The following is a 72089-nucleotide window of genomic DNA, read 5'->3' as shown; positions in this document are numbered from 1 at the left end:
ATAAACGGTTGTTTAGTAAAGAGCCTAGGCTGTTGATTTTACGGCTGATTAAAACAGTTGACTGCGACATGTCTATTACCATTAATTTCATAATAGATTTGGCATTTCGATCATGTCTTACTTTACTAAACAGACTCCATTGTCACGACATTACTGAGGTAATTAAAGTTAATTTGATTGAAGTCAAAATAGTTGGGTGTGTGTATTTGTAGGATCTATTGGTGTTCATGAATATCAACGAGAATTGTACTGCAAGGACACTGTTTAGTCAACGAAGAGTTTCGGAGAGTCAAGAAGGTAAATGGGGACGTGAGAATGTAAAACAAAAGACGACGATGACGTGTTCTGTTTCATTGCTATAAGTCAACTTCACTAGTCCAAGATGACATCCAATGTTATTCTGTTTGCCCAAGCATGTGGTTTGGTTGTGGTTTGTGTTGTCTGATGAAACATCATCAACATTACACGCGAAAATAATAGAATATTTTATTATAATTGGGTCTTAATTTTTCCGTAATGCGTTTTTGAGGCTTTTATCCTAAAGCCGACGGTTTTGTATGAAAGTAACGAGCCTTATTAAACTCTTAATGGGGTCATTCAATTTCTTTACCCGGAAATTTCGTTATTACCGTGTAATAACACTTTATATGTAACAATTTTTTTATGTAGCGCGAAGTTGGTTTATGTTAGATCTGACGTTTTCATAATTAGACTAATGCTTTTGAGTTGTTAATATTTTTTAAATACGGTAAGTTCTGTTGTTGATATTATTCATCAATTAATTAATTTTAATAAGTAAGTAAATTACTTAACAATTAATTGTAATTGCCGATAATGTTGTATAATATTACAAAGACAGTTTTGTTACTTTCCAAAGTTTAACTATAAATGTGACAACAATTCCTCGATATAAGTTAATCAATATGAATTTATGAGCGAGTAACTTTGTCTAACAATTTGGGAAATTTACTTCTATAAAGACAAATGTACGGCTTTGATCTTCACGAAATCTTTTAAGACCATTATAAAGACGGTATACATATAACATAATGTGTGTACAACGGCAATAAATAATCTTAACCTTTTTTTTTAAATAAGTAGGAACAATTCATATAACTTTTCAACTTGAGGTTAGTGGAAAAATTCGGGATTGCCGTACTTGAGTTATAAAATGTTTTTGTAACTTTGTGAATCCTCCTCAATTTAAGTGTCCTGTAATTCAAATTTGTGGTTATTATGGCCACATAAATAAAAAAACGGGTTGGTAAGGTACCAAAAATCTTTGATTATTTAAGTTAATTTAAAGATTGAGTATAGTTTATTTCAGTTATTGTATTTTGGTGTGTTTTGGCTCCTTATATTAATATATTGTACTCATTTTGTTTCATTTCATAATACTAACCCATAATAATGTGAATACAGGTAGTTTAACAAACATTAACCTGAATAATGTGTGTCAAAATCGAGCGGATACCGTAAAGATAGAACATTAATGTGATATTAGTTCGTGAGCTCCTCAAATGAGGCAGTTAAGTCTGCCTGGATCAATAATGCGCGGTGATAATGCTACACAGTCTCACAATGTAGTTAATTAGTCGTTAGCATTGAATACCTAACGTGTAATGAGGATGCGGATTGAAATTTTATTTATTTAATCATAAGGCATACCAAAAATATACATACAGACAGTCATAGAGAATAACACCAAAACACAGAACATGCATGTACTTAAACATATTCACGACATATATCGCAAAATAAAATAAAAATCCAATTTTTACGAATTATTAATTTAACAAACATATATTTATTTAATGGTCGTGATGTGTATTTTTTATCGGGTGGTGTGAAGTTAGCTTATCGAATTTTACAATAAGGTTAGCGAGCTTAACACGCCTTTTAGTTTGTATATACATCTATAAATAATACTTAATTGTTTTATGACTACAAGATGCTGTTACGATATGTATATGGATATAATAATTGCTACATTTTACAAAATAACACATGCAGCTGAGTTGCTTGCATCATCAGACGTCGAAGCAGAAAACGAAATTCTACCCGTATCACCTCGACGTTCGTTATTCCACAACTAATTCTTTTTAAAGCACTTCGCTACCACTAATGTGGAACCAGCTGCCCAATAAAGTATTTCCGAACCAATTCGACTTAGGGTCCTTCATGAAAAGAACGGTAATTTTTAAAAGGCTGGCAACACACTCAGGAACACTCTGACATTGGGAGTGTCCATGGACGGTGGTATCACTTAAAATCAGGTGATCCTCCTGACCGTTAGCTGATCTTTAAAAAAACCCCCAATAATATATATAATAATGTAGTCCTCTTTGACGTTTTGTTTTTTTTTTGCGTCCTATATTTTTCATCTCTAAGCCATAGAATAAAATTTGATGAATTGGCATTTCCTTGAAGAAAATAGCGTTCCAAATAGGCTGGCAACGCACTTGCGTGCCTCTGTCATTCAGTGTCACTTAACATTAGTGCCCATAATACAACCTGTATTATGTTAGTAAGATAACTATAAACATGTTGTATTATAATATTACAATTCCATGAAGTATCTCAGTGTCTCAGAGACTATGAATCTTGATAAGTCTTATTTATGAATAATTAAGAATATTCTGTCAGGTAAGTCATTCCTCGATTTTATTTTAAATAATTCAAAGAATTATATATTATTACCTGAGCGATGTGCTTCCAAACAATACAATTGTAAACCCAAAACACTATACGTCTCTTAGCTATTTACTGATCACGTATAAGTTTCAAACTCATTGAAGTTAAATCAAAGGTGGAATCCGTACAAACTTATCCGAAAATTACTGCAGTCGGAACTAGACGGCTATGCGCTCTATGGCTCTCAAACTTTCAAAATTATATATCGTTATATGATTGATATACCTCAAACGACCTAATTATCCAGGAGTAACCAATATTATATTATACCCACGTGTAAGCTATAAATGCGTTACTATTTATAACTTTCATAGTCCAATTTCCATTGAATTCATTCCATGTCAAGTTAAGGTTACCGAATAGGTACTGGCGATTAAAAATATCAGAAACGTTTAGGAACTGTGAATAAATTATTCAATTGTTGAAAGAAAACACCTTTTAACCGGATTGAAGCTATGTATTATTAGAAACTTTTAATTATTTTACATAATTTTAATTCATCAGTCACCGTGACTACGCACGGTGTAAAGCTCGCGAAACTATTATAAGTTTATAATAATACATAGCTTCAATTCGGTTAAAAAGTGTTTTCATTCAATGTGTAAAAGCTATGTTAACAAAAGACAATACTATATTCAATTGTTTTTAAAATGTCTCATTATAATTATCTGGCTCATGAACATACCCTACGCAGAGGAGCTTCTTCTGAGGCCTAGTATGTAGTTACAGACTTTATTCATTCACTCAGTGACTCACACACTAAGTTATGCACTCAAGCGTGTTGATAACAGTTAAAAATCTATAACAAAAAAAGATGTAATTAAATTAAGTTTGTTATGAAAGAGCTGGAAACCCTGACACAGGTATTTTTTACTTAAAAGGGTTCCCAAATCTTACACATTGTAATGCTTATGTACTTAAAATGAATAAACACATATTTTATTTTATCAGGCGCATGATAGTTGTATTTGTTTCTCCATATAATTATATCTTGCTAATCGGCTGCTGCAGAATAGGTTGTATTAACTAAATGGATTCAACGTTGGCGCCTTTCTTTTAGTATATATTTTTACACTTTGGAAACCACCACAGCGACGTGCAAAGCCTGCCAAAGCAGCCTCTCCGAGTAATTCCCTAAAAACTTGTAGCAGATGTCAGGAGTAATATTTTGTGCGACAAAGAACACAGAATGTGTGAATTACACTCAACGGGGACGCAAATGTTTGTATCACTGTTGCGAAACTTCCATTTCACATCTGAGGAAGTACTTTGTTGGAAATAGAGTAGACCCGAAGAATATTTAGTGTATTTTTTTATATTTAATTTATTTGCATGCCAAGTTTTAGTTTTCGTTATTTCTTTAAGACATGATAGTATACGTTTCTTGGTTCGTTCTTAGACAAGGGGGTGTTTGTGAAGATATTCATCCAGGGGAACATTTTATTAATGAGCGAATAAATAAGCCTCCCGGCAGGCCCATAGTGAAGCAATGAAAGGCATATATAGTCCCTAAAAGTCCCTAAAAGTAATACAACTTTTAAGGAAACAAAGAAAAGAAAACATGATTTCATTAAAAATAACGAGAGAATAAATGTACGGCAAAAGTGAAAAACATGAAGAAAATTTGTGAAGTCGAAATAAGGATAAACAGAGCACGTAAAAAAGTCATCAGAGGAATTTTCATCATAATAAATGGATTCCTCTTAAAAATGAGGCTAAAGGTGAGGTGAAAGGGTGCGCCCATGAATTATTTATTACCGAATCAAAGTCTTTATCTTTTCATTATCATTGGCCTCATCTTTTTATCCATTTTGTAACAGAAGGCTCGCAAGTGGGTTGCCGGACTTCTAATAATTGGTACGCTATTATCTTGAAGGACCCTAAGTTGCATTGGTTCGAAAATACTTTAGCGGGCAGCCGGTTCCACAAAGTATCACCGCGCTTCAAAGTTCCTCCAACTGCTCTTTTATTTTATTGTGAGTAGCAACTCTAGGTTAAGTACAAGTGCATAAGTAATCAATATTTAAGAGTTCGCCTGATATACAATACCGGTTACCTCAGAGCTGCTGCATCTACATCGCCAAATAGTATCAGTATCAGTACAGGAAATGCTGCATCCAGCGCTCCCTGTCTATAGCTGCGCTGCCTCCCCCCAATTGACTTTATTTAGTTAAATTCAATTACAGCTTAGATTAATGTTCACTTAAATGTGTATCTTTCAGGTAATAATTACACGAATTATATCATTAATGTTAACTGGATATCACAAATCCTCATCGGATATCTTAAACATCTAAATTAAGGCAGCACTAGTTACGGTAATTTTATACTTTTATTACATAATTTGTATCTATATCTGGTGTATATGAAATCCCTAATAAATATTTTTACACCCACGGAAAATTTTATAGGAATATATATGTTAGAATTGAATTTAAATTTTGTCCGATTAAAATCTATATATCGTACGCAGAGATCCAGAAAGTTTAAAACTCGTCGTGATTAGCAGAGTGGAGGGCACCAGAGCTTGAGGGCAACCAGATCACTGATCGCTGGATCAAGTAAATGCCCTTACAGGTCTTACCAATACATAGACGCAGAGGCTTGTCGAAGACAGGAAAGAGTAGAAGAAATTGTGCGGCACCACTAACATGACCTCAGAAGAATCTCAACGATAACGCATTCTAATCAAAGAATTTTGAATCGCAGTTTATTTTGAGCTACAAACATACAAATCTAAACAGTCTCAGACATTTATATATTTAATTCTTATTAGTAAACAACAATTTGCTTTTGAGTTTCATATGATAAACGTTTTCATTGAATGATTTCCGATGAAATATATGAATATTTGATGTTTAAATATTTATAAGCGGTCGGTATTATCAGAAACTTGAATTGTGTTTCATGACAGACGAGTGCTCGCGTCCAATTCACACCTTTATTTCAATTATGCCATCGCTTTATTGCTTTATGTTTTTATTTAACTATATTTCGCTAACCATAATTTATTGTAGGGTATTGACCTCACATTGCTGCCCTTTCTCGATTTTATACCTAGTCCAGCTAAGTCATGTTATACGTGAAAATGCATTTTTTTAATAATGTAATGTAATATTATTAAAATTTATACCTACATATTTATTCAAATGCAAATCATAAAAATATTCTGTTCAAAATGGCCACCTTTAATCTGTTTGGAAAATTTTACCACTGCTTGCTCCAAATTCTTTAAGAGAGTCAATGTTGCCGTGTCATTTAGAGCAGGCCCTAATACAGACCATAGTTTGAAGTCTAAAGGCTAGAGATCTGGGCTAGATGAGGGACAGCCTTCAGCTCTTATAAAGTTCGGAACGTTGATTTTGTCGAAGCCAGGGGTATTCGTTCCTTGTGACCAGGTGCAGAATCCTGATATATTTTAAAAAGTGTATTGCTGAGCGGTTTCATGACATCATCCACTTTGCTGCTACAAATTCTGAGTTCTAGGACGTTGGACTTCAAGGTAATAAGGGTATTCTGACGATGAAACTCAGCTGCAGGTAATAATTCATACAACTCCTGTGAACAGTCTCCATGATAAATACGGTAGAACACTCACAGAATTTCGCGGTTATCGACCACGACTCGTCCGAAAACTTAATCTTCTTCAGTAGATAATATTAATTTAAAATTCAAATTTAAAACTATATTTTATGAAGGAGGCAATTTATTTGCCGGCTAAGAGCAGTTGCGTTTGTCAACTACTCTCATCAACAACTTTTATTGCATTCCTTTAAAAATAAAAGATTTTCCGTTCAAAGAAAAAACGGCAAAAGTTTCACAATTCAGCTCGGATTTAATTCTGATGAGGTCTTCCGATATTAACATAACAATAAGTGGATTTATGGGGTCGCTCTGAAAATCGTATTATGAGGTTTTTGTGGTTTAAGATAAGACGTTTTATAATTATTACGGTTTTACGAAATACTTTCATTCCTTTACGAGGGCCTCATTACTTCATACAAGTGTGTTGTTCTTTGAAAGAAATCGTTAACGAACGCAAATCGGTGGTTAAATAGTTGCCGATATCGGCACCTATATATTTGGACAGATTTGGAAAGAGCTGGAGAAGAATGTCAGTTGTTTTTATTTTTTAAGTAGTAATGAAAATTGTTAGTAGTCTGAGGTATATAAGTTATTGTATATATTATATTTAAAAGCAGTGTTGGCCTATTGGCTTCAGCGTACGACGCTCATGGATTTTCTTTCTATATGCGCATTTAACATTAGCTCGAACGGTGAAGGAAAACATCGTGAGGAAACCGACTTGCCTTAGACCCAAAAAGTCGACGGCGTGCGTCAGGCACAGATGGCTGATTACCTACTTGCCTATTCAATTTACAAATGATCATAAAACAGATACACAAATCTGAGGCCCAGACCTAAAAAGCTTGTAGCGCCATAGATATTTTTTTATATATTGTATTATTGCTTGGCATATATGCTGTAAATAAATATACTTTTCTTTAAAAGCAAGTGCTAACAGCACTCTCCGTTTCGATTCAAAGTCGAAATATAGTCATCTCACTGACAAAGTCGTCAAAGGCTGACAACCTAAAATGAAACAATCAAGCTGTTAACTTCTCTAAAAATCAAGTATTTAGCTCTTTAATGACCTAACATATCCTTATATAAGTTTCTGAAAGATATTTATAAGCGATCATGTTATGATTGTAAAATATAATATACATTATTAATTTAAATCGTATTAATGATTTAAAAAAATACATAATGTATATATAAACATACATTTCCAAATAAAAACCTCAACTATAAATAGAAATTTTTCCATTTGTATGCACGACTCTTTCACTTGAATTTTGGCAAACATAGACACATAAAACCTACTTCGAAGAACCTTTTTCGCAATTCGAAAAAAGAAGTACAACTCCCCAGCGGCACTATTTGATTACCTGTGGTCCGATCTGTCCGCAACTAAGTTATTCTTGGGGTACATTAAAATCACATTACTGCTATGCTAACGAGCTGTTCGAGTATATTAAAACGTTTAAAACGATCTCACGTAGTTCCTAACAGACTGCTTTTATGTTTGAATTCTAATTCTATTTAATAACGTGAAAAATGCTTGTTTTTCACTGTCGCGTATATTCTATACTATATATACTTTGACTTATTAGTATAGTATTTAGATATTATGTAAATGTTCAGAAGGGGTTGGGTTGAAGGGTTTGAAAATCGTAGATGTTACTACGTACATAATTGTTTTTTTTCTATGTGCGCCATATTCTGTGTAATAAACATCGTGAGTAATGTCTTAGACTGCTACTTCTTTGACCCAAGCGACGACATTGCTTAGGGTCAATAACATATGACATACAGTTTCAAACGAAATAAAACAAAGATAGAAACGTATGCATCTCGAAGAACTGAGGCCAAGGAGGTTTGTTCGTTGATTCGTTATTCAAGAGTCAAGGCACAGAAATCACGTAACTGGGTTGAGACAAATTTTTGACACAAATATTTAAATAATCTGTCATCCTTCAGCTTCGTGAATGAAATAATAATTTTGCCTCAGGTTTTTCTCAAGAGACAAAATAATATCCGGTAATTTGGATTATTTAAGTTATGAAACAATGAAGTCTTCGTATGATTGTATGAAAGTATTGTTTGTTAATAGAGCATATTTGTATGTGTCTGATTATAATAAAAACATTATAAGGGATAAAAACATTACACGCATATGTCAAACGAGTTAGTAAAGTGTATCTACATAGCATATTGGATCCTAGACGAACGACGACAATTAGCTCTAAATCAAATGTTAAATTTATCATGTGCAAGACACCGGTCACCTATTTGGGGGTCACCATCGACCGGCAGCTCTCCATGCGGCACCATGATAGTAGTTCCAACCAGGGTAGTAGCAACTTTTCACAAGTTTGCGCTACATAAGCCCTATGTTCCCTACGTGTCACCGGCGTGGTACTCCTACACCACATGTGGTACAAAACACACCCTTACGGCGCTTAGTGGGAGGCCCCCACGTCGAGCCCTCTATATCCTCGCGCACTGCAGCCCTTATTAAGAGCTATATGTCCGTATCCGTATCGCCCTGCATTAGCATACGCCCCTAACGGGTCTAAACACCCCCCTCGTGATGTAACATTATCATCGGTCCGCCGAAATGTATCAACTCCATCCCGATTCAGTGCATGGACTAAATTTACTTTGTATAATTTTGCAAATTACTCACATAATCACAGAATGTTGATATTATCCACCACTAGGAACCCTGTATAACTGGATATCCTAATATTTGAGATGCCTAATATAAATGATTGATTGATTTATATATTGATTGATTGATGAATTAATTCATTTTTATAACAAACAGAAAAAAAAGCTCGCTATGTAACGTTCAACATCACGACACGTTTCCATTATTTTTTCATTTTCCGTATTTTATTGAAAGCTTATTTTTACAACCAATGAAACACGAAAATTGACAGTTGTGACGTATGACATTTATTAATGGCGTCGTATTGTCAACATGGCGAAAATAACCTCAAATTCGCAGGCACATCATTAGCGCAATTTATGGCTTTCCCGCCAAAATAAAATAACATAAATACATTTTTAATCGAATATATTTTTTTATAAATAGCAGTATATTCTCCCTTCATAACTCATGCACAATAATGGGGCGGCCACGTAAAATAAATCATGGCAAGGTGTGAACCATTGAATGTTGTGCTAATGACATTTATAAAATGGCGGACGTAAACCGAATTATGTAATGGTGCATTGTCTGCAAGATTTTCGCGAAACAGCAAACAATTTTTGCTATATCTGAACGAAATTATACGATAACTTGGTCAAAAAGTTATCCGACATTGTAATTTATTGCATGCTATATAAAAACACTAATAAATGTCAAGACATCTTGCCAAAATACACAAAATGTACGCGTTGAAACCTATGGAAGCTAGTTAGTATCTTGAAAGTATTCCTTAGGTTATTACGAGTGTAACATTATGTTTACTGAGCATATAAGGGCTGTAGGGATATAGGTCTTAACAATGAAATGGTAAATGTAACAGGGATCTTGGTCTCAGATTTCTTTTCCGTGATATTTTTCATTGACAAATCAGATGGTTTCCTTCACCGTTTCGCTCTGCCGGGGTTTCAAACTTTCAACCTCAGGAAGGAGCGTATCACGCTCGAGCCACAAGCCCCGCACTGCTATCTCTGTCAACATATATTCAATTAATAAATTAGTTAGTTCAATACGAGAATAATGTTGTGAGATTATTTGGATCGGGACTGCGCTGTCATTTGACACCAGTCATCAGTCCGTACAAAATTGCAGGTCAATTTGTATCTCTATTTCACCTAGCTATGTTAAATATTAAAAGTCAAGATAAAATTTCTAAATTAATCTCATAATAAGCGTCTAGGCTAGCTATGGGTGGTCTTCAGAAGGCGAATTTATAGTTCAATTTCCATTTTGCTCCGTTTACATAACTCGGGTAAATTGTTAATTATAATAAGGGAGAGTCCCTGAGCAAAGGTAACTGAGACCCAAGTCAAGTATTTGATACTAACCTAAAAATTTACGGTTCAGACATTGGCCAATTATTTCAATAGAAAATCATAAATAAAAGCTATTGATTATCATAATATATTCTCAAACATTTAAAATAGAAATAAGATCATTATTAAAAACTGGCATTATAATCCTTTAAAAAGCGTATTTATAATGTCAATATTTTATTCAAAGCTTTTCGTGTTATCTTCGTAATTTAATAAATAATGATATTACGGTTCTGATCTCCGATTATTTCACGGTAACTGTGATAAATACATTATGTTTTTATACTTTTAAATCTCTCTCTTTTTAACTCTTTTTATTGAGTTTATCTCGTCCACATTTCAGTGTATTGAAGACTTGCATTTTTTTAATTATTTATTTGATGCGATATAAATCTTTATTTATTTATAAACAATATATTATTCGTAATCAATCAAGGCTGTCCATAAGATATTAAAGAAGAAGGCAACACAAAGCCTAGTTAAAGCTGTAAAGGGTACATATTGGCATACAATGGCCAGACTTCAACATGCGAAACACGCACCAATGAGAAAGGAATTCATTTGTAGCGAAAAAGTTCCGGAACGTTCAGCGAACAGTCTACGAAAGTCAGATAAGGTATTCGAGGATCGGAACCTCGTTTGTTGACAATCGAGCACCGCATTTGGCGTACAAGATTATTCGAACTACGACGAGTTAGGGACCTGTAGGATAACTATACAAATAATACTTTTTATGGTTACTTATCTAAGGAATAAAAACAATTTTGTCGCTACTTGTTACCTACGCGCCGATGAACCCCTTTTCCATACAAAATATAGTATTATTTAGAAAATGAAGTCTTTTCAGTACAATTTTTCTAATAACAATAGCGACAGAACATCCATTTTGCTCGAAGATCTACGCCAGATCCTCATAAAAATCGTCACATGTACATTTATAGGAAGTTAAGGAATTGTAAAGGTTACCGAGCGTTTCGTGACGACTTTATTGCTATTTATTTATTACCTTTTGCCTTCAAAGGGTTATTTCGTTGGGCACGTTTAGTTAACAAAAGGATTTCGAAAGAAACTATTCCAACTACACAAATTATTCATATGCTTTTAGTAAAAACTACGGCCTGGAGATTTATTTCTTAAAATTTATTGGAACTATATTCAGGGATCTACTGGTGAAAGAATGTTTAATCAATATAGTAGTGTTTGATAATTGAACGTACTAATATTTTCTAATTATAATATTGTTATAGACGGAAACATTTCATCCACGCCATCCAGTGTCGCCATAATGTTTATGACTGAATTGACGTTCAAAACCCGTGTTTGATTCCAATTGTATGTATACTGATATTGTTAAGAATTAAGAGTTGTATTGGAAGTTCTCGAGCAGTGTTAGCCTAGTTGCTTCAGCATGCGACTCACATCCCTGAACCTACGAAGGTTCGATCCCCGGCTGTACACCAATGGATTTTCTTTCTATGTCCGCATTTAGCATTAGCTCGAACGGCGAAGGAAAACATCGTGAGGAAAAAGGTTGTAGTGTCATTGATTATTACTATTTTTGGAAAATCTCACATTTGGTAACAACAGTTATTCAGCAGCAGCAGCGTTAATTGTCATCGTGTCAGTTTGTAACACGTAAAACTATTTATCAAGTACAGAACCTCTGGTCAAAGAAAACTAAATCAATTCTTTTAAGCTAAAACATGATAATAAATTTCCAAAATAATAGAAATCAAACCAAAAGAGCTTGTAGGACGATAAATAATGGTTTTCATGATGGCTTCAAATGAGGTCAATCAGTCAACTCGTGATTACGTCAATCCAGAGGCACTCTATTTTGTATAACCATTTGTAAAAATACGTATTTGAATCAAAGCAAACGTTAAACGGTGTGCAAAAAAGGGACAGTCATAGCAGCCCAATCGCATCTATTTAGGTGGTTGCGTTGCCGGCCTTTGAGGGAGGAGTATCATTCGACAACAATTGTTATTTTATTATTTAAAGTATTGTATTTGCGTAACTTTCGAAACAAAATAAATCAGTATCAGTTTCCTTAACACTAAACTAAAAAACAAACTATCCTTTTATTGACAAACGTAATATATAAGGCGAATACACAAACGTGACAAAATTCCTCACATAATTGAGACCGTTATGAAGTGAGCTGATAAACGAGCTACGAAAAACTCAATTTACTAACGAATTTAAAGCATAGAATATAACGTATAGAACGCAATACCACTACGGCGGGTTACAAAGGGCAAATAACTTTGAATTTTTTATAACGCGCCTTTAACTTTTCGTGAAAGGCAAGCCCTGTGATGATTACGCAAACAGGGCCGTATCCTACGAACAATTAATACGGGAATAATATGAATTCTGGTCCCTGTTTACAATGTATGAAGTCTCGAACTAGGCATGTGACAAACATTTCTCAGTTGCTACTTGCGAAGACTTTTTTGTGTTCAGTCTAACAATTCCGGTTTCTTAATAGTGTTTCCGTTACAAAATAATTAACTTTTGCAAAATATTATTCACACTCTCAATTAAGATTATCATGAAACATCACGTCATCTGTCGTCGTGTTGACAATTCTGTGCTCCAATCCGTGCCTGTAGCGAAAGCGAGAGTACAGGTCTTTATTTTCCCCGCTCATCTTTGCCTAACTCAGAAATTGATGGATAAATATTTTTATGGACTCCAGAGATGAATTTTCTCGTACGTTTTGAATCTTTTTTACTGTTACGTTGGGACGTTTAAGCTTTAACGAGATTAGCTTGTTTATTATGTGCCTCCAGGAATCGTTTACAGACCCGAAAAATATTATTCTTTATGATTTTACCTTTTCGCATTACAACTTGGAGGCAATAATAATGTCGAATTAAATTATTTTATTCCTCGAAAACATTATTTTGTATTTGTCATGTTGAGTACAATTTCCAGTTATGATATTTTTATATAATTGAATATCTAATGAAGTATTATAACTAAACAGTATTGATTTGAACATACATACTCGCCATTATTGATCCGTAATGTAGTAAGTGTATTTTCCATTAAAGGAATTCAATGGTAGCCCAATGCGGACGGCCTCATATGAGTGCCTGAAGTTGTCTTTATTATAAAAGTATAGGAAATAGAATATTGAAATGGAAAATAACCGAAGGAAGAATAATCTGCATGGCCAGTTAAGCCAATAGAGAATTCCCATAAGAACATGATTATTTGATTAGGTCGATTCCAAAGTACAAAACATAGGGCAGTAAGTTATACAATATATTATGTAAATACAAAAAAATCAAGCTACAAATAATGTTATGAAATTATCTCGGATCACTGATTTTTCCTCTTAGCAATGTTTGAATGGCAAAAAGATTTTAAATGTTTGATGGTGCTCACGTTGAGTGGTCAAAGTTCGACATCAAATATTATTTACCCACTTCAATAGGTTCGATTCCTGACAAAAGAGGGCAGGAGCCCATTTGAAAGCGTGTTTACATGTTTCGCGTTTGATTCTTGTAAGGTTTACAGAATTGAAAAGGAATTGGGTCATGTTCTAGGCTTCTTACCTTATAAAAGGTTGTTTGGAGTTTTATCATTAAATTAATTTTATTCCCGGTAGTGTATTGATCTAGGCATAACAGTGCGTATGTGTGCGGTGACTTGTGAGCATTGTAATTAGGTCATTAGGGGCAAGGGCGAGGACAAATGAACGACGCAATCCTACCAATTCACACGTCGTGTCATTCAAGGAAGTTAATTTAAACTATTTTTAATTTCAATGACCCCTATAAAAGTTAAACCCGAACCGATAAATCCAAATTATCGCTGAGAGGAATTTAATTAATAACTTTATTCATATAGGTACACTTATGAACGTCAGAAAAGAAGTTTTAATTGTAAATTTACATTTACCACCAGTTCGCAAGTCAAAGGCGTACAAGAAGAACTAGCAACAAACTTTACGCTACTCTTATTAATCGCTAAGATTTGAGTCATACAAATTGTTTGAACTGTATCAAATCAATACCAAGGATTAGGATCATTTAAGTATTCGTCATATTTATAAAAAGCTTTATTTAATTTAAATTCGAAATACTAGACAAGTTGCGTATATTCATGATCAGCTGTGTTTTGCATCATTATTATTACTTTATAAATGTAATGGTCATCAGAGGCAGTTATTTAGAGAAAAATAAAATGTTTATATATATTAAGACCCACCATATGACTTTGTTAAGACACTTTTTACGTTAATTAGCGTGCTATAGATTTTGACAGCGATTCAGTTTAGCATTAGAAAGGTTGAATATGCTTTAATCCCCAAATGCAATCGAAGGACGACCTTTTCAAAACTCCAGATGGATTGTGTAAGGGAAAAATTGCATTAATTGGAGGATACCTATTCCTGCGATGGACTTCCTATTAGAATTAGAACTAATAACTTAGAGGATTAAGCCATAATATGTACTAAATTTCTACATAAGTTTTTTAATATAAATTGCAAAAGTCAATCATTATTTTCAGTTATTTTAGTAGGAAATTAAAAGCCTCCATTTTAATTTCATTTATTTAATGGGCTTAGTGTTTGCGAAGTTGACTACAACTTTCTAATATGAATAAAATAAATTAATTTACTATTTGATTTTAATTTGTATTAACTATATTATTGTTATCATTTGAGATTTAATACAATTAATAAATAACTGTAATTTTTAACAAAATCGCAATTTTAAAATAATGCAAAAACAAAAAAAATCACATAAAAGTAAAAAAAACATATTTGTACTGGCTTAATCAATATCTTAATCATAAATTAACCAATTATATCAAATCCTTATTTTCTTTTTTTTCTCACTTCCGTCACATGTAGTATTCAAATCATTCAGCCTGTACAGACTTTTACCGGATGTAAATATGAAGTTATTATCCAAATCAAAGGTCAGCGACCCAACGTCATCAATATACACTGCCTTGACGATCCTAGATTCAGATAAGTTCTTCTCTATGATAACCTTATAGATTCCGTCCAACCACCAAGTGTATATAACGTCGTGTCGGTCAATGGCTAGTCCACGAAAGTATGGGTTGTAACTCAACCAAACAATTTCATCTTTCTTACTAGCAAAGAGGCCATAAGTACTCAAACATACAGTAACATAGTCTTTACTGACGACAAACGTTTTCAGTGGCATAGTATGTTCAACGATAACTTCGAAATTGTCCCCTTTTTTCTTAACAACTCGAGAGTCTCCATATGTAACGAAATAGACATTTCCCTTGTAAAAAAGACTAAGTACTGAATCACCGCGGGAGCTGTAGGGCGCAACTTTGTCGACCTTAGTATCTAGGACATATATGCCATCACCGCCGCCCAAGTAAACCAACCCATTATCCTGGTCGAGATCAAATGTACCGAAATTCATGGTTTTGCCGACGGAAACGACCGAGCTGTTTGTCGGATCATCAATATTTATAGAGCCCACTTTGTAATACTCCGGGTCGGTGATTCTCGGCTCGAAACTGTAAAATAGGGTGTTGCTAGATCTTAACAGCGCTAATTTGTGGATAACTACGCGATTTCGGAATGGTGCGTCTATATCGAAAACGTGTGAAACGTTGTAACAGGTTTCGTTGCCTCGTACACACGTCGGGCAGGGCTCCTGCGACGCCACTAATATCGGGAAGAGGATCGCAAACAGCATGTTTATGTCTGAAAGGTAATGATTCATTGTTTAACAATTTCAATAGACTTTTAAAATTAGTTGCTTATATCAGTTAAAAATTATATTTAAAATTTAATGCGTAATTAGCCTCAAAAATGTCAGTTAAACCAGTTTATGCTTACTTTAGTACATCAGGTAAATGGTTGTATAACTAAGGATAGCTACGAACGTCCAAACAGCTAATAAAAATCCCTTTAGGAGACGTTTATAAGTGAATGAAGTATAAACCACAACTTATGTGAAAGCTTCTTATGTGCCGTATAGTCTTTGGTTAAGTGTTTTTATTCTTAAAACAAAACAATCCTAATTGTACATATCCATTCAAACCTCGGCTCATGCATTAATAAATTTTGTTGGGAATTAATGCATTTTCATAGGAATCAAGAATATTAATAAGCTATCTCGAAGTTCAACTTTCGTTCGAGAACATCAAAGAAGTAGGTCCCATCAGCGATGTACACGAATAAAAATCACCACTAACCACAGTACATGTCGTAACCACATAGTGACCACTCGATCTGCCGTCACAACAACAACTGCATGGTGCCAGACTAATACTGACCATGAATGAAGCACATTAACCTTCGGTGTTAAGGTGATTACACACGAACAATTACCCACCAGTGATCAAGCAGTCTATTTCGTTTCGTGGTGTATCACAAATACCTATTAGTTGAAAAATTCTATACAATGCGTGATGAAAAATTCTATACACGTTGTGTGGTATGTAGTTTGAGTTTATTTATTTATTTATAAAAGCTTTCCAACGCTCGGCACACTGATACACTGGTACGAGAAAAATAAAATTCAATATTTAATTGGACTAGCAAACATAACAGACATGAAGTGATCTCCAGACCTGGCTCGTTTATTAGAATGCCCAATGTAGATATCGGTGAGTGTTGGACAAAACGCGTTCTTCTTTTAAGAATGCTTGGATTTGGGAAGTTTCGAGACGAGAAAGTTTATATCTCCTCCTATTTAGAGGTTAAATGTTTTTTTTTTCTAAATAGATTTATACGCGGGAACTAGTATCAATCAACGTACCGGAGTTGATTAAATAGTCGACGGCCCACACTACGCTACGATCATGCATCGTCTAGTTGTCTTTGTGACATCATCACATACCGACGAAATTATCTAAATCTCTAACCCTTACATAGATATTTGTACATTGCATTACTCGGTAGGACATAGGTCACCCATCAATCAGCGTTTCATTATTTAAATCAAATATTTGCAATACAAATACGTATTTTAAAAACAATTGCTCCCATAAAATTAAAATCACAATATAAAGATGACTACAGAAAGCTATTTGCATTTTTCAAAATTATACCTATACACGAGAAAGTGCAACTAGGATTATTAAATGAAAACTACTTTACAGAAAATTACCTCAAAACAATTAAAACACACTATCACTATTCAACACGTAGAAAATTAAAAAACGTATTTCTATTACCCAAATACAATAATTTATATGGGAAAAAAACATTAGATTACATTATTCCAAATTTAATAAACTTGCTACCAGCTATAATAGTAAGAAGTTAATTTTAAAAAATACTATAAAAATCAAACAATTATAAATTATGCATAACTAAAATTATACCAATCAGACATTATCGTCATTTAATACATATTCGAGTATTCGAATGAGAATTCTCGACAAGACTAGGTTAACTATTTATGGCGCGTCAATTGAAACTGGTTTATGACGTTTTACGTGAAATTTTAATGGTTTGATTGTTATAATGTTATAGTTTATATGTCACTGGCCTTAGTATATATATATACTAAGGCTATATATATATATATATATATATATATATAAAATAATTATTAAAAAATGTTCGACGTTTTTTTTATGTAATAGCAGGCAAACGGGCAAGAGGCTAACCTGATGTGAAGAGATACCGCCGCCCATGGACACTCACATTGCCAGAAGGCTCGCAAGTGCGTTGCCGGCCTTTCAAGAATTGGTACGCTCTTTTCTTGAAGGACCCTAAGTCGAATTGGTTCGGAAATACTTCAGTGGGCAGCTGGTTCCACATAGTGGTGGTGCGCGGCAAAAACTGCCTTAGAAAACGCTCAGTTGTGGAACGACGGACGTCGAGGTGATACGGATGGTATTTGTCCTGGTGGACACACCCCACACCAACTTCCTTTATATTGAGATCATTTATACAGTAAATAAAAATAAATAATAATTATTATATATATTACGAGGCAAAGAAATGAAGTCAAACCTAGAATTCTTCAGATAGTTGTTGATGTATATTATACTCGTATATCTTAACAAGACCGCATTCATAAATTTGTGTGTTAATAGTATAGTCTAAAGAGTGTATAATAAACTGTTTAGACACTTATATTAATTAATTTTAAGGTTTTAAACAGAATCAAATTGGAACTGGAAGATGATAGTTCAAAAATCTGATTCTGAAGGGATTGCGACTGGAGTAAAATACAATTGATGAAAGGGAACACTATACTTTTTTTTTAAATTCGTTTATCATTGCGTAATTAAAGAAACACCACGTCCACAGTTTTGATATTTAATAACAAGATTTATTTAAAAATTATAAATATATATATAATGTAAAGCAAGTCTGCAAAGTGGAAATTTTGTAAAATCGTTAGCTTAAAACATGTTGAATTGGCTGCCCTCTTTGCGCTTTCTTTGAAGATTAGACGAAATTAATTGTTAGAGCTCAAGTTTATCTTTATTTTACCCGAGACTCGTGCACCAAAGGTAAATTTAAATTATGTAAATAGAAAATTTCGCCTTATACAATTTTTCTCAAGTTATTCACGTCTAATCCTTAAATAGTCTTTTAAAGCAATCACTTCATGCTTACAGAAATTAAAAATGCATAACGCAGTAGAGGTTAAAAAACTTAAAACCTATACAGATTTTGATAAAGCGGTAATAACATTATCTCATAAAAATCTGAATAATCTCTTACTTTGCGAGGATCCAAATGAAGTCGTTGATAAATTAATAAATAAGATTAAAAAATACTTAGAAGAAAATACAATAATCATGAAGGTATCTAAAAACCTTCAGATATTAAAGCCGTGGATAACTGCCGGTATCTTGCGGTGCAAAAGCGTTTAAAAAATAATGAATATGACGAAGTCCTATCAATTACTTATAAAAGGTATAGAATTTTTGTAATAACTTAATAAAAAAACTAAAACGAAAATATGAAAGAACACAATTAAATAATTCAGTTAATGACCCAAAACAGTTGTGGAAAAATATTAAAAAGATTACATATATGAGTCAAACAAAAGATAATAATGACGAACTATTAAATCTTAAGGCTACGCCTACAGAGTCTGTAAATGAAGTTAGTAATTATTTCACAAATCTTGGCCCTCTACTGGCTCAGGAAATTCAACAAAGCTCGTCACACTCCTCCACATCAGCACTAGCCCCTATATCCAGCTTGCATTCGTTTCTTCTATTTAGTACCGACCATCTAGAGGTTGATCACATAATCAAAAACCTAAAATCAGATAGCGCACCGGGGTGGGATAATATTCCCACACGATTTCTAAAACTCGCTAGAGGTCTTTTAGTGCCTTGTTTATGTCATCTGGTCAACCTATGTTTTCAAAAAGGGATATTTCCGACTAAACTTAAGCAAGCTATTATTGTACCGGTGCTTAAATCAGGCGATAAAGACAAAGTAAATAACTACAGGCCAATTTCCATTCTTCCAGCCATCTCTAAGGTCTTAGAAAAACTACTAAATATTAGATTACTAAACTACCTTAATAAATTTAATATTCTATCAAGCGCACAATATGGATTCAGGCAAGGAAAATCAACTGAAGATGCCATATCTCAACTAACGTCTCTAATAGTATCAAACCTAGATAAGGGAAAGAAATGCCTTGGTGCATTTCTAGATTTAAGAAAGGCCTTCGATACAGTCTGTATCTCCTCACTTTTACATAAAATGGAGCATATAGGCATTAGAGATACACCCTTAAAGCTATTTTGTGATTACCTTTCAAGGCGAACACAAAGAGTGAAAGTAGGAGATTACGTAAGTGATGAATTGGAAATCACCTATGGGGTTCCGCAAGGAAGCATATTAGGTCCAACATTATTTTTAATATATATTAATGCATTAAGCAATCTAAAACTTGATCACGGGCAAATATTTTCCTATGCGGATGATACGGCGAAAATTTTGCGACACATTACATCGGATATAATACTTAAAAGAATTTACATAGCACTTGTTCAGTCCGTACTGACATATTTCATAAACATATGGGGAACGGAAAATAAAACAATTTTTTTGGGATTGGAACGGGGACATAGGGCTCTATTAAAGGCTCTCTGTTCCGGCCATACAGATTCCCATCGGAAGAGCTTTATCATCTCAGCCAATTACTTTCCGTTATGAAGCTGTATGTCCTGAGTCTAATTTTAAAATCACACAGAGCGCTACCATTTGATAGTAGGCTGGTTTTAAAAAGAAATAGGGATGTTGTCGTCGGTCAGACCGTTTGGACTGACTTTGCGAGACGCAATATGCAAGCAGACTACATCTATAATATATTAAATAGGCTGCTTAACATCTACCCGCTCACCGTCTACAATCTAAAAATACGACTAAAGGACTGGCTCATGAACATACCCTACGCAGAGTTGGAGTTTCTTCTGAGGCCTAGTATGTAGTACAGACTTTATTCATTCACTCACTGACTCACTCACTCACTCACTCACTCACTCACTCACTCACACATTTGCACTCACACACTCACTTATGCACTCCAGTGTGTTGATAACAGTTAAAGATCAATAACAAAAAAAGAAAAAAAAAGTTAATAGAAGATGTAACTAAATTATATATAAATTAAAAATTTTAAGGAATGTATAACTAAGTTTGTTATGAAAGAGCTGGAAACCCTGACACAGGTATATTTTTTACTTAAAAGGGTTCCCAAATCTTACACATTGTAATGAAATTGAACTTAAAATGAATAAACATATTTTATTATTATTATTATTCCGTTAGTGTTATATATAAATAGTCTGGCCATAAATACTGTCACATAAAAACATTTCTTTGTTTGAATTATTTTGAATTTGGAACACGTATACTATTTTAAAAACTTCTTTCGATTTTGCGCCATTTCACATATGTTTTTCGTGTTCATTATCAAATTACAATATGAAATGGGGTCTTAAAGAAAATAGTATTGCAATGATCGCCTTAAACAAAGTGGGTATGGAGCCGTCGTGATATTCAAGACACTTCAAAAGATTGGTACAAGCCGTATGTACCTACCTACTATCAACAACTTGGTCTATCGAAAACCAGAAAAGATCGACCGCGTGTTGTTATTACTACTAAGGCTGAGATAATAAGATAGGATAAGAATGAGAATGTTAAATCCAGAATTTGTCAAAACCCCTTTAGGAAGAAAAAACTGTTCTCACGAGATATGAAGATTCCCGCTAGGACTCTGTCGCGTATTATAAAACAAGACTCCGTGCTTATCATCAATATACAGGACATGCCCTAAATCAATCTTTACAATTAAAGAGACTCGATCGATCAAAGTGGAGCGTCTCAAGTCACCTTTTTTTGCGAAAAAGGACTGAAAACTTCAGCCAAAGTGTAACAAGATACAGTCTTAGATCATGTTGTGAAACCTCTCAGCGATACACTTTTTAAAAATTAACTCTGCACCTTGTCACAAGGGTGTCTGTGAATTTAGCAGAGCACTTACCAGCAGAGCACAAAAAAATAGAGTTCTGGCAGCAAACACAATAGTTCTAGAGTTCCTGATAGTTTTTAGAAAGAGTTCTGCACATTTAAGTCCAGAAGATATATTTTTTTTAAACGTGAAATGCTCTGCCAGCTTCCCGGGCACAGCAGAGCATTTCTTATCGATTTCGATTAAAAAGGTCTAATTAAAACAACCAATTTAATTGTAATAGTTCCTAATCATTTAAATATAAAAATAAAAAGGTTTGATTATAAAAAAAATAAAGAAGAATGAAAGAAAACGAAATAGTGAGCATTTTTCAAACTTTTCACTAAATTAAAAAAAAGCATATTGTCTAGACAGCAGAGAGAAAACGAAGAGTTCCGGCCGAGGCTTTAATTGTTTTGCCTAGAAATCTATTGGATCTAATAGAAACCGCAGAGTTCCCGTGTCTAGACCCAGAAGTGATGCGAAGAAGAGAGAGAAGAAATTCGAAATGGCCTTTAATATATGTAATATTAAAGGCCATTTCGAATAGAATATTTTATATTTTTTGCTGGGACTTTAATAAATATGTAAGTACACATTATATATGGTTATTTTAAGACAGGAAGCCAAACCGCGGTTAATAACCATGACAGAGAATGCAATGAATTCGCATTTAACCTAAATATCTAGACATCCAGCTATGCAGGTCTAAACTGAGAGCTATATTAACCGTCTGCTCGCAAAATTACTGTCTGAGTACACACGAATGTATTCACTAAATTCTTTAAAGTAAACGGACTTTGGAAAGGTTAATGCACCACGCCACGTTAACTTAATTTAACTTTAACTGTGGGTAAAAATTTAAATTAAACTTGACTGAAAGAACTTTGATGTTTCATGACGCGATGTAACACGGAGCTTATTTATTTATTAAACAAACCGCCAATTAATGTATTTACAAAACAATAAGTCTGCATCTAAAACGGTGAGTTTCCTAAACGTCTAGATGCCTCGATACCGAGCTTTGTCATGAAGCGTACGGCCCATGAAGTTAGTTTCAGCCCTGACTGCTCACCGACTGATATTTTGCTCTCTATAAAATCTATATGTATGTCTCCGATCAAGGGTTGCAACGCCTCTAGATTATTTAAGGATGCCATTATTCTTATTCTTAAGAAGTCAGGAAATAGTTTAGGCAACCAAATATAAACCTGAGATTCGATGATGACGATTAACGATATATATATATATATATATATATATATAATCTGTCTAATAAACAAGATACTGCCATTGTAGATGTCTGAAATAATCTGTGGTGATTCTTAGGTGATTCGAGTAAGCCTTTTTTTGCAAACAAGGGATTAACGGGCATTCCGTAGTCAATATTGAAACAATTATTAAAAGCACAATTGCTATCAGTTTGAAAAGATTTTCTAAAATAAAAAATCATGAAAGAGAAAAATTAAATTACAAATAGAATTAATTTATTTTTTATGTAATAGCAGGCAAACGGGCAAGAGGCTCACCTGATGTGAAGCGATACCGCCGCCCATGGACACTCTCAATGCCAGAAGGCTCGCAAGTGCGTTTCCGATCTTTTAAGAATTGGTACGCTCTTTTCAGCAGCCTTTTGGCAGCTGTTTCCATATTGTGGTGGTGCGCGGCAAATTGTCTTAATAAACGCTCAGTTCTGGAACGGCGTTTTTGCAAACGTCTTGTTTTGTCAAAGTCCGAAACAGGCAGAGAAAATTATTGTAATTTTATAAAACATACAAGTTCATCCGTTCGCCCTAATCCCACGAAGACAATGGAGGCATTATTCAGCGGCGATGAAGCATCTTTTATTCAGGGACACGCAACAGGCCAAAATCCGCGAAACCTTGTTAATATTAAATGCAATCAACTAAATGAATTGCACACAACATTTGTGGGTTACAAGTGAAAAAAAGTATTTTAATTATAATAATTTTGTGCTGTTATTAATAAACAATCATGGCAGCATGCTTAAGTTCCACAGTAAAGTTCAAAGTTCATGAACTATAATTTCCGTATCAAATGCCTTGACTCAGAATTATCTTCAGCGAGCTGCGCCGGCAATGATTTTTATCTTTCTTCGCAATTATTTATTAGGTCTTCGGTCTTGATATGGATAGGGCGTTAAGCAAGATTTCTGACCACTTTCATGTTTATAAAGACACGAAACATGGTTGATTTTCTTTGGGGAAATGAGAAAAGAATAGTTGGAATAAGAACCTAGGACCCCCATTATACGCCATACCACGCCATTAACCACCACGGCAAAGTGATCAAAAACTATTTACTTAAGACTAATATGGCAAAATTTACATTTACGATAAATATTTTATTTTTTTCTGTCTTAGAACAACTAGTAAGATGGGAAAACATTAAAAAAGATACAAAGCACGAAACACAATTTGCCTCAGTACCTGACAATATTATAAAATGTCATTTCTCCCGGGACATTTAAATTGTCTTTTGATGTCGAAAGTCGACCTAATTTCACCATTTCATGCATTTTTCTCCATTTCCAAAGTTATTAGATCAGCCCTTGATCGTTTTTTCTTACATTTTGTTTCCTCTGTCAATATTAACAAACAAAGTGCGTCTTCATGTACAACACTAAAGTTTATGTTTTGGTTGATCGGATAGACCATTGTCGAGACATATAATAATTATAATGCGTTTATCAAAATTAAAAAAAGCCACATGCAGACCATTGCAATGTCTCATGGACAATGCAGCCTTTCCACTATAACCGCCAGCATGCCTTTAGGGCTGGAGTCCACACCTGCACAACCACACATTGTAGACGTACTGCAAAAGCGAGGGAGCCTCAACTATATAGATTCACTTATTGATAATGTAATGTAATACATTGGCCACACAATTTTGTTAGTTGTGCGTAAGGTTATTAAGTGCGTAAGGTTAAGGTTAAGGTATACGAATAAAAATAGCAGTTTGTTTAATTTAGCAATTTAAATAAAGTACTGTGAAATTTATTCTCATCTCATTCATGGACCATTAATGTTTCTTCATCTCCGTTCCCGCCACAAATGCTCAATTGAAATGCGGCCTATCTGAGAGCCTGTCCTTCCAGAAGTTGCCTATTTAAGTTTACTCTTTAGAAAAGATTGAAAGAGTCAAAGACTTCCACTTCTACGCTGTTTCACAATGCGACCATCGCAATCGTGATTGCGGCACTTGGGGATGTACACAAGGCTGTACAAGGGCTGATTCTAGTAGTCGTAGTTTCAAAGTGAATTTATAAAACACGGAAATAAGGATTTCCGAATAACGTTACATTGCATATTGGTGAGAACGGCGCCGTAGGCCTGATGCGGGTTTTGTTCGTCGGTTATACGCCCACGCCTCAATTTCCCTGGTCCAAATTGCAAGTTATCAACATTTCTTAATTTTTAACTACAAACGAACTACTACTTAAACACTTTTCAATATTAGGCGTATCCGTCGGAGGTCTTAAGCCCAGTAAGTGTACTGCGGCGTGTTCCGTTGATTTCATAGTCAAATTATATGTAGCTTTCCTTTACCGTATGAGCACGTATTTAATTGGACAAATAAAAAAAGCCGGGGTCTATTAATAAATTCTATTGTACAATGAAAAATCACAATCAGTCGATGACAAAAACGCGGATCTCGTGCTTTGCGCCTGCCTGCATCCGATCGCCGATAGTATTCTGATTCATTGAGCAAACGTTTCCAATCACGCGCTCCTAAATTGCGTGTCTTAGCGATCGTTGCTTGTCACTATTTGATGTGAGCAGAAATGAGCTTTTGTATTTGGGGTGGGAACTCAGTGGTAACATCTCGCCGCGACTTTATAAAATACAATTAAGTTTTGTTTGTTTACTCAAGATCTCCTTGGTAGGTAATATATTCTGTATTATGTAATACTATGTAGTTATTACACTCCTCTCCTTTCTCCTCCGAATCGAGATGTAGGACATCTTAATTCGTTGGCAAATCCATTTAAATATGCAAGAAAATGACAGCTTTTAACAATAATTTAACTCTCTGTTTATCAGTTTCCTTAATACCAAACTGTTAAAAAATCAGTAATTTAAAACCTATTACATAATTAATTGTAGTAATCAGTCGTCTCATAAACTAAAACTAATAACACAGTGAAATAAATGCTAATCATAACAAAATTAATGCTTTTTTATAATAACAGCGCCATCTAGTGAAAAAGTATAAATAATAAATGTTATGATGTGATTAAAACGAAGCAACATGATTTAAGAGATTCTGTTAATTATACTCGCCTTTATTATTTGCCAATAGTACGCATTTGAAATGAAATGACATTGACACTGGCAGAAAACGTCGATGTTTTCAGAATTCAAATTGATACATTGCTCGAAAGTCGAATCATGACGGTGAGTTAAAGGCACAGAACACTATTACTTCTATCGAAGAACAACAACTTCACATGTTTGTGTTTAGTCCATATTGTAAATTTTTATGTAAATATATAAAAAGCAATAAAACTAAAGTGTAGTAGATAAATTATTCATAAATAGGAAATAGTATTTAATAATAATGTTACTCATTATCTGTGCTGTCTTAAAACTAACAATCGAATTTTAACAATTTTTTTAGGTGCATATTCAAAATTAACTCCATTATTATTTTTACCGATCAATCTCCTTCCTGTCTTCTCCATCCACACGACACTGGCGAAGTACCCATTTGGCATATATAAAAAAACAACTTCATAGTAAAAAAATGCTTACACCAACGCTTCAGTTGATGCCACCGGTACTCGGCATGGCGCGAGTATTTAAAATCGTATGCAAGTAAAGAATTTTTATGAATAATTTCATGTAGGGAAATAAAACAAGTGTACATGGGTAACATTTATTAAACCACAATAATTAATAAAAAAAAGTCTCATTGTATAGGCTTATTAACAAGTACTTATTATATAAAGCACGGGGCGAGGCGGCAGAATAATTTTGAAAGATATTTTATAAGTCAACTTTAGGGTTAATGAGAAAATCTACGTTATTTGTAAAAGGTTTACCACAGACTTCGACCGCTGCATATAAAATATTTATTGTGGTAAAATTATTATCCTTATTGAATGACAAGTTAATGCAAAGAATAATAGTTAATCGTCGACGACCAATCACTTTCCGTGCGGCTCGATCCCTTGGCGTTGCGTAGAGATGTTGGGTCCCTCTGCATCTTCTACCGCATTTACCATGGGGAGTGTTCAGAAGAGTTGTTCGGTCTAATAAAATTCCATCCGTATCACCTCGATGTCCGCCGTTCCACAACTGAGCGTTTCCTGAGGCAGTTTTTGCCGCGCACCACCACTATGTGGAACCAGCTGCCCACTGAAGTATTTCCGAACCAATTCGACTTAGGGTCCTTCAAGACCAAGGCCGGCAACGCACTTGCGAGCCTTCTGGCAATGTGAGTGTCCATGGGCGGCGGTATCGCTTCACATCAGGTGAGCCTCTTGCACGTTTGCCTGCTATAACATAAAAAATAAATTAATTCTATTTGTAATTTAATTTTTCTCTTTCATGATTTTTTATTTTAGAAAATCTTTTCAAACTGATAGCAATTGTGCTTTTAATAATTGTTTCAATATTGACTACGGAATGTTCTTTACATTCCTTTAGCCAATCTTTGTCCCAATCATCAGTTAATTTCAGTTCGGTGTGACTGCGATCTTTTATAATATAACAATTCGGTGCCATCTTTTTCACAATAAACCCGCAAACATAAACACATGCTTGGATTTCACTGGAACGCTGAGGAGGCACATCTCCAGCTCTGCTTTCCTTTCAGATAAAATATGAATAAGGTTTGGTGATGAAATTTCCGAATTAACATCAGACTTTTTGATAGTAGCGCGATTCAGCGCGGCTGGTGTATCGGCCGGTACGGTTTGCGAGCCGGCAAAGCGCTGAAAATTATGCTGCACCAAGCCGAACGGCCGAAATCGGATTGAAGCTATGTATTTGTACGAGCCAAAGCTGTGCATTTTGCTCACTCAGGCTATCTTAGAATTATAAGCGTGATGATCCCTATGTACGATTTCCCAAATCGTCGGAGTTACACCCCGAGAGCAGAGCCAGACGCAGGCACTCTCTTCTACATTCGATCATAGCGAACTAAATCATGGGAGTTACACCCCGAGAGCAGAGCCAGACGCAGGCACTCTCTTCTACATTCGATCATAGCGAACTAAATCATGGGAGTTACACCCCGAGAGCAGAGCCAGACGTAGGCACTCTCTTCTACATACAGTTATTCGTTTCATAACGATTAACTAAATCATGGGAGTTACACTCCGAGAGCATAGCCAAACGTAGGCACTCTCTTCTACATACAGTTATTCGTTTCATAACGATTAACTAAATCATGGGAGTTACACTCCGAGAGCATAGCCAGACGTAGGCACTCTCTTCTACATACAGTTATTCGTTTCATAACGATTAACTAAATCATGGGAGTTACACTCCGAGAGCATAGCCAGACGCAGGCACTCTCTTCTACATACAGTTATTCGTTTCATAACGATTAACTAAATCATGGGAGTTACACTCCGAGAGCATAGCCAGACGCAGGCACTCTCTTCTACATACAGTTATTCGTTTCATAACGATTAACTAAATCATGGGAGTTACACTCCGAGAGCATAGCCAGACGCAGGCACTCTCTTCTACATACAGTTATTAGTTTCATAACGATTAACTAAATCATGGGAGTTACACTCCGAGAGCATAGCCAGACGCAGGCACTCTCTTCTACATACAGTTATTCGTTTCATAACGATTAACTAAATCATGGGAGTTACACTCCGAGAGCATACATAGCCAGACGTAGGCACTCTCTTCTACATACAGTTATTCGTTTCATAACGATTAACTAAATCATGGGAGTTACACTCCGAGAGCATAGCCAGACGCAGGCACTCTCTTCTACATACAGTTATTCGTTTCATAACGATTAACTAAATCATGGGAGTTACACTCCGAGAGCATAGCCAGACGCAGGCACTCTCTTCTACATACAGTTATTCGTTTCATAACGATTAACTAAATCATGGGAGTTACACTCCGAGAGCATAGCCAGACGCAGGCACTCTCTTCTACATACAGTTATTCGTTTCATAACGATTAACTAAATCATGGGAGTTACACTCCGAGAGCATAGCCAGACGCAGGCACTCTCTTCTACATACAGTTATTCGTTTCATAACGATTAACTAAATCATGGGAGTTACACTCCGAGAGCATAGCCAGACGCAGGCACTCTCTTCTACATACAGTTATTCGTTTCATAACGATTAACTAAATCATGGGAGTTACACTCCGAGAGCATAGCCAGACGCAGGCACTCTCTTCTACATACAGTTATTCGTTTCATAACGATTAACTAAATCATGGGAGTTACACTCCGAGAGCATAGCCAGACGCAGGCACTCTCTTCTACATACAGTTATTCGTTTCATAACGATTAACTAAATCATGGGAGTTACACTCCGAGAGCATAGCCAGACGCAGGCACTCTCTTCTACATACAGTTATTCGTTTCATAACGATTAACTAAATCATGGGAGTTACACTCCGAGAGCATAGCCAGACGCAGGCACTCTCTTCTACATACAGTTATTCGTTTCATAACGATTAACTAAATCATGGGAGTTACACTCCGAGAGCATACATAGCCAGACGTAGGCACTCTCTTCTACATACAGTTATTCGTTTCATAACGATTAACTAAATCATGGGAGTTACACCCCGAGAGCATAGCCAGACGCAGGCACTCTCTTCTTCATACAGTTATTCGTTTCATAACGATTAACTAAATCATGGGAGTTACACCCCGAGAGCATAGCCAGACGCAGGCACTCTCTTCTTCATACAGTTATTCGTTTCATAACGATTAACTAAATCATGGGAGTTACACTCCGAGAGCATAGCCAGACGCAGGCACTCTCTTCAACATACAGTTATTCGTTTCATAACGATTAACTAAATCATGGGAGTTACACTCCGAGAGCATAGCCAGACGCAGGCACTCTCTTCAACATACAGTTATTCGTTTCATAACGATTAACTAAATCATGGGAGTTACACCCCGAGAGCATAGCCAGACGCAGGCACTCTCTTCTTCATACAGTTATTCGTTTCATAACGATTAACTAAATCATGGGAGTTACACTCCGAGAGCATAGCCAGACGCAGGCACTCTCTTCAACATACAGTTATTCGTTTCATAACGATTAACTAAATCATGGGAGTTACACTCCGAGAGCATAGCCAGACGCAGGCACTCTCTTCAACATACAGTTATTCGTTTCATAACGATTAACTAAATCATGGGAGTTACACTCCGAGAGCATAGCCAGACGCAGGCACTCTCTTCTACATACAGTTATTCGTTTTATAACGATTAACTAAATCATGGGAGTTACACTCCGAGAGCATAGCCAGACGCAGGCACTCTCTTCTACATACAGTTATTCGTTTCATAACGATTAACTAAATCATGGGAGTTACACTCCGAGAGCATAGCCAGACGCAGGCACTCTCTTCTACATACAGTTATTCGTTTCATAACGATTAACTAAATCATGGGAGTTACACTCCGAGAGCATAGCCAGACGCAGGCACTCTCTTCTACATACAGTTATTCGTTTCATAACGATTAACTAAATCATGGGAGTTACACTCCGAGAGCATAGCCAGACGCAGGCACTCTCTTCAACATACAGTTATTCGTTTCAAAACGATTAACTAAATCATGGGAGTTACACTCCGAGAGCATAGCCAGACGCAGGCACTCTCTTCAACATACAGTTATTCGTTTCAAAACGATTAACTAAATCATGGGAGTTACACTCCGAGAGCATAGCCAGACGCAGGCACTCTCTTCTACATACAGTTATTCGTTTCAAAACGATTAACTAAATCATGGGAGTTACACTCCGAGAGCATAGCCAGACGCAGGCACTCTCTTCAACATACAGTTATTCGTTTCAAAACGATTAACTAAATCATGGGAGTTACACTCCGAGAGCATAGCCAGACGCAGGCACTCTCTTCTACATACAGTTATTCGTTTCATAACGATTAACTAAATCATGGGAGTTACACTCCGAGAGCATAGCCAGACGCAGGCACTCTCTTCAACATACAGTTATTCGTTTCATAACGATTAACTAAATCATGGGAGTTACACTCCGAGAGCATAGCCAGACGCAGGCACTCTCTTCAACATACAGTTATTCGTTTCAAAACGATTAACTAAATCATGGGAGTTACACTCCGAGAGCATAGCCAGACGCAGGCACTCTCTTCTACATACAGTTATTCGTTTCATAACGATTAACTAAATCATGGGAGTTACACTCCGAGAGCATAGCCAGACGCAGGCACTCTCTTCAACATACAGTTATTCGTTTCATAACGATTAACTAAATCATGGGAGTTACACTCCGAGAGCATAGCCAGACGCAGGCACTCTCTTCTACATACAGTTATTCGTTTCATAACGATTAACTAAATCATGGGAGTTACACTCCGAGAGCATAGCCAGACGCAGGCACTCTCTTCTACATACAGTTATTCGTTTCATAACGATTAACTAAATCATGGGAGTTACACTCCGAGAGCATAGCCAGACGCAGGCACTCTCTTCTACATACAGTTATTCGTTTCATAACGATTAACTAAATCATGGGAGTTACACTCCGAGAGCATAGCCAGACGCAGGCACTCTCTTCTACATACAGTTATTCGTTTCATAACGATTAACTAAATCATGGGAGTTACACTCCGAGAGCATAGCCAGACGCAGGCACTCTCTTCAACATACAGTTATTCGTTTCAAAACGATTAACTAAATCATGGGAGTTACACTCCGAGAGCATAGCCAGACGCAGGCACTCTCTTCAACATACAGTTATTCGTTTCAAAACGATTAACTAAATCATGGGAGTTACACTCCGAGAGCATAGCCAGACGCAGGCACTCTCTTCAACATACAGTTATTCGTTTCAAAACGAATAACTAAATCATGGGAGTTACACTCCGAGAGCATAGCCAGACGCAGGCACTCTCTTCAACATACAGTTATTCGTTTCAAAACGATTAACTAAATCATGGGAGTTACACTCCGAGAGCATAGCCAGACGCAGGCACTCTCTTCTACATACAGTTATTCGTTTTATAACGATTAACTAAATCATGGGAGTTACACTCCGAGAGCATAGCCAGACGCAGGCACTCTCTTCAACATACAGTTATTCGTTTCATAAGGATTAACTAAATCATGGGAGTTACACTCCGAGAGCATAGCCAGACGCAGGCACTCTCTTCTACATACAGTTATTCGTTTCATAACGATTAACTAAATCATGGGAGTTACACTCCGAGAGCATAGCCAGACGCAGGCACTCTCTTCAACATACAGTTATTCGTTTCATAACGATTAACTAAATCATGGGAGTTACACTCCGAGAGCATAGCCAGACGCAGGCACTCTCTTCTACATACAGTTATTCGTTTCATAACGATTAACTAAATCATGGGAGTTACACTCCGAGAGCATAGCCAGACGCAGGCACTCTCTTCAACATACAGTTATTCGTTTCATAACGATTAACTAAATCATGGGAGTTACACTCCGAGAGCATAGCCAGACGCAGGCACTCTCTTCTACATACAGTTATTCGTTTCATAACGATTAACTAAATCATGGGAGTTACACTCCGAGAGCATAGCCAGACGCAGGCACTCTCTTCAACATACAGTTATTCGTTTCATAACGATTAACTAAATCATGGGAGTTACACTCCGAGAGCATAGCCAGACGCAGGCACTCTCTTCTACATACAGTCATTCGTTTCAAAACGATTAACTAAATCATGGGAGTTACACTCCGAGAGCATAGCCAGACGCAGGCACTCTCTTCAACATACAGTTATTCGTTTCAAAACGATTAACTAAATCATGGGAGTTACACCCCGAGAGCATAGCCAGACGCAGGCACTCTCTTCTACATACAGTCATTCGTTTCAAAACGATTAACTAAATCATGGGAGTTACACTCCGAGAGCATAGCCAGACGCAGGCACTCTCTTCTACATACAGTCATTCGTTTCAAAACGATTAACTAAATCATGGGAGTTACACTCCGAGAGCATAGCCAGACGCAGGCACTCTCTTCTACATACAGTCATTCGTTTCAAAACGATTAACTAAATCATGGGAGTTACACTCCGAGAGCATAGCCAGACGCAGGCACTCTCTTCAACATACAGTTATTCGTTTCATAACGATTAACTAAATCATGGGAGTTACACTCCGAGAGCATAGCCAGACGCAGGCACTCTCTTCTACATACAGTTATTCGTTTCATAACGATTAACTAAATCATGGGAGTTACACTCCGAGAGCATAGCCAGACGCAGGCACTCTCTTCAACATACAGTTATTCGTTTCATAACGATTAACTAAATCATGGGAGTTACACTCCGAGAGCATAGCCAGACGCAGGCACTCTCTTCTACATACAGTCATTCGTTTCAAAACGATTAACTAAATCATGGGAGTTACACTCCGAGAGCATAGCCAGACGCAGGCACTCTCTTCAACATACAGTTATTCGTTTCAAAACGATTAACTAAATCATGGGAGTTACACCCCGAGAGCATAGCCAGACGCAGGCACTCTCTTCTACATACAGTCATTCGTTTCAAAACGATTAACTAAATCATGGGAGTTACACTCCGAGAGCATAGCCAGACGCAGGCACTCTCTTCAACATACAGTTATTCGTTTCAAAACGATTAACTAAATCATGGGAGTTACACTCCGAGAGCATAGCCAGACGCAGGCACTCTCTTCTACATACAGTCATTCGTTTCAAAACGATTAACTAAATCATGGGAGTTACACTCCGAGAGCATAGCCAGACGCAGGCACTCTCTTCAACATACAGTTATTCGTTTCAAAACGATTAACTAAATCATGGGAGTTACACCCCGAGAGCATAGCCAGACGCAGGCACTCTCTTCTACATACAGTCATTCGTTTCAAAACGATTAACTAAATCATGGGAGTTACACTCCGAGAGCATAGCCAGACGCAGGCACTCTCTTCAACATACAGTTATTCGTTTCAAAACGATTAACTAAATCATGGGAGTTACACTCCGAGAGCATAGCCAGACGCAGGCACTCTCTTCTACATACAGTCATTCGTTTCAAAACGATTAACTAAATCATGGGAGTTACACTCCGAGAGCATAGCCAGACGCAGGCACTCTCTTCAACATACAGTTATTCGTTTCAAAACGATTAACTAAATCATGGGAGTTACACCCCGAGAGCATAGCCAGACGCAGGCACTCTCTTCTACATACAGTCATTCGTTTCAAAACGATTAACTAAATCATGGGAGTTACACTCCGAGAGCATAGCCAGACGCAGGCACTCTCTTCAACATACAGTTATTCGTTTCAAAACGATTAACTAAATCATGGGAGTTACACTCCGAGAGCATAGCCAGACGCAGGCACTCTCTTCTACATACAGTCATTCGTTTCAAAACGATTAACTAAATCATGGGAGTTACACCCCGAGAGCATAGCCAGACGCAGGCACTCTCTTCTACATACAGTTATTCGTTTCATAACGATTAACTAAATCATGGGAGTTACACTCCGAGAGCATAGCCAGACGCAGGCACTCTCTTCTACATACAGTCATTCGTTTCAAAACGATTAACTAAATCATGGGAGTTACACTCCGAGAGCATAGCCAGACGCAGGCACTCTCTTCAACATACAGTTATTCGTTTCAAAACGATTAACTAAATCATGGGAGTTACACCCCGAGAGCATAGCCAGACGTAGGCGTAGCTGAGTCGGCGATGCCACTTAATTTCCCTGGGAGGTTGGAGGTTCCACCTGGCTGTTACAGGGATATTCAGTTGCGCAGCTAGGTTTAGTGTCTTCGAAGAATAATAATTTCAGCGTATTAAAAACGCTGCTACTAATTGCCTAAGCTAGTTTTTAATTGGACCGACGTGGGGTTTGGATCACATCCACAATTACAGATGTCAAGTATTATTATAATAAGTGTTTATACCTCTTTCCTGTCGGTCGAATCTCCGTTCAGTCGAAAAGCTTGTCCAGCGACAGTTGTTCCAGGGGCGTCTTGTCATCATTCATCTGAAGGTAAAATAAATTATATAATTACTAGCTGCCATAGAATGTGGTTTTAGATTTGAATTTGATTTACACTTCGGTCTAAGTAACACGTGGTTGGCTAACACCAAAAATTAAAAAAGTTCATACTTTAGCCTCAATAACACGTGGTAATCATGATATTGAATTGTAGCTTATATGACACGTTTGTCGGTTTACCATAGCAGTGCCATCTATTGATCACTTACTCAATTCAGTCGAATAATTGTGACTGTCAATTAATTATAGACAAATAATTTGCAATAAAATAAAATTGCGACTATAATCTAAGCTACCCTATCTCTTAAGTTGGACCAGACCGCTCACGGTGTGCCAATTTAATTTAAAATCGGTTAAGTAGTTTAGGAGGCCATCGCGGACGGAAGTACTTTTCAATAAAATTTTGAAACTTACTTTGGCAAATATTCCAACTGCAACCGAATGGCTTAAAATTTGATCTGCTAGGCGCTCTTTGATTTTCTGTTTGCCATTCTGTACTGGTTGTAAGTTGTGCTGGGTTAAAGCTGGAGCAAACACGGTTGGGATTCTCGCGATCTTTATTATAAAACTCCTCTATGTGGCTCCACTTTACTGTACCTGCAATGGAAGGTTATGATCTTATTCTCAAAACAATTTTAACCAATCACAGGTCAAGCGGCAATAAGAAAATAAATATGGTACAGCAGAGGTACATCAATTATTAGTTATTTTAATTAAGCAATAAGGCAATACTAACAACTACTTGATGCAGGGAAATAATTGCCAAAGGCCACTAGCGGATAAATAAGTCAATGGATGGTCATGGTTCAATGGATAAATAAGTCATAAAAAAGTTTTAATATCTTTCCGCTGTTCAATTAATTAAATTATTATACCAACCTATGTTTAGTTTTCTGTTTATTTGTATATCTAGTGTAAATTGGAAATACCGTTTAAAAAAAATTAAATCTTTAAACATGCACTCAAGCAAACAAGCCAATGTAAATTTGTAAAAATTTATATTCAACCACATTTTGTATAATATTCTAAAGAAGTGGTTACCTCCTCGACAAGAGCTGCTGACTTGTCTGCTGTGTCACAATCTCCTGAGAAGTAAAATGCTATTGGCTGTTTCCAGCATTTTCGAACACCGATAACCATGAAAGTTCGACTATGGTTTGCTATCACAGTAGTACGGCCTTAGCATTGAGTTTTACGTTATATGTCAGATTTTTTCTTATTGACATTTCATCAAAAGCCATTTTACATAAATTATCATTGACATCTTGGTCTTTTGTGATTTCTTTTACTGTCTGTATTACTGGGCTGTTGATTCCACATACCATTGGAATTTTGTTCAATAATGCCTTGAGAGAGCTGACAAAATAACCTAGTATTGTCTTTGGTTAACATAGCTTTTACACATTGAAAGAAACCAATTTTTTATACCGGATTAAAACTATTTGTATTATTATAAACTTATAATTATGTATAATAATCCAGTTAAAAAAATATTTTCTTTCAAAATAACCTAATCAATATTATAAAACAAAAGTTTGATTTCTTATAGATGCTCAAGACGTTCACTTTATCATCCAGTGTCCATCTCATTCCAGTTAATTTTCTTATAAAGTTTTTCAGTTGGCTTTGTAATAGTAAAGAAAATGAATTATTTAATGTGCTTTTTAATATTTCATTGCTAGGTTTGTTTGATGTTAGTACACTTAATATAGATCTTTTGGAGTTTTTATCACCTTGAAACTTTTTTCAGAGCCTCACTATTTCAGATAGATTTTTTCTGCATCTCTTAGACAGCATTTGCTTTTGAGGTGTAAGTTCACTGAACTTTTTCACGTCCAAGTCCTACAAAATACCTTTGCTAGTTGATGGTTCCTGGAAAATATACAAAAATAATTGAATAAAAAATTCGAAAAAGATAACAAATCCAATAAGTGGATGGAGAAAATAGAAAACTTTTAATCATCCATATATCACCTAGATGTGTGTCAGAAATGTACTGCCTACCTACCTCTATGTAAAAAAGCATGACTATAAAAATTTGTCTATTTGACTTAGGTAGAATATGAATGTAAATACTCACTTGGATGTCATAACTTGCTCTATATGGACTACAATGTTTGTTTTTTAATTGGTCTATATCCTCCTCTATTCACTCTTAATCTAACTTGTTAAGTCTTTTCCTATCGCTGCTGGTAAATGAAGATTCATTCAAATGATTTTCACATAGTATCCTATGCTGGGCATTCACTGTTTTTAATGATTCAATGGATGTCCCATCACCATTAGGAAAACAAAATTTAGCCCAAACTTTAACACTAAAAATAAAGTTTTCATTAGACATAGTTAATAGTGAAGCTGTTTTGGATAATCTTTCCAATATGGACCGTCGATTTAAATGCCCATTTTTTTGTAGATAGTACTCACTAAAAGAAAGAGTTTTGCAAAGATTTAGGTTGCGCAAACTTACGGTTCATGAGATATATTTATTAAAACTTTTCACACAAATTGGTAAGTAACAACACGCAATTACAAAATATATTTGACAAATAATTGATGTCAAACGTCAATCACTTAGTGTAGGGTTCCGAAAATTTTCAAAGTATCGATACTACTCTGGTATCGACATTAAACTTTCTAATATGGATCATCGGTTTAAATGCCCATATTTGTTTTGTAGATAGTACAAAAGTTATTGAAAATATCGATACTACTCGGGTATCGATACTTTTTGGTGATCACTAAATTTGTTTTTAAGCCATTCATTTTGTTTAATGGCGTCCAGTCATCGTTTGTCACCCTTGCAGTAGAAATCGTTTTACGTACTCCTATAAACTTACAACGTTGGACTACCATGGCGTCTCCGAAGCCCATTGTTTGAAGAGTTAAGTGAAGTGCAAGTGTTGGACTCAAATTAGCCGCTTGTCACGGCCTCCTCTTCTGCGCCGATCCTTGACGAACCGGTTGCTGGTCCTAGTGGGCTGACTAGTCCTGGCGAGGAATTTGCTGCGATGCCCAGACTTACTAGGTCATCTGGCAGAAGGCTTAATCCTTACTCGGATGAGTTAAAGTAAGTTTTGATTTATGTTATTTCAGGTCAGGTTATAAAATAATAAATCATTAGTAAAAAAAAAAAAATTGCTTACTGGAATTTTGAAAAAGTTGGATTGCATAAGGTCTGTTGTGGATTTTAAAATGAAATTTATAGCTGAAAATATTTTTTTCATTGTTTGTAACTTTCTGTATTATCCTGTACTTTTTTAATATCAAAAAAGTACCCAAAACCGAATCAGAGCACCCCACTATCCACATGGTCTTGTCTGCCCTACCCCTAGAGTATATATAAAAGCTCCGAAGTAGCCGTCAACCCCCTCCCCGCCCCTCTAAAACCTCAAATATCGACGGTCCATATTGGAAAGATTAACCGATCTACTTACTTCAGAGGCCCATTCTCGGACGGAAGAGGGAACCTATGCAAGGATAAGGAAGAATCTTCTTTTGATGGTATACCGCATTTTGAGTATTTTCCCTACCATGTTTTGGCAAAGTACAACACAAAATCGTCAATATGACTTACCTGTAAGTGAAGTTTTATTATACATTGAGCTTTGAGACTTTAATACTACCCTCAGTTTTCATTTGATTGAAATTGTAACTACACGTGTGTAAATCCAGTTGTAATGTAGCATTTACCTTACTATTCCAGATGTATCCTCGAACGAAGGCGTACATAACCAAAAGCGTCGCGTAACAGGTAACGCACGGCCGCCGCCCTAACGACCACTTGTCGCTGGATGAGACAATGAACTGCTGCAGGTATCGGGAGAAGATCCATCAAAGTCTAATACTCCAGGTGAAGACATACAGTTTGATCTTGCAGTAAGCTTACACTTTACAACTTTTATCTAAGTATTCTAATCAATGCACCCAATTTGAACCCAGAGGAAAAGACCGCAATCTCAAACAGGATTAATATAGGACGCAGGTTTCAAATGAAACCAAATGCTACAGCTACTTCTTGTTTAGCAGAGGCCACTCACAGTGTTCTTGTCTGCGGAAACAAGAAATATGTACCTATTAAAATTACTTATGGATGCGGATTCCAATGTGACACACAATACCAAGACTCAGTCACACGACACAACTTTATTCTATATAGCCTTAAAAGATCTAAAAGAACAACTTCAAGGAACATAGGTATACAAGTACCTATTCAGTAAGCGATTAGTTGACTACAAGCTCGCATCAAAATCAGAAAAGGACAAAGAAGGTCAAAAAGAATTTAATCATAGGCAAAAGGGGAATCCAGGATGAAGGAGCTTGCTCACAGCCTACTATAGGCAGTCGCGTCCAGCGCCGCGCGCGCCACCTCGCGCTCACTGGTAGTTTATCAAAGAATGTTATTCACTTATTACATTGTGATACAACTCTATTATCGTGGATAAAAGGTTATAAAATACCTTTTTCTTGGTCAGCGATGTTCCTAAAAGTAAACTATATTCAGAGACTGAACAAAGCAAATTCGAACAATCTATAAATTACAACAAAAACACTCCCGCACAAGGCGTTAACCGACAGATAACCGTTTGGCACCGTTAGGTGGCTATCTGAGGGCCGCAGGTAAACCCGCGTTCATAAATTGAAGCGAAGCGACCAATGAGAGGGCGGCAGGCAGCAAGGCAGCGATCGGACTGACCAATGAGAGGGCAGCAGGCAGCAAGGCAGCGGTCGGACAGCGCGTGCGCACTGGCAAGCGGCGATGACTCACACGGAGCGAGCGAGATGGCACTACAGCACTGATGACTCACACGGAGAGAGCACTGGAGCAGACATCCGCACGGGTCGGCGGTCGGAAGCGAAAGTGGCCCCTGCGCATGTGTCACAACCTCTTTTATAATCACAACTCCCTCCTCCGACTCGACCATCCCACTTCGGGAAAATGGTCGAGTCAATTCGTAACAACTCGTAAACAACCGAACGAGTCAAATGAGTAACTATTGCACATGCGCACTTGTAGCAAGATTCTTAAGAATATGTTTCATAAAAATGTATAGAATTTAGAATAATTAAATTAATATTAGAAGCTAACACAAGAAATATTAAGTTTATGTCCTCCAGCTACACTGAATGTTTACAAAATATTCAGGACGCTAGAACACTTCTTGAAGCTAAAGGATTTATTGTAAATACTGAAAAGAGTAATGAAATTCTTGTAAATTCTTGGGTATATAATAAAATGTAGAACTTAAATCTGTTAATATGATAATAATAAACAAATTTTTCAAAATCTCGCACAATTAGATGGCTTACGTGCCTACCTCTGCCTGTCCAGCAGCAGAATATGGCTGGTTTTACACGAAGGGTCTAGAGAGTAAATATTTTAACCATCGATAGTTTTACCGGACTTACAATGGTATCGTGCGTCAGACCAACCTATAAATTAAATTAAATCGGTTGACTTTTGTTAAGAAATGTATAGTGATTCAATTCAATTTCCTCATCTTACTAAAATTACTAAAGAACTTTGGCGATGGGGCGAAGGCTTACACGGTTTCCTGGTCAATTTATTTAATGGCTTTCCATCGTTTGCTATCATATTTAAAACGTTAGGAAAAATTATTAACGGCAATGAGTTTGGCATCATATTTGTTTTCCTGTGGACTACTCGAACGTGGTGACCGCTTTTCAGAAGGCTCTTAGTTTCGGGAACCATAATTTTCTAACCTAATGAAACTTATCTCTCATTCCAGCAACCGATAAGAGTGCCTTTGTCATCAGTGTCATCTATAATATAAAAAATGAATCGCAGAATGTGTAGGTAAGCGCATAACTATACAAAGCCTGAACCAATTGTACCAGTTCTGTTTTTTTAATGTTCGTTGAAGTTGAAGTTGATGGTTTTAACATTTTCATTGGTTTACATTTATAACATTTGTTTATAACATTGGATTACATATTAGTAATATATAAGAGTATAATGAAATAAATTTTATATTATGTTATGTTTTATTTATTTTTCCTAATATTTCATTACATTACATGGTTATGATAAATAATAATTTAATTTTATAGGTAGATTAACGACATAACTTATTAAAATTTTAACTAACTTTCTTCTAAGAAAAATAAGTACTAGTATTTTATATGTACAAAAGGACATTTAAATACAACATGTTTGTTTCTGCTAGAATTAAGAAGAATATATTAATTTTCCAAAATAATAAATAAAGCTTGTTCTTTCAGTTACGTCTTGATTTCCTTCATTAACTTCTTGACTTGAAACTGTATCAAGTGTTGGAACTAAAACTTCTGCCGGTATATCTACAAATTATAATCCTTACAAATATTTTGCATAACAGCTGTGGCAATAACAATAGCTTGAACTTAAGCTAGTAATAAATACAATGTTAAAGCGACATTTCCATACTCCAAATTTTCCGAAAAAGACAAATATTTTAACCTTACATCATGTTTCATTTGGGTCACATATCTTGCAACTTTTTGACATAGTATAATTATTAATACTCTAAATTATACTATATATTTACCTCTCTATAGTATTCCTATTCTTAATGTGTACTTCATCATATCTCTGGTCAGTCAGAGAAATGGTGTTAATGAATAAGGTATATTTGAGTAAGCACTATTAACAACCATCCAGTGATTTCTCAGTAGACCTGTACGATATTAAGCTATAAACAAATATACCTGTTAATTTAGTTGGCACATTTATCAAGTTCTACCTTCTTATCAATAAATTTGAATTAACTTGTAGAACTGAGTTTACAAAAGTTGTTGCATCATGAGCGGCACCAGGCCATGGGGAACAACATTAATATATTTTATTTCTGCATCACACACAGCTTGTACATTTAAAGAGAAATATCCTTTTCAATTACAATATTATTCACCAATTACGTCACCTAAAGAAAATAATGCTGCTTAAAATTATTACAACTTCATACTATAATGTACAATGTTAAATAATATATAAATTACTTACATGATGATTGAATTCGTAAATGTGGCATAACAAAAAACCACAAATAAAATATTTAAATTTTTTTGGTTCAACAGTTTATGTGCATGATAAGTTATATAAGACAAAATTCGATGTTAAGTCATGGAAAGGTATTCTTGTGGGATACGAACCAAACGGTTATAAAGTTTGGAATCCTAAATGCGAAAAATTTATTACTGTCAGAGATGTCATAGTAGATGGGACAAATTACTTCAATCCAGGCCTGCGTTGCGACCTGAAGAGAATATAGTAAATTCTCATGATAATGTTAACATTGACAACATTTCAAAGTCAATAAAGTCTCAAAAAACTGACAGATATAAATCAGATACCTGTAAATCTGATGATTATGAAGTTCCTCAGAAAATTCGCAAAACTAACCATGACATCGTCGAATTTGAACAACCAAATGCACATTCTGATGATCTTTCAGTGGTCGTAAATAATGAGGACACAACCAGTTGTATTGAACCACGTAGGAGTGATAGGCTTAAAGTCGTCCCCCTATTTCTTATAAAGAAATCGATGATAACCTTATGTGTGCTAGTTCAATTTTGTGTAAAATACCAAATTCGTTTCAAGAGATTAAAACACGAGACGATAGAGTTCATTGGGAAGGTGCAATTAAATTCTCTATTTTTAAATAAAACATGGACTTTAGTACCACGGCCAGATAACAAAAATATTATAGATTGCAAATGGATGTTTAATATAAAAAATGATGAATTCGGAAAGCCTTTACGCTATAAAGCTCGACTCGTTGCTAGGGCTTTTAGCCAGGAATATCTCATAGACTATAATGAGACTTTTGCACCTGTTGCAAGAATAGCTAGTTTTAGATTTATTATTGCTTTTGCTAATCAATATAATTTACTTGTACATCACATGGACGTAAAAACTGCATTTCTAAATGGGGTACTACAGGAAGAAATATATATGAAAGTTCCAGAAGGGGTGTCTTGCAAAAATGGTTATGTGTGTAAATTAAATAAAGCATTATATGGGCTAAAGCAAGCCGCTAGATACTGGTTTGAAATTTTTGAACAGTCTCTTAGGCGGGAGGGTTTTCAGAATTCATCAGTAGATAGATGTATTTATATACTAAATAAAGGAGATATACAGAAAAATATATATGTGGTACTTTATGTTGATGATTTGGTAATAGTGAGTGCTAATGTAAATACAATAAACAGTTTTAAAATATATTTAATGAGTAAATTTAAAATGACAGATTTACATGAAATTAAATTATTTCTTGGAATTAAAATAACTCGTTGCGATGATATGATAATGTTAGATCAAAGTGCTTATATTAAAACAGTTTTAAATAAATTTTGCATGCAGGATTGCAACAAAAACCTGCAACTACTCCTATGGATAGTAAACTCAATTATGAAGCACTAAACTCAGAAAAAAATTACACTGCTCCATGTCGCAATTTAATTGGTTGTCTAATGTATATAATGTTATGTACTCGACCTGACTTAAGCACTAGCGTTAATATATTAAGTAGGTACACAAATTAAAATAATAAAAAATTGTGGCAATGCCTCAAAAAAGTGCTTAGATATTTAAAAGGCACAACTGATTTTAAATTATGTTATAAAAGGTGTGAATATAATAACATCTTAACTGGGTATGTGGACTCCGATTGGGGAGGTAATGATGTAAATGATAGAAAGAGTACAACCGGGTATATATTTAAATTGTTTGAACATTGTTCAATAACCTGGACAACAAAGAAACAATAGTCAGTAGCAGCCTCCTCCACAGCGGCTGAGTATATGGCCTTATATGAAGCCTTTATGGCTTAAATCTTTGGTAAGGAGTATTAATATTGATATATCCACTCCTATTGTAATATTTCATATATTCAAGGACAATAACAGCTGTATAAGCATAGCAAATAATCCGACTAATCATAAGCGGACAAAACATATAGATATTAAATATCATTTTTCTAGGGAACACATAGAGAAAAATGTAATAAAGCTAAAATACATTCCCACAGGTCAACAACCTGCAGATGCGTTAACAAAACCATTACCAGCGGTTACGTTTCATGAAATGAGGAGAAACATGGGTTTACAATTATAATATTTAATGAGTTGGCTATTATTTGTTATTAATTTAATTATTCTGTTATATTCATTGTGTTCTGATAATTATATGTAATGTATATAATGTATCGAATTTAAGATGATGAAATGATCTGATAAGGTTTTTCTGGGTTTTCCCTTATCCGAGCAACAAATGTTGGATCATTATTTTTGTATTTTCCCAGACTCGCTTGGAAGTTATATAGTTCTGTTTAGGCATTTGATTTGTACAAGAATTAATTTTTGAGGGGGCATGTTGATTTATTTGAGTAATATTGCAAAAATTAATCATTGTATTGACTTTTTCCTGTCATTTGAATGAGCGATCGAGCCGCCATCTTGTCGAGGCGCCAAATTGTCTTTACCTCACTCTGCTCCAGGTCATTTCTGTTTCATTCCAATGTGTATCGTGGTAGGAAGCAGACATATCACTTCCAAGTTAAACAGTAAATATATTTCTTTATTACGGATACTGTGTGTATAATTATCGTGCCCTAACAAGAATTACAACAGTTCTTAACTGATACCGCCGTTACTGCACACTCGCAATGTTCGCGAGTGTGTTGCAGGCCTTTTAAGAATTTTTAAACTTAAAAATTGTAATTTATAGTAAACTGAAATATTAAAAAGATTATTACTTATTACTGTTTCTCTTGGAACAGGTGGTAAACGAACAGATTGTCCGTGGACAATCTTAATGTCAAGTTCGCGAGTGCGTTGCCGGCCTATTAAGAATTTGTATGACTTATTTGAAGATAAATATTATAAATAGCAAAATATAGATGTACCTACTACTAGCGACATCTTGTACCAGAGTGTCATCAAATGTTGTCTATGAGATTCTTTACTTTTGTATTTAGAAAATAAAGTTCAGTTCTTTTCCGGTACTCGCTCAGTCACGTTGTTTTATTACAGGTTATGGGCCCAGGCCGCTCCTGGCTCATAAAAAGTACTTAGTTCTCGCGACAGTATAATTATTGATTATCAGGACATTATCGATAATAATAATTCGTGGCAGAATAGGACTAAGTGTGTTGAGTTGTGCAGATTTATTGTGTCGCGTCAGGCATCAGTAATGGCGTCCAGTTCGAACTATCACATTAGTGTGCCGAAACTGCAAGGGCGTGAAAATTACAGTGAATGGTGTTTCGCAGCAGAAAATTTCCTTGTCTTAGAGGGAATGGTTGGGTGTATCAAACCTGAGCCCAACGTTGCTCCAGCAGCTGCAGACGATGCGAGAACAAAAGCGAAGTTGATTCTAACAATTGACCCGGCTCTTTATGTTCATATAAAGAATGTAGCAACATCGAAAGAATTGTGGGATAAATTGAAGATGTTATTCGATGACTCGGGATTTACAAGAAAAATAAGTCTTCTGAGGAATTTAATTTCTATTCGATTAGAAAATTGCACTTCGATGACGTCATATGTAACACAAATTGTTGAAGCTGGTCAGAAATTACAAGGTACGGGTTTTGGCATAAGTGATGAGTGGATCGGATCTATCATGTTGGCTGGATTATCTGAAAAATATATGCCCATGATAATGGCAATCGAGCATTCGGGCATGATAATCACAACCGACGCCATTAAAGGGAAATTGATGGACATTGAACCGGAAGACAGTGATGCCAACAATGCGTTTGCTTGTTTCCGCAAGAATCAAAAATCAAAGAGTGTAAAGAGTACACAGTCTATGTACAAGAAAGATGGTGAGAATGGGCTTAAAGGTCTCGTTACCAGGCCATAAAATTATTAAAAAAAAAAAAAAAAAAAATGGTGAGAATGAACGAATGTCGACATCTGTCAAAGAAAAACAACACGTCAAATGTTATAATTGTAAACAACATGGCCACTACCGTAATCAATGCACTTATAAAGATAAATCTTATAAGAATTCTGAAAATAAATCGTCAAAAACAAGTAATGCATTCAGTGCCGTGTTTTTTAGCAGAATATTTGACAAGAGTGACTGTAATGTCGACTCTGGGTCAAGTTCGCATTTGACAAGCAATAAAGATTGGATGGTCGACGAATGTTATTCTGGGTTCACCAAGGAAATCATGGTTGCTAACCAGAATAAAATCCCAGTGTTGTGTTGTGGAAAAGTAAACATAACAACATCAACTGAAGGATGTGACTTTAACATAACTGTTGAAAAAGTGTTGTGTGTGCCCAAATTATCTACCAACTTATTGTCAGTAAGCCAACTGATAAGGCAGGGTAACAAGGTGTATTTTACAAGCGATGGATGCGAGATATTTAATAAACAGGACACTCTAGTAGCGACTGCATCACTTATAAATGGAGTTTATAAACTAAATACTTCATCTTGTTTGGTGGCAGCAACAGCAGAGTCTCCAGAAGTTTGGCATTGTAGATTGGGACATGTCAACAGTGATAACATGAATAAAATGCAGGATGCTGTGGAGGGGGTCAAATTAACTGAGAAGGCCGACATCAACAAGTCCAACTGTATAGTGTGCTGTGAAGGAAAGCAAAGTCGGTTGCCCTTCGATAATAAAGGGAACAGGAGTACTAAGCTATTGGAAATAGTACACAGTGATATATGTGGCCCTATGGAGAATGTATCGCTAGGAGGATCAAGGTACTTTCTCATTTTTGTTGATGATCACAGCAGCATGACATATGTTTATTTTTTAAAAGGTAAAAATGAGACTTTACAATATTTTAAAGAATATAAAGCAAGAGTTGAGAATTCAACGTCAAATAAAATAAAAATACTTGTAAAATAAAAAGTGATAATGGCACAGAGTTCTGTAACAGAGATTTTGATAATTATTTGAAGAAACTGGGTATAATTCATCAAAGAACCAATCCCTATACTCCTGAGCAAAACGGGCTTTGTGAATGTATGAATAGGACTCTGATCGAGAAAGCAAGATGCCTTTTATTTGATGCAAGATTAGGCAAGGAATTTTGGGCTGAAGCCATTAACACAGCAGTCTATTTACAAAATAGAATTGTAAAAGGTGGATTGAACCACTGTACACCGTACAAGTTGTGGACAGGAGGCAAACCCAACCTCAGTCATTTAAGGATTTTTGGTAGTACTGTCATGAGACATATACCCAAGGAGAGAAGACGTAAGTGGGACAAGAAATCAGAACAATGCATACTGGTTGGTTACCCTGAGGATGTCAAAGGGTATAGGTTATACAATCCTTCAACAAAGGCTATTATAACCAGTCGAGATGTTGTCTTCATAAATGAAAAGTTATCTCATCAAGAAAATATGATTGAAATGGAAGTGGTAGAAGACAAACCAGCAGAAAATAGTCCACATACATCTTCAGTGGGAGAGGTGTCAGACCATGATGGAGAGGATTCATTCATTTTAACGAATGACATGGATGAAACCTATGTACCAGAGGAGGAGTCCATGACATCTGAGGAAGAACAGCAACCAGAAACCACATCAAAGTCACAATGGGTGAGACAAAAACCAGAAAGGTTTGGATATATGTGCACAGAACAGTGTAATGAATATTTTAGTGATGAACTGACATTAGAAGAAGCACTAAGGGGACCAGAGAAGGAGCAATGGGAACAGGCAGTGAAAGAAGAGCTGAAAAGCTTTGAAGACAACAAAGCATGGGAAGTTGTTGATATTCCTGCAAGTGGCAATATAGTTAAGTGCAAGTGGGTTCTAAAAAAAAAGTGTCATAGTGAAAATAATGTCCGCTATCGAGCCAGACTTGTGGCTAAAGGGTGTAGTCAAAAATATGGTGTGGACTATAGTGAAACATTTTCTCCAGTAGTACGGCATACAACACTTAGGTTATTATTCGCATTATCAGTGCAGTTCAACCTAGAAGTAACACATCTTGATGTGAAAACTGCTTTCTTAAATGGAGATCTGTCTGAGACAATATATATGCAAAAGCCTTTAGGTTATGTCTGTCCAAATAATAAAGTTTTAAAATTGACCAAAGCTATATATGGTCTCAAACAGGCATCTCGTGCATGGCATAAGAAAGTGGATGGTTGCATGTTAGCTAATGGTTATATTAAGTCCCAAATAGAGTCATGTTTATATACAAAATTTGCTGGCAGCAGTAAAACCATCGTGACATTATATGTCGATGATTTCTTTGTATTCTCAAATGATAGAAATGAAACTAGTAATCTTAAGGATATGTTGAATAAGATTTTTGTATTAAAAGACTTGGGAATTGTAAAGGAATGTCTTGGCATGTCAGTTGTATTTGATAAACAAAATAATAATTGTACTGTGACTTTAAGTCAAGAAAAATATATTGATAGATTGTTGACTAAGTTCAATATAGTTGATTGTAACACTGTGAATACTCCAATGGAGGTCAACTTAAAATGTAAGAAGGAAAATGATTGTAGTAATCAAAATCCCTATCAGCAGCTTATCGGGAGCCTAATGTATTTGGTTGTGCTCACACGACCCGATATAGCTTATGCAGTGTCATATTTAAGTCAATTCAATAATTGTAATACTGAACAACAATGGGTTTATGCCAAAAGAATTTTAAGGTATTTGAAAGGGACAAAAGATTTAGGTTTAAAATATAGTAAGGGCAAAAATGCAAACATTGAAGGTTATGTTGATGCAGACTGGTGCAGTGATGTTAATGATAGGAAATCATATTCAGGAATTTGTTATACTTTGTCTGGGTCTGTTATATCTTGGAGTTGTAGTAAGCAAAAATGTATTACACTTTCTAGTACCGAATCTGAATATGTATCCATATCAGAAGCCTGCAAAGAGGCAGTTTATTTGAGAAATTTACAATTTGAACTTACTAAAAGTATGTATAAGATCATTTTATATAATGATAGTATGAGCGCACAGAAATTGTTGTTAAACCCTGTATTCCATAATAAAACGAAGCGTATTGATGTCAGATATCATTATTGTAGAGAATTAATTAATGAAAACATTATAAGTGTTAATTATCTATGTACATCAAATATGCCTGCAGATTTGTTTACAAAAAGTCTCGCTGCTGTAAAACATTATAAACATTTGAATACTTTAGGTATTGTTAAAGTGTAATTGTTTCTTTTGTTTATATAGTATCTATATTTTGAGTGGGAGTATTATAAATAGCAAAATATAGATGTACCTACTACTAGCGACATCTTGTACCAGAGTGTCATCAAATGTTGTCTATGAGATTCTTTACTTTTGTCTTTAGAAAATAAAGTTCAGTTCTTTTCTGGTACTCGCTCAGTCACGTTGTTTTATTACAATAAATACAAATAAGAATATTATTTATTAGTATTTCTTATAGAACAGGTGTTAGCGGGCAGGAGCCTTATCTGATGTATTGAAATTTTAAGAAAATTTAAATACAAACAAGATACCAATTACTGTTTTTTTTGGAACAGGGGTAACGGACACGAGCCTTATATGTTTTTAACTGATACCGCCGTTAATGCACACTCTCAATGTTCGCGAGTGTGTTGCAGGCCTTTTAAGAATTTTTGAAATTAAAAATTGTAATTTATAGAAAACGGAAATATTGACAAGATTATTACTGTTTTTCATGGAACAGGTGGTTAACGAACGGATTTTCCGTGGACAATCTCAATGTCAAGTTCGCGAGTGCGTTGCCGGCCTATTAAGAATTTGTATGACTTATTTGAAGTTAAATACAAACAAGAATATTATTTATTAGTATTTCTTATAGAACAGGTGTTAACGGGCAGGAGCCTTTTCTGATGTTAACTGATACCCCCGTTAACGTACACGGTTAATGTCGAAGGGTTCGTGAGTGTGTTGCCGGCCTTTTAAGAATTTTTATGACTTATGTATTGAAATTTTAAGAAAATTTAAATACAAACAAGATTATTACCAATTACTGTTTTTTATGGAATAGGTGGTAAACGAATAGATTGTCCATGGACAATCTCAATGTCAGCTTTGCGAGTGCGTTGCCGGCCTATTAAGAATTTTTATGACTTTGTTGAAGTTAAATACAAACAAGAATATTATTTATAAGTATTTTTTATAGAACTCAATGTTCGCGAGTGTGTTGCCGGCCTTTTAAGAATTTTTGAAATTAAAATTTAATTTATAGAAAACTGAAATATTAACAAGTGTTAGCGGTAGTTGATTTAGTTCTTAGGGTAGGAAATTAAACACTTCAATGATGACTTAATTCACTATAATTTACTTCACTGATTTTACGTGAACTGTATAACTTCAAACTTGTACGAAGAAAAGGCCCGTGCGCATGTGTCACAACCTCTTTTATCATCACAACTCCCTCCTCCGACGCGACCATCCCACTTCGCGAAAATGGTCGAGTCAATTCGTAACAACTCGTAAACAACCGAACGAATCAAATGAGTAACTATTGCACATTCGCACTTGTAGCAAGATTCTTAAGAATATGTTTTATAAAAGTGTTTAGAATTTAATTAAATTAATATTAGAAGCTAACAGTCGGCCTTTCCTGACAATGTTTGCGTCTCGCAAAAAAAAGAATGCTTTGTAACATACAACTCAAATTAGAAACGAAATTTTAACTTTAACTTTTGAATTACATCTATAACTACAGAGAGTTAAATTTAATACATTGTGACGTTACTAATTATTTATGTTCATTTATTAAGGAATATATGAATTTGTCTCGGTAGACATCCCTACTCATCGGCAAAGAAGACACAGGGTGTAGGCCGAGAGAAAAAGCCGGCGTAAAAAACTCTCGGTACTCTTTTAAAATATCAAGTCATCAATTTTATCAATAATTTACAATAGTCTTACTAACTAAATCTATTGTGACCTCTTCACATTCACAATAGTCTTACATAACCAAATCTATTGTGACCTCTTCACATTCACAATACTGTTACATAACCAAATCTCTTGTGACCTCTTAATATTCACAATAGTTTTACATAACCAAATCTATTGTGACCTCTTCACATTCACAATAGTGTTACATAACCAAATCTCTTGTGACCTCTTAATATTCACAATAGTTTTACATAACCAAATCTATTGTGACCTCTTCACATTCACAATACTGTTACATAACCAAATCTCTTGTGACCTCTTAATATTCACAATAGTTTTACATAACCAAATCTATTGTGACCTCTTCACATTCACAATACTGTTACATAACCAAATCTCTTGTGACCTCTTAATATTCACAATAGTTTTACATAACCAAATCTATTGTGACCTCTTCACATTCACAATACTGTTACATAACCAAATCTCTTGTGACCTCTTAATATTCACAATAGTTTTACATAACCAAATCTATTGTGACCTCTTCACATTCACAATAGTGTTACATAACCAAATCTCTTGTGACCTCTTTACATTCACAATAGTCTTACATAACCAAATCTATTGTGACCTCTTAATATTCACAATAGTTTTACATAACCAAATCTCTTGTGACCTCTTTACATTCACAATAGTCTTACATAACCAAATCTCTTGTGACCTCTTAATATTCACAATAGTCTTACATAACCAAATCTCTTGTGACCTCTTCACATTCACAATAGTCTTACATAACCAAATCTATTGTGACCTCTTCACATTCACAATAGTCTTACATAACCAAATCTATTGTGACCTCTTCATAGTCACAATAGTGTTACATAATCAAATCTATTGTGACCTCTTCACATTCACAATAGTTTTAAATAACAAAATCTGCTGTAACCTCTTCATATTCACAGCAGATTCACAATAAAGTTTACATAACTAAATCTATTGTGACCTCTTCACATTCACAATAGTTTTAAATAACAAAATCTGCTGTAACCTCTTCATATTCACAGCAGATTCACAATAAAGTTTACATAACCAAATCTATTGTGACCTCTTCACATTCACAATACTGTTACATAACCAAATCTCTTGTGACCTCTTAATATTCACAATAGTTTTAAATAACAAAATCTGCTGTAACCTCTTCATATTCACAGCAGATTCACAATAAAGTTTACATAACCAAATCTATTGTGACCTCTTCACATTCACAATACTGTTACATAACCAAATCTCTTGTGACCTCTTCACATTCACAATAGTTTTAAATAACAAAATCTGCTGTAACCTCTTCATATTCACAGCAGATTCACAATAAAGTTTACATAACTAAATCTATTGTGATCCCTTTATGATCCTTTATACAAAAGTGATTTTATCATGTAAAATTGATATTCTAGTCTCGTGTTCAAAACATAAATTTAACAAAAATATATATTAAAATCATAAAAAAAATCTTATCGTAAGCACAACAATTACTTGAAGCACTTTCATTTCTCACAAAATACCTAATTATATGAATAACACCAACTACTACTACAACCCTACTTGTTCTCAGTATTATGTTTCAACAACATATTTCAATTCACTCAAAACTTACTTATTATATTCAGCCATCGCTTTTATTAGGATACTATTACTTCTGGAGATGACGTAAATTTGACATTACTTTATCAAATAATTTGTCAAATACAAACTCATTGGTAACCGATCAAATTGATACAATAATTTCCTTACATTCAATTTCATTACAATATCTTATCAATTCTGTTGAACGATATTTTTATCATCAGACACAAATAAAAGTATTTCATATCCACTACTAAGACAAATAATAAAAAGAAAACTATTGTTAGTGTAAGTCAAGTATTGATTATGCACAGGGAATATATATATGTAGAAAAGTCATATGTAATTTTACTATAAACATACTAGTTTTAATATAAAAATTATAACAGTCTTAACAAGCAAGCTAAATTGTCGACATGAAATAACATCAAAGTTTTAGATTTGTTACTTAAATTGAGACTTTTTTCCGTTCCGATTCCGGTATATGCTGTGCCAAAACGCAATTTTGTTGTCATTTGTAATATAATAAACCCAAAGTGAATTACAGTCAAATACGACCCCCACAAAAAACAAGCCATGAACGACTAGGCTCTGCTGAATGTTAACATACTGCAGAGTCCAATTCATCTGAAGTAAATCAAGTTTGTTTATCAGCAGTGCCAACTTTAAGTGCTGGGAGCAATATGTATGTAAAATTAGACTTCGTTTACTAATTTCCCATTCATCACCTTTGCAACCCTTGCTCACTCAAAACCACAAATAGCATCAGCTTTCTAATAGTACCCTCTTGCAAGGTCCAGTGTAATGCAACACCCTTGACTGAAGTATTGTCCACTTATTAATTCGCGGTAGAGGGCAAAGTGCACAGCCTAAGACAGTAGGACAGTGCACAAATTACCAGGCCATCAGTTCTGGTTTTTTTTTTTGGTTTTTGTTTTACCGTTCCCAGTTTGATCTTCTTTCAGGCCGTATTACGGGTAAAAACCTGTCGCTTAGCTCTATCTTAATTTCTGTACATGTTTTAAAACCAATCGCTAAACTTATTTGTAGAACCCAGCTACAAATAAGTATCTATATTTTCATTCCATTTCCTTATTAATGTTAATCTTTAATTGGATTTACAAATGAACGACTATTCAACGGTCAATAGTAATAGCGATTCCACTGTTATCATTATCACTTCATTCATATTGACGTTTTTCTACTTTATGGACGTGTAATAACAAGTTCTATTAACGGTTGCCAATAATGAAAATAACTCCTCTTAACTTTCAAAACCAGAAAAATCTTTGAGACACTTAAAATATTTTCATTTTCCTTTCGAGGTTCTAGACATCAACTTTGATCGGAATCTTTCTTCAAAGGAACGTTACATTTGACCAATCGATTTTAAGAAATATGTTGTATCGCCACGGATTTAAATTTGTAGCCTCTTCGTGAGATATACGTAAACAATAATTTAGACCGTACACCGATGCTATTTTGCGTGTATGAAAATAATCGTGATATGCGTATGTCGTATAATGTCGTAGAGTCGTAATTCTTTCACATTCTTTGACAAATTGTCATAATTTTGTCCGGATTGAATTCTGGGACCAAGATCATATTTTAAAACTTCTAACTTCAATCTGTTATATTGTTTAAAATTTAATTTAAATAGAAAATCTTAACAATAAATATTAGTTTCCATCTATACTTGCCGAAATAACAATTTCTCATCCACAAGACTTAAAAATCTTAATCGAAGTTCACACTTTCTACAGTCTAACCCATTGCAACAACTTAAATAGATTCTACCTTCATTTTGTTTAATAAACAATAAAATTAATAAATATCTAATGACAAACTACTTAACCAATTTTGTTTTGACACTGGAAGGACTAGCTAGCGTTTAAGATACAGGCTAGGCCTAGTTTAAACGATAGTGCTCATAGAAGTATATTATGTGTAAGGTTAACCAAAATGAATATTGTAGCTCAACGTTTCGTCGCATATTGTATGTTTACAACCTTTAAAATGTAAGTACAAAGTGTAATGTTTTTTTTGTCTAATAAAGTAATTGTAATATTTAAAAAAAAATGAATCAGCCGTTTGCTGTATTTTCACGGCTTGCATTATTCATGCAATCGTCGTTCGCGTGCCTTACTTTTGTGGCTAAATGCTGGGACTGCGTAGTCCTGTGATGGTAGTGCCGTGAGGCAACGCCTGCGTAATTATTCGATCTACTGCGGCTTTTGTGGCAAGGTTAACTTACGACTGCCCCATAGTCTTGCTCCTACTGCATTGGGAAGCGAGCTGCTTTAGTCTTACCAATGAAATAACCATGAGGTTCGACTCCTATATGTCTTGTCCTTAAAACCATTTCGTAACTCAGGACTAAAACCCTTGATTCTTTTTGCGTCTAGTCATACTACTGGAAACAAACGTTACACATAAGAAAAGCATTGTACATTACTACACCCGCCATCTGAATCTTAAAAGGATTGGCATCGATTCTAACAAAGATATTTTCTATTTAAATCAAAAAGCTTAATTTATATTCATATATATATATATATATATATATATATATATATACTTGAAACTATACTGTATTATGTTTCAATGTAATTTTCGTCTAACATAGTCATAATTTGATATTAATCTGACCTTGAAATTCTAAAAATGGTGAAAACTACTTACTGTTTAAAGTAGCTTATTATCCTAAGATTTTATAAAATTTGTAAAAAAAATTATAACAATTAATATTAAAAAGAAAACTATAAAAATATTTACCTCGCTTAAAAACCTCTAAAAATGGTTAAATTATTATTATACACAAAAGATATAAATAAATTACTTCTGTAATATAATAATAAACTGACTTAGGACTTCTAAAAATAATAAAATTATTATACATTTAATTAAAGTCAGTTTAAAAGAATCGTTAAAAACATTAATAAATTAAAATCAATTATTTCTGTAGAAAAAAAAAACTTTATAAAAATATTCAACTCACTTAAGAAGTTCTAAAAATTATTATTATAAAAAAAAATTAGAAGAAATAAGTCCTGTAAGATCCTTTTTATAATATTAAACTGACTTAGGACTTCTAAAATAATAAAAATATTATAGATTTAATTAAGCTAAATTTTAAAATAATGGTTAAAATTAATAATAAATTAAAATCCATTATTTCTGAAAAATAAAAAAAACTTTATAAAAATGAATTCACCCTTAGAATCTCTAAAAATTGTGAAAATTATAAAAAGATACGAATACTATAAAACAAGATTTGATTGTTTGCTTTTTGAATAGGCCCCGAAACTGGATGGATTGACAGGATCAATTAGAATTAGAACCCTACGTTATCTCGGATGAACATGGGCTAAATAATATTTTTCCAAATTACTATGGCATTCAGTTCACACCCAAGGCGTGAAAAATACTATATATTAGTTCACATAAAGCCTATATATCTAGCTAAATAAACGCTTCACTACCCTAGTAACCTCTTATAAATAAAGATTATAAACTTTCCTATATACTTATTAAATTTATTTCAACTTCATACAAATGGTAAGTATTGTAAAAATATATAATGTATAAAAATATCTAACAGCTGTTAAAAATAAAAAATAACGTAAAATGTTCTTAGCGTTAAAAGGAAATCGGACAATTCAAGATCATATCTACAATTAAACAAGAAATTGTACTAGTATATGACTTCTTTTCTTTCATATTTGTTAGGTAGGCATCAAGGCCTGCAGTTGGGAAGCTTTGATTTTTATCGATATAACTAATACGACAAGACAGGGCCGAGAGGTTATAATAGGAAAAGGTTTAGAAATCCTAAAACATAGCACAGTTCCACGCTTCCTACGCAATAGCACAGTCTTCCGTTAATAAAGGAACAGAACTTTATACCCGTAAGCTACTTTTTAATAGCATAACAAATGTATAGAGAAAACCTAAAATACGAAAATAATTTCCTTCCTTAATATACTTGTGTACCACAAAGAACGGTAGTAGTAGGGATTCCCGGCGACTGCCTCACGTCTAAGTTCCCCAAAAACGTAAAAATCATGGTTGGCCAAACCTAAAAAAAAAGGTTGTACTCTACCCCCACTAAACAGGCCGTGTGGAGTCGAATGCACTCACTCCTGAAGTGATAGCTCTAACCGTTCCAGAGATAGCTTTCCCAAAACCCTTGCTAATTACTTACTAATCACCACCTTATCAGCTACGAATGCGTCGTTATCTACTTTCCTACATTCACTAACCCGATCTATGGCTCTAAAAGAAAAATAGAATAAACTATGTCTAACCTAACCTAATCTACGGGTCTAAGCAAACAACAATAAACATACCTATCCTACATTAACACCATTATCTATAATAAAATTAGATGTAAGGGTTACATATTTAAATAAAATATTTTTATTCCAGGTATTATTCTTTTATTTATATGTCCATTATATTTCTATACAAATTTACTAGCACCGTATCTGTTGGCGACTCGTAAATATAAATAGAGATAGATTATACGTTAATTTTAGCGACTCTATAATTATAAGATAAATAAGAATATTTTTGGCAGCTCATAAGTAGAAATTAACTATGAGTTATGTTTGATGAGAATATTGTTGATAGCTCATAAGTAAAAATTTAGTATGAGTTATAAGTTAATTAAAATATGTAAATAATTTAAGAATGAAAAATGGTTAATAAATAAACGAATAAAATGCTTCGCCGAACAAAAGGGTCGCATAGCTCTCGTCGCGGTATACCGGCGCAGATGTTTGTAAGCGCAGCTCTCGTCGCGGTATACTGTTCGAGTACTTAAACTCGGCGAGGTCTACGCAAAATTCTCTTTCCTCTTTCCTCTGACTACGAACTGGGACCCACGAATAATCGGCGAAGCAAGAAACAAGATCAAGGCGCAGTTTCATTTCAAGACAACGTCAAACAATTACGCACAATTATTATTATTTTTTTTTTTTGAAGAAGGAATCTCGCTGTTGGCCTTAAGGGCCTTTACAGCTCAGCTCGGGCTGTTTTGGCGAGCGTAGCTCGGCCAGAATGGCGTTTTGTCCCGCGACTAGCGCAAGGGCGTCTCCTGTGAGACTCGAACCTCGGCTTGGGCCGTCGCGGGGCGGTCAATCGCCTGAAGGGCAGGACGGAAGCTCACTGGAGTGAGCGAAGTGCGAAGTAAAGGTCCTCGCCTTCCGGTGAAGGCGGTTTTTTACCCTAATCTGTGATTGGCTATTTTTATTATTTTTGGCCGCGCGGGCGGCTTTTAATTTATCGTTTGCTACGGTAATTGGATCATCCGGATCCGTTAGTATGTGTCGAGGCCTCCTACGAGCCTTTTTTGTCGGGAAGGGGTAATAGTTGATACTATTACGCACCAGCGGATTGGGATGGTGTTTAGCCTTGTCAAAGTGGCGTGTGGACGCCAACTTCATCCATTGGGCTATGGTAGGGAGCTCCAGGTCGTGGTGGAGATCGACGTTTCTCACATAGAAGGGCGCACCGGTCGCGATTCTCATGAATCGCGACTGAAGCACCTGCAGCCGGTGAATATAGGAGGGGGCACAATGCGCAAAGACTACGCTAGCGTATGTCATGCACGGTCGGATGCATGCCTTGTACAGGATCACCTTGTGTCTGAGAGACATTTGACTCCTTTTATTTAGGAGGAAATGGAGGCGAGAGAGGACAAAATAGGCCTTCTTGCGAACGGCGGCTATGTGCTTACGGAAAGACATGCCGCTATCGAGCGTGACTCCTAGATATTTGACGGACTTTTGCCAAGGGATGGCTTGCCCGTATAGGGTTACCTCTGTCTTGAGGTGAAATTTATCCCTAGCGATAGCACCGGGGTTGCCCCTGGCAAAGAGAAGTGCTACGCTTTTCTCGGGATTTATTTGGAAGCCCCATTTCCGAAACCATTCGCCTAACGACGTGGTAGCGGTCTGGAGTCTGTCCACAATGACACCTCTATCTTTGTGGGTGGTATAGAGAGCGGTGTCATCGGCATAGAGGGCTAGCTCCACATTGGGAGCCCTAGGGATGTCGCCGGTATACAGCGTGAACAGAAGGGGCGAGAGGACCGAGCCCTGAGGGACTCCGGCCATGATGGGGCGAGGAGACGATAGCGTTCCTTCTACGCGATAGCGCATTGAGCGGTCGGACAAGAAGTCGTGTACGATACGCACGAGTCTTAGTGGCACATTAAGGTGGTAGAGCTTGTAAACCAAGCCGTTGTGCCAGACCTTGTCGAAAGCTTTCGCTATGTCGAAGAAGAGTGCACTGCTCCACTAGGTTGACGGCTAAGCACTCGGCTTTTTCGTCGTCGTCGAATGCGTCAGGCAGATTTGGACGCTTGAGAGGGGGCATGGACGCCACCGTGTCGGTTTTAAGGGAACGCGCGAGAGACCAATAGGCCGTGTGCGAAGGTGACAATGCGCTGGTAAGACGGTCCCAGCGTTCGTTTCTAATTTCCCGCATGCGCTCTTTGACTCGGCGCTGCGAGGCGCGGAGTGCTCTGCGGTTTTCGTCGGTCGGGGCTCTGGCGAAGGCGCGAGTCGCCGCGTTCTACGACTCGGCGACCTTGGTCTGAATGTGATTAGTGACCGAGGAGATCGCGTCTAACGCGTGAGCGGACGAGACTAAATTGTCGGGGACATTTGGGAGGGCAGAGGTGTCGGCGGGCTTGAGGGCCTCGTCTAACTTCTGCCAGTCGACAATGGACTTGAACCCCTTCTCTCGAGTGTTAGGGCCGAATTCAAAGTGAACCGGGAAGTGATCCGAGTCTAACTCGTGTAACGTCTCTACGCTTCGCGGCTGTAGTGCCACGTTACGTAAAACCGCTACGTCTATGACGTCCGTTGAGAGAAGGTCGTTGCCTGTTATGCCACGGCGAGTCGGTTGTATGGGGGCAATGACGTTGAAATTGAGCACGTCTATAAGCCTATTGAGGGCTAACCCATTAGGGTTCTGTTTTGAGCTATTCCAGTCCCCGTGTTTGCTATTGAGATCCCCGACTAATAAGACCGAGGGGCCCATCGCAAACAGGGTTCTGAGATCGCTCTCTAGTATGTCCTTGGCGGGAGGGAGGTACACCGACGCGATAATAATCGGCTGATGGCCGGTCATGGCTACGCGCAACACGGTCGGAAGCGAAGTGTGAAGCAGGGGTGCGTGGGTTAAGGCGGTGCCAGCACTACGTCAAACCGTCTTGACAAAACGTACGAAGTCAATCCCCACCGGTATACAAAACCGCGCCGAGGAACTTTGGTTACTGCACGGGTGTTTTCAAACGAACACATAAACGTATTATCCCGTGCAGGCTTGAGTCTCTGAGGCGTCGTGGAGGTTGGCATTCAACAAGTGGTCCTTCGAGCCGGATTCTGCACCGATTGTCATCAAGAAGTGAATATTGCGAAAAGAATGCCAGTCACAAGGTCACAGAATGGGATGCAGCGAGGGAAATCGACGTTAACTGCTACCTCCGCTACTACGTCCGAAGCCACTCGGATTACAAGCGGAGAGATAACGATAGAGCAGTCCACGTCGACGAGCGCAGCCAGCCAGCCAGATCAAGCATTGACTCTGGCACCAGCGGGTTCCACCCGGCGGGCCGCATCGAGAGCCGTATCCAAAGCCAGCTCAAGAAGACAAGCCGAGGCCAGAGAAGAGCTGGCTCGCTGCGAGCTCCGGGAAGCGCAGGCAGCAGCACGCCTGGCCAGAATACGGTTAGAAGCAGCAACGGAAGAGAAAGACTCCGTTATAGAAGATGTCAGTGATAACCATAATGAAAAGGTTAAAAACTGGATGCGCACATCGGCACAAAGGCCAGAAGAATTAGAAACAAAAAGCGACATTCAAGCAATAGCTGACGCAATGAAGGAAGCCATGACGACACATGTAGCGCCGCAACCGAAGTACATTCAAGAGCTGCCAATATTTGAAGGGCACAGCTCCGAATGGACGGCGTTCCGGGTCGTATACGAAGACACTTCTCCGATGTTCACTGGCATTCAGAATATGGCGCGGCTACGTAAAGCGATTAAAGGCACGGCGAGAGAAAGCATGCAGAGAGCCTCTTGTACTCAGAGGCAATGCCAGAAGAAGTAATTAACGCTTTACGCCGAAGATTTGGTAGACCGGACGCGCTGGTGTTAGCTGAACTGGAGAAATTAATGGCGCTTCCTAGAACGACGGAAAATCCGAGGGACATATGCGTATTCGCTAGCCAAATCAACAATAGCGTGGCCGCCATAAAGGGATTGAAGAGACCGCAATACCTCTACTCACCCGAAATCGTGAAACTTATAATAGAGAAGATGCCTCCAATACTTAGATTCAGGTGGTACGATTTTACGGCTGCGAGGGAAGAGGAATCATTCTCTGATATCCAAACAATAAGCAACTTCCTCAATTCAGAAGCGGATAAATGCGGCGCATTCGCGGTACTCGAAGACAACAAAAGTGTACGACCGAGCGCAGTGATAAGAAGGCCAGTGAAGCAAGCTACTTATAATGTCGCTGAAAGGAGTACACCAGAAGAAATCAAGTGCCCAGACTGTGAAGGCACCCATAAACTCAAAGACTGTGAAAGATTCCTGAAGGCGGCAGTCAACGAGAGATGGGAAACAGTTAAGAGGCTTAAGGTCTGCTTCAAGTGCCTCACTGGGAAGCACCGAAAGGAAACATGCCGAAGACCACCGTGCAAGATTTGTCGAAGATGGCACCATAGCCTATTACACGTGACGTCGGAAAGCGAACGATGTCACGATGAGGTAGCGCCCGAGACAGCGACGGTCAACACAATAAGCACACCGAAAGCTATTCTAAAGATGCTTAAGGTGGAGATATATTGACCGGCTGGGAGCAAACAAGTACTGGCGCTGCTAGAAGAAGGCTCAACGGTTACACTGCTTGACGAAAACGTGGCTTCGAGCATCGGCATCCAAGGCCCTCGCGAAATCCTTAACATAGAAACTATCGGCGGAGGGCAAATGCAAAACCATAACTCCATGATTTTAGATATCGAAGTGAAAGGGATCAAGCAAAGCGAGAAGTGCATACTCAAACGGGCAAGAACTATCAAGGAGCTCAAATTAACCCCACAACTCATAGATAAATCCCGGCTAAAGAAGTATCATCACTTGCGGGGTTTACTACAAGAGGTGTGCTATGAAGCTGAGGCGCCGAAGCTGCTCATTGGCCAAGACAATTGGGAATACATTGTCTCGTTACAAATACGACGTGGGAAGCCAGGGCAGCCGGTGGCGTCACGAACAAAGTTAGGATGGGTTCTTCACGGTTCCGACAGCAGCGGCGTGTCACCGATCAATTATGTGAACACATGTGCACACGCAAGCGTCGTCGATAAAACAGATCAGCTGGTGAGGGAACATTTTAGTATTGAGTCCTTGGGGGTTCAGCCGAAGAGGCCTTCAACGGATATAGAACAGCGAGCGCTTGAAATATTGGATAGAACCAGTCGACAATTGGAAGATGGCAGATACGAGGTCGGACTATTGTGGAAAACGGACGACATACAACTTCCAAACAATTACGCAGCAGCTTTCAACAGATTTCAAGGAATAGAAAAAAAACTGCGTAAGGACGCTAAATTAAAAAATGAATATAGCGCGCAGATAGAGAATCTGTTGAAAAGTAACTACGCTGAAGAAGCACCAGATGACTGCACATCCAACAAAAAGTGGTACCTGCCTCATTTTCCAGTGGTTCACCCCCTTAAAAAGAAGCTGAGAATTGTCTTCGACGCCGCGGCTAAATACAATGGAGTCGGCCTCAACGACGTTCTGCTGACCGGTCCGGACTTACTGCAGTCAATATTTGGAGTGCTACTTCGCTTCCGTCAAAGTCCCGTAGCGGTAGCGGCCGATATAAAAGAAATGTTTCTGCAGGTGAAAATATCTGCAGAAGATAGAGACAGTCTCAGGTTCCTATCGCGGAAAGACAAGGAAGCGCCAGTGAAGGAATATAGAATGTCATCGGTGATTTTTGGAGCTGCGTCGTCGCCTTGCACCGCGATTTATATAAAAAACAAGAATGCAAAGGCCTTCATACATAAATATCCGGAAGCGGCGCAAGCAATAGAGCGGAATCACTATTTGCTATCACTATATCACTATATGGATGACTATTTGGAAAGTTTCCATAGTATTGACGATTGCAAACGAGTAATGCAGCAAGTTGACTTCATTCACAAGAAGGCGCACTTCGAGCTACGAGGATGGGCGTCGAATAAAAAATAAATCGTAGATGCCGGCGGCAAACAGGAAGTGCACCTAGGGGAAAACGAAGAAAAGACCCTGGGACTGAGATGGCTGACGTCAGAGGATTGTCTTGGATTTAGAAGCCAGTTTAGAAGAATCCCTGACGAGGTGGCACGAGGCATGCAGACTCCAACAAAACGAGAAGTCACGGGAGCTGTGATGTCTACCTTCGACCCACTCGGACTGCTGTCACCCATTCTCATCCAAGGGAAGAAGCTCATCCAAAAGATATGGCGCAGTGGTGTTGGATGGGATGACCAAATAACTGAAGATGATACCGAGGCTTGGAAAAGCTACCTAGAGCATATCAGTAGAATACAAGACATCCGGCTGCCGCGATGCATGTCACTATTCTGCACTGAGGGGGAGCTGCATACTTTCACTGACGCGAGCGAGACAGCGTATGCAGCCGCAGTATACTGGCGAACCGGAGATAAAGGAAAATACTTAATAAACCTCGTCGCAGCCAAGTCGCGAGTAACGCCTTTAAAACCAGTCTCTATGCCGAGACTTGAACTACAGGCAGCTCTGTTAGGTAGTAGACTAGCAGATTCAGTGGCAAGAGAGCTCGACCTACAAGTTACAAAGAAAACCTTTTGGTCGGATTCAAGTGTGGTCCTGTCCTGGATAAAGGCAGATCCCAGAACATTTAAGACCTTCGTAGCGCATCGAATTGCGGAGATAGAGGATCTGACGAATGCACAGGACTGGAGGTGGGTGCCAACAGCGGAGAATTCTGCCGACGATGCAACCAGAAGTCCACCCGAAGAGTTTAATGCGGAACATCGATGGTTCAAGGGTCCAGATTTCCTGTCGAAAGGCGAAACAGAATGGCCAGCTCTACGAAGCTTTAAAAAGGAAAAATGCGAGGAAGACAGAACGACGGAACAGGTCAATACAATTCACCACAGCGAAGTAACACCGGTTCCTGAAAACTGTTCATCGTGGACGAAATTGTGGAGATCCACTGCCAGGGTACTACAATTCATCAATCTGTCTAAAGAAAAGAGGCCGTCGAACCACGAACGCTGCAATAAAACTGCAAAAATGAGGCGACACCTCCTTCCATTAGATGAAACGCATCTACTGAGAGCGGAGGAGGTTCTAATCGCCCAGTGTCAGAAACGCAGTTTCGACCAAGATATCAAAAACCTTAAACAAGGGCGCAAGACAGATAATAGAAGCCAATTGAACAGGCTAGATGTCACTATGAAAGACCAATTCATAAGACTTCAAGGCAGAGTAAGGAACGTAGCGGGCGTTGACAACAACTATTTAACGCCCATAGTACTGGATGGCAGGACCATGGTAATCAAGCCACGGTAATGAACGAAATCCGCCAAAAATACTGGATGTTGGGTTTGAGATCAGTACTGCGCAGTATATAGCAAAACTGCCAACATTGTAAGCTAAAAAAAGGTAAACCAGCGGAATATCCGGCGGGCGACTTACCTCAAGAAAGACTCCGACATGGTGAGCCCCCCTTCACGTGAACAGGTGTAGACTACTTCGGTCCAATGCTCGTGGCGATTGGCAGACGAAGAGAGAAGAGATGGGGAGCCTTGTTTACCTGCCTGACCACGAGGGCAGTACACATCGAAATAGCGCCCAGCCTGACGACGGACTCTACAATAATGGCGTTAAGGAGATTCGCCTCACGAAGAGGAATGCCAAAAGTAATTTATTCCGATAATGGAACTAATTTCGTTAAGGCTAATAAATAACTCCAAACCGCCATTGAAGGGCTTAAAAGAGAGGAAATCGTCACGGAAGCGGAGAAGGTTGGCATAAAGTGGAAATTTATTCCTATAACTAACCTCGCTGACAATTTAGAAGAGGAGGCGCTAACCCCAAATCACTTCCTCATTGAACGATCCAGTGGAGCTGCGCGCGTAGGGCATTTTCCTGATGCGAAGCTAGTGGGCAGAGAAGATTGGAAGACCGTCCAACGACTCTCTGATCACTTTTGGAGGAGATGGCTGCGAGAGTACTTGCACACGCTACTGCCCAGGAAAATGACAGGACGACGGTAAGGTGAGCAGCTACAACCAGGCGACGTGGTTCTTATCGTGGACCGCACGCTACCACGATGCACGTGGCCGAGGGGCATTATCAAAATTACGTACCCCGGGCCCGACGGAAGAACCAGGATCGTGGACGTCACAACCAAAGGTGGAGTGCTACGAAGACCATCGTCGAGGATAGTGATCTTGGTGCCTGCGAAGTTGCCGTGCAGGAACGACGGTGCTACGCACGAGGGGGAGAATGATGGCGACTCGTAAATATAAATAGAGATAGATTATACGTTAGTTTTAGCGACTCTATAATTATAAGATAAATAAGAATATTTTTGGCAGCTCATAAGTAGAAATTAACTATGAGTTATGTTTGATGAGAATATTGTTGATAGCTCATAAGTAAAAATTAAGTATGAGTTATAAGTTAATTAAAATATGTAAATAATTTAAGAATGAAAAATGGTTAATAAATAAACGAATAAATGCTTCGCCGAACAAAAGGGTCGCATAGCTCTCGTCGCGGTATACTGTTCGAGTACTTAAGCTCGGCGAGATCTACGCAAAATTCTCTTTCATCTTTCCTCTGACTACGAACTGGGACCCACGAATAATCGGCGAAGCAAGAAACAAGATCAACAAAGAGCAAACAAGCAAGAAGGCGCAGTTTCATTTCAAGACAACGTCAAACAATTACGCACTAGCAGGGGTGCGTGGGTTAAGGCGGTGCCAGCACTACGTCAAACCGTCTTGACAAAACGTACGAAGTCAATCCCCACCGGTATACAAAACCGCGCCGAGGAACTTTGGTTACTGCACGGGCGTATTCAAACGACATAAACGTAACGACGACTTAAACGTAATATCCCATGCAGGCCCGAGTACCTGAGGTGTCGTAGGGATTGGCAACAATAGCGGTACGTACGAAGTCAATCCCCACCGGTATACAAAGCCGCGCCGAGGAACTTTGGTTACTGCACGTGTGTTTTCAAACGAACACATAAACGTATTATCCCGTGCATGCTCGAGTCTCTGAGGTGTCGTGGAGGTTGGCATTCAACAGTATCATTGATCTCTGAGTCACACGTAAAATTTCTAAGGAAGTCTTCTAATCTCATCCCCCTGAACTTGTAATATATGTATACCAAACACCGCCGATAGGTAATCCTGAACCGTAAGGCTATTGTATCTCCACATGCAACAATTCCTTCTTAAAAATCCTTCTATTGCTTCAATAGGTTTACGTCCAAACGAATCAAAGTATTCCCCAACTCTTTCAACGTTTATATGAATAGCCACCCAATGAGACCCCGGCTGTGAATCAGGGTCAAGATTGCATATGATAAGTGCTGGCACCTGAGCATACATCGGCAATCGATTTGAAGGATATACGTTGCTCTGGAGGCTGGGATGTATTCTACGAAGACTCATTTGCACTTCTAGTGTGTTCATACTTTAATATGCGTTTACTCCCCTACTCTTTCACTCTTTTACTGACTACATTTATTACTATCAATTCATATTTGTACCAATGTATTTAAACACACATAATATGATCTCAACATAAGTAATGAGTCTCTTTGTAAAAAAAGTAATGAAGGTAAATAAAAACCATGTCATATTCGATTACATTATATTTTATTATTCTTAATATCATAATAATTACATAAGTGATTGCTAAACTACTATAATCCACACATACATTTCTGTTCTTATCTATTTCTATAATATTTGAAAACTCTGCGTAAACTACACAGTTAATTGTTTCAGGCAATGCGCTCTCGAATCTTACTTCCATTCTTACACTACCATGGCGTACAAGATTCCAATGCACATTAGAGTTAGCCGACAAGTCAGGTGTTCAATCAAAAGCTAGTAAACAGTACCCATTTGAATATTGCTCCTTCGATATTCCATTACCTTCGTTAAGAAAATGTATACCGGTGCCTGAGTACAGGGTGTGGTATGCGCTAGTAAATACATCGTTTGGAAATGATGGTTGTAACGCTTTTGAAGGTATCTGTTGACCATCTATATATAGGCTAAATGAGCAAATACCAAAATTTTCAAAGTTGAAAGGATTTTTACCATAACTACCGTTGAATGCTGTATTATTCACAAAACCTATAATACATCTCTTAGGAACCTGTCCTAAAAATATATTGTCCAGTGTTTTACCCTGCACACCAGATGGTATGGTCAGGACTTTCACTTCACCTCTTGTTATAGGATATTTAGCCGTAGTAGTGGCAAGAACCTTTTGATGAGCTATTAGTATTGATGGATTAATTTTTGCTCTGCGTATTATTAAAGTTGCATCTGTTATACATACTTTGTACTTATTATCTGCATTCTGTGACATGAGGTTAAATGTTTCTCTCGATCTAACTAATTTTATAGATAATTCGACCCCGTTAATGAGGAATTTATCTTGATTGAATATATCCCCATATTTATCTCGGATTTTGTATATTAGATATATCTAAAACGCTGATGTATGATTTCTACTATAGTTACATGAAAGAGAAATTTACTTCAAATCTGAAACTACTGTATACAGATACTGACAGTCTCATTTATCAAATATTTACTAGTAACTTTTATAATGATATAAAGCCAGACATTTGTACACATTTCGATACATCAGATTATGATCCAAACAATGTTTTTAATTTTCCTCAAGTAAATAAGAAAAAATTAGGTTATTTTAAAGATGAAAATTGTGGTAATATCTTTACAGAATTTGTGGGTTTGCGATCAAAAATGTATGCATTACAGGTAGATGATAAAATTATTACTAAGGCGAAGGGTGTTAACAAATGTGTCACTAAAAAATTAACGTTGGATAATTATAAGTCGTGTTTGTTTAATAAAAACGTACAGCATTGTAAAATGTATCGGTTTAGATCATTAAAACATACAATTTTTACACATGAAATAAATAAGGTGTGTTTATCTTTTAATGACACTAAGCGGTACATTTTACGAAACAAAATCGATACATTACCTATAGGTCATTACCAAATCAATAGTATGTAATTAAGTTAATCATTATTGTAAATATAACAAATTGTAAATTTTTATGTAAATTTAATTTGTTTTGTACATGTATAATGTATAAACGTGTACATTAATATTGTGATATAACACTTACATTTTTTATATATATCATATAAATAAATTGTTTTTAAAATACCAACTTAATTTTATCCCTTTCCCTGAAGAAGTCAAAAAATAATGATTCATTTTATTCATCCCTTTCCTGCTACGGACTATCGGTTACTCAAAAACTAGTCGATTGAATTAAAAAAAATTACACCGTTAGATAGAAAATTGAACGGCAAATCTAAAACTATATCAATATTGAAGATTGGTTAACATTTGACTGAGATATGAGCGTTTATAATTTTGGAACATTTACATCGATTACTCAAAAACTAGTCGATTTAATTTAAAAAAATTACACCGTTAGATATAACTTAATTTAACTTAAACTGTGGATAAAAATTTAAATTAAACTTGACTGAAAGATCTTTGATGTTTCATGACGCGATGTAACACGGAGCTTATTTATTTATTAAACAAACCGCCAATTAATGTATTTACAAAACAATAAGTCTGCATCTAAAACGGTGAGTTTCCTAAACGTCTAGATGCCTCGATACCGAGCTTTGTCATGAAGCGTACGGCCCATGAGGTTAGTTTCAGCCCTGACTGCTCACCGACGGATATTTTGCTCTCTATATATATATCTATATGTATGTCTCCGATCAAGGGTTGCAACGCCTCTAGATTATTTTAGGATGCCATTATTCTTATTCTTAAGAAGTCAGGAAATAGTTTAGGCAACCAAATATAAACTTGAGATTCGATGATGACGATACTGCCATTGTAGATGTCTGAAATAATCTGTGGTGATTCTTAGGTGATTCGAGTAAGCCTTTTTTTGCAAACAAGGGATTAACGGGCAAGAGGCTCATCTGATGTTAAATGGTACATCATGGCCACTCACATTGCCAGAAGTCTCGCAAGTGCGTTTCCGATCTTTTAAGAATTGGTACGCTCTTTTCAGCAGCTTTTTGGCAGCTGTTTCCACATTGTGGTGGTGCGCGGCAAATTGTCTTAATAAACGCTCAGTTCTGGAACGGCGTTGTTGCAAACGTCTTGTTTTGTCAAAGTCCGAAACAGGCAGAGAAAATTATTGTAATTTTATAAAACATACAAGTTCATCCGTTCGTCCTAATCCCACGAATACAATGGAGGCATTATTCAGCGGCGATGAAGCATCTTTTATTCAGGGACACGCAACAGGCCAAAATCCGCGAAACCTTGTTAATATTAAATGCAATCAACTAAATGAATTGCACACAACATTTGTCAAGTTTTCATGCGAAAATTGAAATAAAAAAATCAGAAAGGCGCGGTAAACTCGGCTTGAGGCTTTTAAGTACGATTATTTATTCTGTGGGTTTATGGCGCGCACTTTATTTGACTCCATGTCTCACGTAAATCAAAAGCATACGCTCGCAGATCGTGTGATGTATTTTAATTATAATAATTTTGTGCTGTTATTAATAAACAATCATGGCAGCATGCTTAAGTTCCACAGTAAAGTTCAAAGTTCATGAACTATAATTTCCGTATCAATTGCCTTGACTCAGAATTATCTTCAGCGAGCTGCGCCGGCAATGATTTTTATCTTTCTTCGCAATTATTTATTAGGTCTTCGGTCTTGATATGGGTAGGGCGTTAAGCAAGATTTCTGACCACTTTCATGTTTATAAAGACACGAAACATGGTTGATTTTCTTTGGGGAAATGAGAAAAGAATAGTTGGAATAAGAACCTAGGACATTACATTACATTAATTAACCACCACGGCAAAGTGATCAAAAACTATTTTCTTAAGACTAATATGGCAAAATTTACATTTACGATAAATATTTTATTTTTTTCTGTCTGTTTATATTATAAAATGTCATTTCTCCCGGGACATTTAAATTGTCTTTTGATGTCGAAAGTCGACCTAATTTCAACATTTCATGCATTTTTGTCCATTTCCAAAGTTATTAGATCAGCCCTTGATCGTTTTTTCTTACATTTTGTTTCCTCTGTCAATATTAACAAACAAAGTGCGTCTTCATGTACAACACTAAAGTTTATGTTTTGGTTGATCGGATAGACCATTGTCGAGACATATAATAATTATAATGCGTTTATCAAAATTAAAAAAAGCCACATGCAGACCATTGCAATGTCTCATGGACAATGCAGCCTTTCCACTATAACCGCCAGCATGCCTTCAGGGCTGGAGTCCACACCTGCACAACCACACATTGTAGACGTACTGCAACGTCAACGTCATAGGTCAATGTAATTATAACTATATAGATACACTTATTGATAATGTAATACATTGGCCACACAATTTTGTTAGTTGTGCGTAAGGTTATTGTATACGAATAAAAATAGCAGTTTGTTTAATTTGGCAATTTAAATAAAGTAATGTGAAATTTATTCTCATGTCATTCATGGACCATTAATGTTTCTTCATCTCCGTTCCCGCCACAAATGCTCAGCACAAACCATAGTGCATCGTATAATAGATTATATTGGTGTTTTAACAAAAACCACTTTCAAAATATTACTATATTATAGACGTTTGGCCGAAGCAACGTACATTTATACAAATAAACGTATCAATGCTTAAACGTCTTAAGCATGGTATATTCAGTTTGATGGGTTTACGAAAATCTAATTATATTTATATACTATACATATATACACCAATATACGACACTTTTATTTAGTATCCCTCCCGATGTTAATTGAAATGCGGCCTATCTGAGAGCCTGTCCGTCCAGAAGTTGCCTATTTAAGTTTACTCTTTAGAAAATATTGAAAGAGTCAAAGACTTCCACTTCTACGCTGTTTCACAATGCGACCATCGCAATCGTGATTGCGGCACTTGGGGATGTACACAAGGCTGTACAAGGGCTGATTCTAGTAGTCGTAGTTTCAAAGTGAATTTATAAAATACGGAAATAAGGATTTCCGAATAACGATACATTGCATATTGGTGAGAACGGCGCCGTAGGCCTGATGCGGGTTTTGTTCGTCGGTTATACGCCCACGCCTAAATTTCCCTGGTCCAAATTGCAAGTTATCAACATTTCTTAATTTTTAACTACAAACGAACTACTACTTAAACACTTTTCAATATTATAGTCGATGACAAAAACGCGGATCTCCTGCTTTGCGCCTGCCTGCATCCGATCGCCGATAGTATTCTGATTCATTGAGCAAACGTTTCCAATCACGCGCTCCTAAATTGCGTGTCTTAGCGATCGTTGCTTGTCACTATTTGATGTGAGCAGAAATGAGCTTTTGTATTTGGGGTGGGAACTCAGTGGTAACATCTCGCCGCGACTTTATAAAATACAATTAAGTTTTGTTTGTTTACTCAAGATCTCCTTGGTAGGTAATATATTCTGTATTATGTAATACTATGTAGTTATTACACTCCTCTCCTTTCTCCTCCGAATCGAGATGTAGGACATATTAATTCGTTGGCAAATCCATTTAAATATGCAAGAAAATGAAAGCTTTTAACAATAATTTATCTCTCTGTTTATCAGTTTCCTTAATACCAAACTGTTAAAAAATCAGTAATTTAAAACCTATTACATAATTAATTGTAGTAATCAGTCGTCTCATAAACTAAAACTAATAACACAGTGAAATAAATGCTAATCATAACAAAATTAATGCTTTTTTATAATAACAGCGCCATCTAGTGAAAAATTATAAATAATAAATGTTATGATGTGATTAAAACGAAGCAACATGATTTAAGAGATTCTGTTAATTATACTCGCCTTTATTATTTGCCAATAGTACGCATTTGAAATGAAATGACATTGACACTGGCAGAAAACGTCGATGTTTTCAGAATTCAAACTGATACATTGCTCGAAAGTCGAATCATGACGGTGAACTAAAGGCATAGAACACTATTACTTCTATCGAAGAACAACAACTTCACATGTTTGTGTTTAGTCCATATTGTAAATTTTTATGTAAATATATAAAAAGCAATAAAACTAAAGTGTAGTAGATAAATTATTCATAAATAGGAAATAGTATTTAATAATATTGTTACTCATTATCTGTGCTGTCTTAAAACTAACAATCGAATTTTAACAATTTTTTTAGGTGCATATTCAAAATTAACTCTATTATTATTTTTACCGATCAATCTCCTTCCTGTCTTCTCCATCCACACGACACTGGCGAAGTAC

At 36.5% G+C, this 72089-nt stretch overlaps 1 protein-coding gene and 2 long non-coding RNA genes across 8 annotated transcripts; 1 reads left to right on the top strand and 2 right to left on the bottom strand.

The window, feature by feature from the left end:
* Positions 1 to 14951: 14951 nt before the first annotated feature.
* On the bottom strand, positions 14952 to 37531 carry LOC123717821 (ommochrome-binding protein-like). 6 transcript variants are annotated; one of them, XM_045674038.1, is made up of 7 exons: positions 37468 to 37531; positions 37081 to 37315; positions 36734 to 36872; positions 36042 to 36356; positions 35415 to 35597; positions 34903 to 34985; positions 14952 to 16000 (listed from the first exon to the last, which is right to left on the bottom strand). In XM_045674038.1, the coding sequence occupies exons 6-7, from the start codon at positions 34979 to 34981 to the stop codon at positions 15117 to 15119; spliced, it is 963 nt and encodes a 320-aa protein (XP_045529994.1). In that variant the 5' UTR covers positions 34982 to 34985; positions 35415 to 35597; positions 36042 to 36356; positions 36734 to 36872; positions 37081 to 37315; positions 37468 to 37531; the 3' UTR covers positions 14952 to 15116. The 6 variants fall into 6 exon arrangements, 5 of the variants coding, with proteins under 5 accessions (XP_045529994.1, XP_045529993.1, XP_045529995.1 ...); XM_045674037.1 differs by having other exon boundaries at positions 37425 to 37511; XR_006754878.1 differs by lacking the exon at positions 14952 to 16000 and adding an exon at positions 27219 to 27267 and having other exon boundaries at positions 37425 to 37509.
* Positions 37532 to 37584: 53 nt separating this feature from the next.
* LOC123717822 lies at positions 37585 to 39390 on the top strand. The gene is made up of 3 exons (XR_006754879.1): positions 37585 to 38067; positions 38440 to 38576; positions 38704 to 39390. It is a non-coding gene; the product is annotated as an uncharacterized LOC123717822 (long non-coding RNA).
* Positions 39391 to 41258: 1868 nt separating this feature from the next.
* LOC123717890 lies at positions 41259 to 42747 on the bottom strand. The gene is made up of 3 exons (XR_006754892.1): positions 42001 to 42747; positions 41546 to 41920; positions 41259 to 41318 (listed from the first exon to the last, which is right to left on the bottom strand). It is a non-coding gene; the product is annotated as an uncharacterized LOC123717890 (long non-coding RNA).
* Between the last annotated feature and the right edge of the window lie 29342 nt (positions 42748 to 72089).

This window comes from Pieris brassicae, chromosome 13 (assembly GCF_905147105.1).
Source record: "Pieris brassicae chromosome 13, ilPieBrab1.1, whole genome shotgun sequence".
NCBI lineage: Eukaryota > Metazoa > Arthropoda > Insecta > Lepidoptera > Pieridae > Pieris > Pieris brassicae.
This window is presented reverse-complemented; position numbering and strand designations above follow the sequence as displayed.

What these genes read in the sequence shown, in the direction of transcription:
- LOC123717821 (XM_045674038.1), bottom strand. Translation starts at nt 34,981, where the DNA reads ATGATGACAAGACGCCCCTGGAACAACTGTCGCTGGACAAGCTTTTCG. An exon ending in ATTCGACCGACAGGAAAGAG is followed by an intron (nt 16,001 to 34,902) that starts GTATAAACACTT and finishes ATTACCTTTCAG; the next exon opens with ACATAAACATGCTGTTTGCG.